Below are 72,089 nucleotides of genomic sequence, written 5' to 3'. Positions count from 1 at the left end.
CTTATTCATGAGTGTGTGTCCAAAATCACTCCCTCTATAAAGCAATATCCTAAACCTTGGGCGAGGTTTTTCTGTTGTTGTTTGTTTTTTAACCACTGAGATGATTCTCTGGTATCCTAGTGGACTAAACTCATCTGATTTTGTGGTATTTTATCAAACCAGTAATTCATTATTCCTAGATTTTCTTCATCTCTCAGTGTTTCTTTCTGAAGCAAAATTCTCCTTCATATTATAATAATCTCAAGAAATGGGATGTGCTTAAAAACTACCAAACAAACACACAAAGGATCAGTGCAACATGCCAGTAGAATTGATTGATTGATTGGATTGATTAGATTGATTGATTGCCCATCTAGCTGAAGGCCATTCTGGGGAGTTTATAGCACAGAAGAACAAAAAACAATCAAAACCAAAATATAATAATAAATCATGAAATGATACATTGTGATCAGGTTCTTCATATTTTGGTGACGGGTCCCTTCTTTTCGTGGGAATAAGAGATGGAGGCGATTTCAAAACTCCAGCTGATTCAACTTTATTAACTTCAGCATCCAGAGTAACTAAATTGAAAAGGTCTAAACAACTGAATTCTGGCAGCGTCTTGTAGCTCAAAACCTTTGTCCCTGGAGTTGATATCTCACTCCTTACATTGGGGCTGGACCAAAGCGTTCGTGATCCATCATTCTTCTCAATGGGGTACTCCTGACCGTGCATACCGTCCCATAACAGGGGTGTCTTGCCTAGTCCCCTTCTAGAGGTGGAACGTTGTAGGAGGGACTGGGACAAATCACTCTCCTCCCCCTACCTTGGTTGCGGGGGTATACTACCACAGTCCATTCTAAAAGAGATGGTCTTTTCTTCTCCACCTTTGGTAACTCCAGATCTGGCAGCAATCCTCTGCCAGTCTTCAAATTAGGAAAGTCTTTTATCAGGTTACAGACCTTATCTGGAGTTTCTCCTTCTTTCTCAGTCTGCACCACACAATCCCTTGTCTCTCTTTCTCCTGGTTCCCTTTGAATTATCAGTTCACACATGTCATCTCCTTCTTTTATTACCTCCTCCCAGATTATCAAATCTTGCTCCTCCCCTTTCTACCCCCCCTGGATCTTCTGATACACACCTCTATAGCTCTCCGTCCTGTCACCCCTTCTTCTTCTATATTTATAAGCACCCCTTCTACACATTCACAGACTTTCTCCTGCTCAATTTTGATGGAGGACGGCTCGCTAACACTCTCTCACACACACATCTATAACTTATGCAGTAGAAATAATGAACCATTAAAATACATATATTAAATACATTAAAATACATACCATTAAACACAGTAGATAACAGCTACTGTTAATGTGCCATCAAATCAATTCTGTTTTATGACAACCCTCGTCATGGTTTCCTAGGTATAAAGTACTCAGAAGGATGCGACTATTCCCTTCGAATGGGGGTCCCACAGGCACTGTTTGGTTGGCCCCGGACTCCATAGGCTGGCTCTTCTCTTGGAAAGCATCCACCTCCCAGCCCCTGACTTCCAGGTGCTCCAGAGACTCCCTTTTAGTGGAAGCACCTCCTAATCACTAGGCACCCTACAACTGGAAGTGTCCATACTTTCTTTGCCTGGGTGCTCCTTACCACAGATTAGGAAACATCCCTCCCAATCTGTGGTAAACAGAACCTGGGCCAAGCATGGGTGCTTCTGGCTGGAGGGCTCCTGCTGTTTATCAGCAGAAAGGCAGGAGGACCACAATCTGATGACCTCTTTGATTAAAGCCCTTGAGAGTCCCCTGGACTGCAAGGAGAACAAACCTATCCATTCTAAAGGAAATCAAACCTGAGTGCTCACTAGAAGGTCAGATTCTGAAGCTGAGGCGCCAATAATCTGCCCATCTCATGAGAAGAGAAGACTCCCTGGAAAAGACCCTGATGTTGGGAAAGTGTGAAGGCAAGAGGAGAAGGGGAGGACAGAGGATGAGATGGTTGGACAGTGTCATTGAAGCCACCAACAGGAATTTGACCCAACTCTGGGAGGCCGTGGAATACAGGAGGGCCTGGCTCTGGTCTATGGGGTCATGAAGAGTCGGACACGACTAAACGACAAGAACAAAAGCAGCCCTGGGTCTCTTCCCCCCCCCCCCCATTAACTCCCTCCGACAGGGTTGGATTTGGGCAGACCACTGCCATCATCTCCAGGGAAGCTCACTATATCCCGTAGAGGAAATAAGGAGTCCTTGAAACTGGGCAGAAGTGTTGCTTCCAGGTGGTTCCCTAATTCCCCCCCCCCCAAAAGAACACGAGCGGCCTTTCCTTTTTTTTTTAAACAAAACTTCCCCTTGACTGGCTGCTCCGTGAAGAAGGGATTTGGCACTGGAAGGCAGGCGGGAGGGAACTGGGCAGGAACCTGGAGGTTTTCGGCTCAGCCTCCCCCCTGCTCACGGACGTCGGAGACGGCGACTTCCATTTTTTCCCCGCCCCGGCCCCGACCCCGACCCTCCTCCTCGTCGTCGTCTTCCTCCCCTTCGCCATCCTCGCCTTGCGCTCGGAGGCGCCTCTCGCTCCTGCCCGAGGTGAGAGGAAGGGAGGAGGAACGCCGGGGTGGTGTCGGCGAAACGCGCCCGGAGCTTCCCGCCAAGATGTTGCCGCTTCTCTCCGCCTGGCCCGGCCGGGGGGCGCTCTCCTTGGCCGCCTTGGTCCTTGTCCTCCTCCTTTGCTGGAGTCCCGGTGAGTCCGCCCCGGCCACGCAGAGCACGGAGGGGAAGGCGAGAGACAACCCACACACCCACACACACACACACTTATGGGAACTGAATAAGAAGTGGAGGGGAGGTATTTGCGTATCCAAGCCGGGCAACGGGGGTGCCCCGATTTTTCCTCCCTCGGCCCCCCAACTGCTGAAATCTGAGCGCCTGGAGAGGGATGCGAAGGTCCGAGTCAAAAAAGGGTAGCAAGACGTAGCACAGCCTGACAGAAAACCCGGGTTCAGCATCCCGTTGAGAGAGAGAGAGAAAAATAATTGCCTGCTTTCCACCGCAACCCAATTTCCTCCTCTCTCTCTCTTTTTTATCCCCCTAACCCTGAGCTTTAGAGGGGTTCAGATCTAGAAAAGAAACTGGCAACCTCAACGAACCTATTTTGAAAGGGTTCTCATCCGAATGTTTTCCATCCCAAATGGAATGATTGACAAGAATGGATCCTGAAGGGGGTAATATAAAAAGATGGTATTTTAGTTACATTCCTGGTTTCGGAGTGGGGGGGGAACATTAGGGGTGAAAAGGGAATGCTAAAGTTGAAACTAAAATTAAAAGCCCTGTCACTAACAATGAGACCAGGAAGAGAAGAAATGAACCCATTCTGCGCAGGAGTGCCTTCCCTCACATATTTTAATAGACTCCATGTGGAAATTCACCAGCTGAATATTTTCCCAGCACAAAGATGCACTAATAGAAAAAGCATAACGTTTAGAAAGTTTAGTATGCGATCGGTATGTAGCTGTAAAAGCTATTAAGAGAATGGGGTGTGTGTGTGAGGGGGGAGAAATGGCAGCCATGGAATATGGCTATTCTAAACCTCTGCTTCCAAAAGTGTTTTTTTCTTAAATGTTTTTAGTCATCTCATTACATTGGTTGGTAGAGAAAAAAAGATCTCAATGGCAAAAAAAAGAGACATTTATTGAGAATTGATATTTCTCCCTCACTATTGTTCTTTTCTGAGCAGGGTACGCATGATAAGTAGCTAAAAGGCACAGTTTACAACTGTGCAGTGATGACATCCATAGCTGTCCCTGGAGGCCCAGGTGCATTTAGTGGCTTGGAGTACCTGTGCTCAGCTTTGTTTGGCCAGCCAGCTAGGTCTGTTCCCAGGGAGAGACAACTTGCTAGCCAGACTACTGTCATGCACTGTATGTAGGGCTAGCCTTGATGTAACAGGTGCACCATGCAGTAGCTAAACTGCTGACAGGAACACTTCTCAGAACCCACATGAAAGAATTCCTTCTGAAAGAATTGTACTGACTGCCAATATGCTTTCAATCTGAGTTCAAGGTATTGATAGTGACTTACTAAGTCCTAATGGCTTGGAACTTGGTTTTTTGAGAGAGTATCTCTCCTTTGACTGGTGCTGACCTTGATTTCATTTCGATACCATATTAAAACATGCCTGTTCATGAGACCCTTGGAGGTTTAAAGGATCATGGCTTCACTAAGTTGTGCCCTTCTTATATATGTATGGTTTCAATGGTTAAATTGTTTACGTTAAAAACCATTTAAATTCTTTTAACCTTTATTTAATGTGTTTACTTGATACTGATTTTGAATTCATTTAGGTGTTTCAAGGGGAAACAAACTTAAGCTGATGCTTCAAAGACGAGAAGGTGAGCCTGCTCTGTCAGTCTGCACTTTTATATAATTCTTTAGCGGTAAGTTGTCAGGAGAGAAAGAAGGAAGCAGGGCTCAGGCTAGAACTACCCATTCTGCCAGAATGTTATGTCCTGAAGTCCCATCACCTATTATTCCTCTACAGAGGGGGATCGTAGAAGGGAGAAGCACCTTATGAAAGAGAAGCATTTTTCAAAAGAAGGATAATTAACCTGTTAAGGTTCCAGTCTTGTATTTGCAACAGAAAGGACCCCAGAGTAGAAATCTAGTAGAGGATTCCAGGGGTTGGAGCAGGAGAGTGGAAAGTCTATGAAGTGAGTGGGAACCTGCGTGCATGCAGAGTCACTACTCGTGCTCTAAATCATGTCCTTGAATCTACTTTTCATCCTAACAGAAGTGGCCTGTATTTTAAGACACGAAATGGCGAGGCATATAATTCTAGACCCCTATTTAGTGGTGGCACCTGTCACAGGGACTGGAATTAGGGACAGGTACATCAGTCTATTTCTAGTCTGTGTCAGCTTGGACAGAGTCCTACTAGTGTTTGTGGAATGTTTGCATAGCTTTCCACAGCTAATAATGGCCAACTGACAAGGTCATGTGCCTGATATCATAACCAATACACACCCCAGCAGTTTGCCAGTTAGCTACAACAAGTTATGCAGACCTTGCACAAACACCTGTGGGGTTCTAAACTATCATTCATGAGTCACTTCTGCCTCCTGTTTGCATGAATTTCAATAGCTGCTTTCCCCATATTTTCTCACAAAAATATGATTTTACATATCTATTTTATTTTTTTGCATTTTGAGATGCACACTCTTATACAACTTTCAGTACACATTTAATCTGTGAGGTGTGGATCAGGTTGCAAACATATCCTGTTACCCTATTATGTCAGCACAATATACTGTATGGGGCTAGTTTGTAATGTACTATCATTATCATAGAAAATTCACAGGTCACCACGTAGACTTGGTGTGATGCTTTTTTAAAAAAATAAAAAATAGAAGTTAGATGTGAGACCTCAGATACACATTGTTAGCACCATGCAAGGCAGAGCTCAGCATGTAAAATTACACGACAGATACATGTGTAAAATGTATCTTGAAGGACCGCCTCCTTCCATATGAGCCTACCCAGCAGTTTAGATCTAGCCAGGCGGCCCTTTTGAAAGAGCCATCCCTCAAAGAGGTAAGAGGGATGGCTTGTAGACAAAGGGCCTTCTCGGCAGCTGCCCCCAGACTATGGAACGCCCTCCCAACTGAAATTCGTCTGGCGCCGACGTTGATCACATTTCGGCGCCAGGTCAAAACCTTCCTGTTCCAGAAGGCTTTTAATTGAAATAACAACTGTGGGTCCTGATTATGGCAATTTTAATTGTATTTTAGTCATTTTATTGTATTGAATTTTAATTATTGTAAGCCGCCCAGAGACCTCTGGGTAGAGTGGGCAGCATATAAAATAAATAAATAAATAAATAAATAAATAAATAAATAAATAAATAAATAAATAAATACATACATACATACATACATACATACATACATACATACATACATACATACATACATACATACATACATACATAAAAAAAACTAATGAGCATAATGAGAGGACATAACTGTCCTCCAAGCCTGTATCATCTCAATGACCTGGTGTCTCCCCCTCCTTCTCTGGCTTAGTAATTATTAGAGTCAGAGTAGATGCTTTCATTTTTTATTAACCCCAATTTGAGATTCAAACAAGAAACTCTTGTTGGGTTTAACATGTTTTTATTCAGACAAGCCAGGATCATAAATCAGCATTTGAAGTTTCAGATGAACCATAGTTTTTCAGACAAACTATAGTTAAGGGAACCCATTTGTCACAGTTCATATATAAAAACAAAAGGCGTTGAGTTGCAAATGGTACCACTTGCTGCTATACTGGAGTAGTGCATTCAAATAAACCCAAGAGTGAATCACACTGAAGTAAACTATGGTTAGCATCATCTCTAAACACAGTCAGCAAGCATTTGTTTTATCTGTTTATTTATGTGATTTATATCCCAACTTTCTCCCAGAACTGAGACAGAAGGCAGCTCACCATGTGATTTAAAAAAAAAACAGGTACATATAAAACAATAAATCATAATATGAAAATAAGTTGAATTAACATAATATAAAAAGCATTATCAGTAATTTTAATTAAAAAGTAGAACAGTCACTTAATGAAAGCCCTGTCCTTAGCAGTCAGGCAATAACCAGAAGCTGGCCTGAAGAGAAAGCGCTACATTGGTGGAAAGACAACAGCCCTCTCTCTTTTGGGAGGAGACACCAAAGTTTGGAAGCAGCTTTTGAGAAAGCCCTCATCACATTGTCAACAAATGTGCCTCTGATGAAAGCAAATGTGAAGGAAGGAGCTCAATGCTTTTGCAAGCTCACAGAGTCTCCAGTAGAGCTTGGACTCAACTCATATGAATTGTGCTCAGAAACAAAATGGTAGCCAGCAAAGCCGTTGCAAAAGGTGAGGGTACAGATGCACTTCATAGATCTGCCACAGTTTTGAACCAGTTGAATTTTCAGAAGAGTCTTTGTTACAGTAATCAGATCAGGGTTTGTTACAGTAATGCAGAGGGATTCTAACTCAGCTGTCTTGTCACTGCAGCCTTAAAGCAGTTAATTGGGTACATTCTATTGACTGGTTAAATTCTAAATTTCATAAAATTTAAAATGTCTTTCATAAAATCCATTACAGTTGGGTGATTAATTTGGATCCTGGCACAGACGTAGTTTAAATTGTGAGCCTTCAAGTTCAGCATTTTTCACCCTGAATGTAAGCCAGCTCGCTGATCATGTGAACAAGCCTTTCATTTCCTTCCAATATATTTCGTATTTTTATAACCAACATTATTGGTACTGTGTTCATGTGTGATGCGTCTTGGATGAAAAAACAACCCCCAAAACCAAAACAGAGAATGCTTTATGCTAAGGCTGAGTGTAACCACTCCATAGCCCCAGGGACTTAATTTCTTTTGCACAGTTGTGCATAAAATATAATCCTTTGCCAGGAGGCTTGCTTGAAATAGTGTCTATGTTGGGTGCAGTTCTCTTGTCCCATCCCCCATCCACCCATCCATTTCATGTCTCTCACCCTACGGCCTCTTTTGCCACTGCAGATCATTGCACATTTTAAACGCACACCTATAAAGTGGGCAGAGCAAGAGCTGGTGGACAAAAAAGATCAATCCTTGAATGTTATCCATTAGGCTGCTGCCTGCCTTTAGGGTGAAGGTTATTGGTGACCTTGAGTCACTTCATGCACCCACAGAACAGAAGTTTATAGGAGGATGGTATAGCAACGCGCTGCTAGAAGGATGAATGAGCAAACTGTTTTCCTTACCTGGCGAGACTATACAAAGAATCTTGTGCAAAAAAGAAAGAAAGAAAGAAAATGGAAAGCGAAAATGATGTGGCACCTTGAAGACTGATTTCTATATTTTAATGTGAGCTTTCATAGACAAGGTCACTTCCTCAGTGGGGAAATCAAACTCATACATAAACCACAAAAACTCAGATTATAATATAGCAGTTAGTCTTTAAGGTACCACAACATTTTTGTATTTTTCTTTCATTTTTGTCTGATATGCCAGCACAGACTAACACGGCTACCTCTTCCAAAACTATACAAAGAATGTTGTAAGAAACTTAGTCCGTCTGTTTTTGGTCATAATATTTGACAGCGGAACCACAGTGGAGGCCACAATAAAGATGAGGTCTGGGTTAAGTATTTGAGGTTTCTTGTCATGGCAGCAGAAACAGAGTATTATCTTTTAATAGTACAGTGGTGCCTCGACTTACAACCATAATCCATTCCAGAAGCAGACGTAACTCGAAATGGTCGTTAAGTCGAAGCACCATTTCCCATTGAAATGCATTGTAACACGATTAATCCGTTCTGCCCCCCCAGAAAACGCCAAAAAAAATTATAATAATAAACTACATAGCAAGCCCCATCAGAAGATGCTCAGGCTTGGAAAAAAAAAACCATAAATAAAGCACACAACAGCCCCATTGGAAGGCGCTGGGGCTTTAAAAAAACACCAAAAATAAAGCACACATCAGCCCTGTCAGAAGGCGCTGGGGCTTTAAAAAACAACAACCCAAAAATAAACAGCACAGCAAACCCCATCAAAAGGCGCTGGGGCTGAAAAAATAAACACGCCAAAACACACACACATAAATCATTGCACAGAAACATAACCCCCCCCAGCCCAAACTCACCCTGCAAAACCCTGTAAATGTACTTACTCAGAACCAGAAAGAAGCACCAGGCAATCTCCTCTAATTTGAATTCCCTGCTTTTATCCCCCTGCCTCTTTTGATTGCAACTCAAAGCTCCAGCTGCAAGTCGAAGCAACATTTTGTGGCCACAGCTGGTCGCAACTCGAAATGATCGTATGTTGGGACGGTCGTAAGTCAAGGCACCACTGTAGTGCTTTCTTCCCCTCCCTTCAAGAGTGCATAATGCAGACACACATCAATAATGGCTCATCCAAAGCCCTCTGCTTGTAAATCTAAAATATCTACTTGGTATAAGCTTGCAAAAAAGTTATAGCATCCTCAGGTTAACAGACTTTTGGCTCTCCTATTTCAGCCTCTGCTCCAACTAAGGCAGAGGTGTCTGTCAAAGAAGATAAGGCGAAGGAATTTTTAAGCAGTCTGAAACGCCAGAAGCGCCAGCTTTGGGACAGGAGTCAACCAGATGTGCAACAGTGGTACCAGCAGTTCCTCTACTTGGGCTTTGATGAAGCTGTAAGTTACATGTTTTGAATTTTTAAACAGGTAATTCAGTGATCGTAAACTCCAGTTATGGCCCTTTATATTTCTGAAACTGTCCGTTAAAATTAATACTATGACCAAATATTCAAGGGCATTTTCTTGCAAATAGGGTTTATTGCCGTTTGCTTTTGGATAGCTGTGGACATAACACAGAAAGGAATTCCCTCGTGTTCACTTTTGATCTAATTATATTAAATCCATTAGAAAAGGTATGGGAAATCTTTCATAGCTATAAAAGGAGTCAACCTACTTACTGATAGTGAACGTTGACAAGGTGAACTATGAATACCCAGCAAAGACAAACTCATTGTGAATACGACCTTGGCAAGAACTTCTCTAGGAACCTAAATTCACTTAAAGTGGTGTTAAACTCACCTTTGCCACATTTTAGCTTTATTGACTTGACTGTGCCAGGAAGGTTTTTCTTGAGAAACTACCATCGTCATCATCTTACAACTGCAGAGCTGGAAGGGACCCTATGGATCAGAGTCTGGCCCCTCTCAAGGAGGCACAGTGGGGAATCAAACTCTCAACCAAGCCAGAGACCCTAAATCTCTGAGCAATCCACCAGTTTTCATGTAGTTAAAAAGAATGCTGCATGTGGTTTAGCCCAGAATATTATCACTTGTGTTTATTACTTCATTCTATGGGGGGTCCATGCTAAGGTGTCTTGCAGCCGTATCATGAACGGCCTATTATCATATTGTGGGTAATTTGGCTGGATTGTACAAGTAATTACTAGATTCTCCCAAAAGAATGGATCAGAGAGATAATGGAGAGAATGTGTAACACAAGCCCCTCAGCAAAGAAGAGGACAGGATATCCACCATTGAGGATCTTGGGATCTGAAACCTGATCATAAATTTGGGAGCTGTGATTCACAAGTGATGCACATACTGTAGGTCTACTGTTGGTTAACTCAGTCTGGCTTTGACTTCTCTGAACACCTAAGGAAGAAGTGACTATTTTAATTGCTCCAAATTCATTCTGCCCAGCCAATCAGCCAGAGAAGTTAACTGCCCACTGACATGTTCTGCTGTGAATGAGTAAATGTGAAGATCTGCCTAAGACATCAAGAGTATGGTTGCATCTGCTTTTCTTGAAATACGAATCTTCATGGTCCTGCTATTATGTGACTCTGAACCAAATTAAGCTGCTTCTTTTTTTTAAGGACACTATGGGCATTTAGCTAACTGCTGCTGTTGTTTAGTCATTAAGTCATGTCCGACTCTTCGTGACACCATGGACCAGAGCATGCCAGGCCCTCCTGTCTTTCACTGCTTCCCAGAGTTTGGTTAAAAGCTGCTACTTCTTTTTCTCCCTTGCATGCAGAAATTTGAAGATGATGTCTCATACTGGTCAAGCCTAGGCCGTAGTGGCCATGAGTACTATGGCGGGTATTACCATCATCATTACGATGAAGATGCACCCATTGGCCCACGAAACCCTCACACCTTCAGGCATGGAGCAAGTGTCAACTATGATGATTATTAATCTTTTCTCCTCTGCATGAAAACACCAGAAAGATTGATAAGCTCCTCATCATATTTTAGTCTGCTTTTTCATTTGAACGTGTTTTCTTTAAAATCAGTAAGAAAAATTTGAAGTTTTTTATATCCACTCAGTAGCGCACAATGTATATGTGTTAGAATTAAAGCTTCTTGATAAACTAGGTCTCCAAAGTATTTGTTTTTGAGGGGGACCTAATGCAGTATTCCTATGCAACACAATGGACAGCCATTTATCATGAGACTTTGGTAAAATCATTTTACAAAATACAGTGTAAAAGTGGCTTAAGAATAAATATCAGAGAAATAATGTCATAATTGCAGAAAGTTACTGCAGAATCACAATGACTAGGAGCCTATTTTCTCCTCCAAGTCATCAGTATCATGTTTAGTGCATTAATATGATGTCAGGGTATGAGCCCTATTTGGTACATGTGTCATTGCCCTATGGGAGCAACCACTGGGCAATCTGGTCCACATTGGCATTCTAATGGCAACAACAGTTGTGCTTTCTACAGCTGCAAGGGTAAGATATCTGCTGTCACTCTAAGGAAGGTCTCTTTGCATGAATTATTAAAGGAGAGGAAAGCCACACAAAGCTTCTTGAACAGCAGCCTCAACTCCGCAGTAAGATAAACACAGGACCTAATTATTGGAGTTGCAAGCATAAGTGAACTGCAAATGCACACCGTGTATCAGAAAAGGCAGGAAGTGGAGGTTAGGCAAGGATCCTTGCAGCTGCAGTAGTTCCATCCAAATAAACCTGTTCAGTGTTAAAACAGCAAAGCTAATAACAGAGTTACTTACTATTGTCCAGAATGCTTCTCACCACTTTAAATGACACCGGGGAAAATCCATAGTATAACTCTGCAAACAGTGCAACTTTGATCCAGCACCAGAAATGTTTAATTTACACCAATGAAAAGCTTTCTATCCACCCATTTTAGGTTCTAAACAAAATAATTGCCACTGGGTTACCTGTCACCACCACTGATCAGACAGTGATTTTTTTTTTACTTTGAAAGGCTCCCCATTTCCAACCCAAAACTCCCAAAGGTTTCTCCAGGAAGACTCAGAATCTACAAGGGGGGAAGGAGGGGAGGGGAACAGGAAGCTTTCAATTAAATGTTTCCAGTGCCTGATCTAAGCTATGCCAGGCACAAAGTTATGCAACAAAATTTGTCCACATTTTAAATAGGAATTTTACATCTGTGTAACAGGTCAATATGAGCACACCATTGGAATTTTGTTACCAAGCACTGCAAGAAGCAATTTAGCTGTTGGTTATAGATAAGAAAAAGGGAAAGGAGCTATTAGCAGCATTAAAAACATGTTCAACTCTTTCATTTAAATCCACAGACTAAACCTTTAAGTGGACTTTATTCAGTGGGACAGTATTCTGTTTAACATTTTATCTAATAAAGGTCAAGAGAATGAACAACTCAAAGAGTAAAGAAAGGCCAACGCCTGGCAGTAGTTTGCACTCTATCTTATTGTATCAATAAGTATGAATATACACACCACAGTTGCAATGGGATTTTTACCTACTGAAAGTTTTAGGTTTCAATATTTTATTAAAATAGCATATTCAACCACTGGTAACCAGTAATACATTAACTTTTTGCCCCAGAGTGTGCACAACACAGTAGTGATTCAAAATAGCATTTATCCATGATAGTCAGTGAAAATATTTTCAAATTCAAGTGTGCAACTAGAACTAAACATTTGGAAAAAAAAATGATTTTAAAAGAATACATAAAGCTCTCATACAGTTTTTACAATCCTATAATACTAAATGCCAGTGTTTTGTCACCTGACAATACTGCTAACTTTTTTCCTTTATGCATAGTATCTCTCATTTAAAGTATCCACTTTATAAATAAATTGGCATTTCCCATCTGATCTGTAGCTTCACAAAGAAACCAGTAAATAAAACTGTCAAGGACAGTCACAACAAAATGATCTCACAGCAAGATATAAAACCTGAAGATACTAAAAAAGATGCTTCTATTTTACATAAAAAGACAGATTTTAAAAAGTGCAAGGCAAAGATTGCAGTTTTTTTTTTTAATTTAGGCACATCCACTTCTTTAAAGCAAGCTTCAGAGTGAAATTCCAGTTTTCTCTTCTTCATGATACCTGTTTTTCTGAAGTCTTTTTCAAAAAAGACAATATTAACATCTTTTTCAAATGCAAGGTAAGGGATTTTATTTCCTGTCCAAGAGAGTTTTCAGTTATGCCTGGTTCTTCCTTTTTTTATCCTGGCAGGCTTTGGTTTGGGAATATATTGATTATTTGCTTGATATTCCAGTTCTTTCCGAAAATAATGAATTGCTTTATTTAAACCTTCTTCTAGTGGGACCTGTTTCCAAAGAGAAAAAGCACACGGACAGATAAAAATGCTTCTCTGGTCACAAAAACCTTCCTGATCGTCTGAACCACAATCACAAAACATGTTGCATTCAAATATATTTAAATAGTTTTCTAAGCATAAGAAAAGCATTCTTTTAAACTCAGAGGAACTTCCTGTGAAAGCTGTAAGAATTATAAAGGCTGACAACTCTTTCAGCTTGTCTGTTCCAAACAAACAAACAAAAATATATGGAGGTGGTAACTGGCAGCCTTGAAGTACAGCCTGTCTTCTCACATCTAAGGTCTGCTTATTTTCCCATTCAACAGCAGCAACAGAAAGATTTTGTGAAAATGCATGGAGGAAAAAGAGACAGGGCTGTCTCTTTCTAGAATACCTGTCTGCCCTTTCACTATCTGTAATATCTTGCTTCATTGCAAAGGAAAGCTAGAAAATACCTATGTAGCCATTATGTGCATCCATCTTTTGCCAACAGCCAGAGGAATGGGCAAAACCCCTATATAGTCGTGCCCCGCTGGACGATTACCCTGTTTAACAACGAATCCACTTAACGTTGAAGTTTTTGCGATCGCAAAAGCAATCGCAAAACGATGTTTAGATTGGTTTTTTTCACTTCACGTTGATTGGTTCCCTGTTTCGGGAACCAATTTTTCACTTTAGGACGATCAGCAAACAGCTGATCGTCGGGTTTCAAAATGGCCTCTGGCTTTCAAAATGTCCCCCCGCTGTTTTCTAGGACAGATTCCTAGCTATACAGGCACCGAAAATGGCCGACGTATGGAGGATCTTCGCTGGATGAGCAGGCAATCAGCCCATTGGAACGCATTGAACCGGTTTTCAATGCGTTTCAATGGGTTTTTTATTTCGCTTGACGATGTTTTTGCTCTATAGTAATTTCGCTGGAACGAATTAACATCGTCAAGCGAGGCACCACTGTACATTTTTATATATCTAAATCTGTTCATTTTGACAAACTGGGTTTTAATTCAGGGGTTCCAAACTCAGATGTTCTTAGACTACAATTATTAGGAACTTTGGCTACTGGCCACGCAGGCTGGAGCTTCTGGGGACCAAAGATAGGGAACCTCTGCTCGCCTATCCAGCAGAGATTTTACTGAGATGTTAGAGAGTCTCGTGACACAGTGCTTAATCTGCAGAACTGCAACTAAGACTCTTCTCACCACCTGCATTCAATCACGATGGATTCAGGTAACCAGCTCAAAGCTGACTCACCCTTCCATCCTCCTCAGGTCGGTAAATTGAGTACTCAACTCAGGGGTGGGTGGGTGGGTGTGCAAATGTGTAGCCTGCTTCATTGAATAGAATTGTAAAGCACCCAGAGACTGCTCTAAGCACTATGGTGTGGCCTGCAAGCGGTACACTTTGCTTTTGAAGAAGCGCTACCCTCGCATCGTGTGACAATGCAGTTGGGGAAACATCTCAGTCAACGGATTGCTGGGCCAATCCACACAGCCTTTCCCAACAGCCTGGGGCAGGTCAGGAGCACTGAAGCTGGCTGAAGAGCTGTCTAAAGGGACTGGGCAAAGAGCCTGCCAGTTCTGAGATGCAGCCGAGGGGCAGCAGCCGCGATCTCCACTTTTTCGAGGCTCTCCCAGCCAGAGACGTAGCACACACCCTTTTTCTCCTACATATCAACATATGCCCCACGGTTTCCATTCACTGTTAAAAAATGATAGCCACACAATGCTAGACTTTTATCAAGGGTTACAATCCCCCGTGCATCAGGATATGCAATTTCTTTGAGTAAGAGAGGGATCCGCATGCTCATCCTTGGACCTCAGAGAACTACATCTGCTCCCTTCCCCACGATGCCTCCATTCCTCAAAGGGACACACAGTTTTTTTTACTGAAATAGACCTCTTGCCCCCTCTAGTGGCAAAACATTTTAACAGATTTTTTTTTTAAAAAAAATGGTGCTAGGAAATGTGACAAGACTGTCCCAGCACCTATTAGAAGACACACAGAGGCTGAAAAAATGTTTTGATTTTCCTTTGTGGGCGGAAGGATGGGCCTGAGCGGGGCAGATTTGGCCAGCTGCTGCTATACATACCTGACCTGTGAGTAAGGCCCACTGAATTCTATGAGACGTCTCAGCAGGACATCTATACAATTGTACTATCAGGCGACCTACATCATACGAGGGGGAAGGTACACCCCCAGCCTATGGGCTGCAGGAATCCCCCACGGCTCCCTGTCACGCCTGCAAGCTTCTTCCACTGCCATCACCCATCACGGACTGGAAAGCGGCTATAAAAAATTCAGGAAGATGTTGGCAGTGGGATTTCCTTCTGAGCAGACATGAACAGAATGACACTCCCTGATGGGAAAACACCGTGATTGGGAAAGAATACATCTGGCATTTCTTACTTTGTTTTGACCTTGTCCCATGTCCATTTCAGGGATGCATCAGCTCCCAAATCCTCCAAATTGGATTTTGTCACCTGGGAGGTGGGTTTTTTTTATTGTAACTAGAAATGGGCACTTACCGTGTTTCGGTTTGACAGATCGGGCCCATAGATATTGCGTGGACGCCCCAGATTCTACACCCCACCTCCTGCCACAAACGCCCTGCCTCTTCCTCTGAGTGAATGTCCGTAGGAGGAGGTGGGCCAACAAATCTGGCTCTCCCATGCAGTACCTGTGGGCTCGAACCACTGAAATGCATAGAAGTGTCAAACCGCAGTGAGGGACGACCTCTAATTTTAACTTATAAGCAGGACTGTCAGTGATTCACTGATGTTTTTCTTCCACTGACATACAATATAAAACTCCAGTAACTTCTTATAAGAACTGAGCTGCATCAATTTCCAGTCTACACAAACACTGGTGAAAGCATGCAGCCTAAATGCAGCAGATTTCTCTACCAGCAATGTTGCTGCTGCTGTTGCTGCCAGGTAAAGGTAAAGGTAAAGGTTCCCCTTAACAATTTTTGTCCAGTCGTGTTCAACTCTAGGGGGCGGTGCTCATCCCCATTTCCAAGCCACAGAGCCAGCGTTTTTTTGTCCGAAGACAATCTTCCGTGGTCACATGGCCAGTGCGACTTAGACACGGAACGCTGTTACCTTCCCACCCAGGTGGTCCCTATTTATCTACTTGCATTTGCATGCTTTCGAACCACTAGGTTGGCGGGAGCTGGGACAAGCGACGGGCGCTCACTCCGTCGCGTGGATTCGATCTTACAACTGCTGGTCTTCTGACCCTGCAGCACAGGCTTCTGCGGTTTAGCCCATAGCGCCACCACATCCCCGAGGAACATGCCAGAGGAACATGCACACCAAAGTCTCCAAGTAGGTAACATATCCCAAAAAGCAGAGCTACAATCAGTCACTTGTGCTCAATAGTTACTTATTGATCAATAGCAGAAGCGTTTCAGTAGGAGCACAGTTTGACTCCTACGTTACAATGCCTTTGTTAAATTGCTTTGCTTCTTGAGAGCCCCTGTTGATTTGTACTGAATTTGTCTAGTTTGGCTTTTTTTTTTCCTTTTAAGAATGAATAGTGACATAGCGATATTCCACCAGCAGTGACAATACTGGTTTTCAAAAAAAGAATATAAAATAAATCAAAACTTTCTTCCCACTAATTCCAAAAGAAGATAGACAACATAGAAGGAATTGAATTAGATCTGCCCACCACAGAAGGAAGCAATGAGAATTTATTCAGTTGCTAACAATGTTCTATTACAAAACAAACTCAGTTACTCTTGCAGTACGTACCACAGGCTCCCAGCCAAGCAGTAACTTGGCTTTCCTGATATCAGGCTTCCTTTTCTGAGGGTCATCTTGAGCTTCTGATAGAAACTGGATTTCACTTCCACTTCCTGTAAAACCCAAAGCAAATCCAATTATTGCTATATGTGCTGCTGTCGATAAGCATATGCTAGTAGTTTTTCAGCTTTCACAAACAAGGCTTCACAGCAACTTATCACAGAATAACGGAGATGGAAGGGGTCTAGAAGGCCATCAAATCCAACCCCCGGCTCAATGCAGCAACCCAAATCAAAGCATATCTGATAGGGCTGTCCAGTCTTCTCTTGAATCCCTCCAGCACTGGAGTGCTCACTGCCTCCCAAGGTAATTGGTTTCATTGTCAAACTGATCTAACAGTTATGAAGCTTTTCCCGAGTTTTCTATATTTTAGGAAACTTATGCTTCGTAAAATACAACACAGGCATTAAGAAACCATCACACAGGCCCAGTGCAGTTATAATATGTCCCAATTTGATGACATTTAAAGGATCTCTAGCGCTATGTAGGCAAGCATACTTAGGGATACTAATGGAAAAGAGCTGCATTTCTGCCATTCATTCTTAACAAAGCAATTTATTTCGGGGCACCACTGTATTTATTTATTTATTTGATTTGTACCCCGCCCATCTGGTCTATAAGACCACTCTAGGCGGCTTCCAATATAACATAAAACAATAAAATAACACAAAATATTACATAAATCATATAATAACAAATACAAGGACAGAATAAGAAATAAATAAAGGAAAAATAAAAAGAAAAATCAGATATTAGCTGGAGGGAAGGCCTGAATATACAGACATGTTTTTAATTGACTTTTAAAGGTGCCCAGCATGGGGGCCACGCGAATCTCTGGAGGGAGGTTGTTCCAGAGGCGAGGAGCCACCGCCGAGAAGGCCCGGTTTGGTGTCTTTTCCTTCCGGGCCTCTCTCTCTCTCAAAGCTAATTAAACTGGGTGCAAAGGAACAAGACCCTTTTAAAGAGCAAAACATATTTTTAAAAGGAATAAACACTTCCCTTCTATCATTTTGTTAAAAAAATCATCATCAATGTTATTGTGCAACATATTCTCTCCAAACCACAGCTGGCCACTATTCTGTACTGGGCACACAGCACTTCGTTAAATGTGCAGGACACACACATTCTTGCTCAACAAGTAAAACACACATCATACTTACCAACAAGCTTTTTAATTAACTGGGCAAATTCTAAAATGGAGTGTTCTTCTGGGTTCCCCTAAGAAAACAATGAATTCTATTTAAAGCACATGCTAAAACGCTTATCTTCCTAAAGGATCATTAGCAGAATAATAAAAGCTTGGATCCTAGTGGCTATATTATACAAAAGAACGGAAAAGTTTCCTGCCTCTCCGTTTCCTCCATGAACTCTGCTCTAGGGAATTGGGGATCGTTCTTGCACATTCTCCAGCAGGAAAGGCAGGGATCTCCCTCTCCCGGCCCCACATTCTGAAGTGCTCATTACTTGCACACTCTCACCATTGGGACCAAGCCTATGTCCATAAATGTCACTAAACTGCAATGCGCTTTACGTGGGGCTGCCTTTGAAGACGGTCCGGCGACTGCAACTGGTCCAGAATCGAGCTGCGCGGCTGGTGAGTGGTGCAGCCGCCAGGGAACATATCAAGCCGATTCTGTATAAGTTACATTGGCTACCAGTTGCTGCCCGAGCCCAATTCAAAGTGCTTGTTTTGACATATAAAGCCCTAAACGGCTTGGGCCCTGGATACCTGAAGGACCGCTTCCTTCCATAGTAGCCTACCTGGCAGTTAAGATCTAGCCAGGGGGCCCTTTTGAAAGAGCCGTCCCTTAAGGAGGTAAGAGGGACGGTTTGTAGACAAAGGGCCTTTTCGGCAGCTGCCCCCAGACTATGGAATGCCCTCCCGACTGAGATTTGTCTGGCGCCAACGCTGATGACATTTCGGCGCCAGGTCAAAACCTTCCTGTTCCAGAAGGCTTTTAATTGAAATAATATTAGCTGTGGGTCTGACGGCAATTTTAATTGTATTTTAATTGTATTTTAATTATTTTATCTTTTACTGTATTGAATTTTAATTATTGTAAGCCGCCCAGAGACCTCTGGGTAGTGTGGGCGGCATATAAATTGAATAAATAAATAAATAAATAAATAAATAAATAAAAAATAAACTTCAGGGCTACAGTTCAGAACCTACAACATGTTGAGTCAACAGAGGAAGCTGCTTTTTGTTTTAGCAACAGGATTATGGAAGATGAATGTTATGTTGCTGGAATACATCATACAGCTATTGTTTCAAAAGCAGACCACACTTCACATAGAAATAAGTGAAGAGAAACTATTGAATTTGACCTATTATGCTTTACTGCAGTATCTGAGGAAGAGTATCAGGAGACTTCTAATGCTCCTTGTGTTCCCTGCTTCCTTTCCTCCTCCAAGTGTGCCATGTACTCGGCAAGAAAATAAATGAGAGAGCGATATAGACGGGAGGATTCTCAGCACTGCAAAGTGTTTAGGGTTTTTCCTTCCAGTACTGCTTTCAGCTGATTAGGAATACTATTCCATTTCCCTGGCATTTTACTTAGTTCATCTGCAGTCCCTACGTCAAGGAGAAGGCTGGAAGAAAATGGCTTGCTTACCAAATTAACTGGGCTGCTAACATTGCTGTTCATTAAGGCCACCAGTCCATTCACAAGATCACTGCAAAAGAGACAAGACAAAGAATAATGTCTTCACACAATTACTGCTGGACAATCTAATACACAGACTGCTGTGGGAAAAGTAGTAGCAATCATTCTGTATGGTGACAGTCTCAATAAGAAATTAAGCAAACCACAGTAACTTACTTAGAATCTATCAGAGTACACAACAGAGTGTCATAATATATTTATTTCTTAAGTATTTTCATACAGACTGTTCTTGGTACCCACCAATGTCCCAGAAAGAATACACCGAATTGGTGCAGTGAAAAAAGTTCAGGCTGAGCAGAGGGACGTGGTGGCGCTGCAAGTTAAACGGCAGAAGCCTCTGTGCTGCAAGGTCAGAAGACCAGCAGTCGTAAGATCGAATCCACGTGACAGAGTGGGCTCCCATCGCTTGTCGCAGCTCCTGCCAACCTAGCAGTTCGAAAGCATGTAAGAATGCGAGTAGATAAACAGGTTACCACCTTGGTGGGAAGGTAACGGTGTTCTGTGTCTAGTCACGCTGGCCACGTGACCATGGAAACTGTCTACGGACAAACACTTGCTTTATGGCTTGGAGACGGGGATGAGCCGGACACGTCAAGGGGAACCTTCACCAAAGCTGATCTACTCAAATCAAAACTAGGATAGTACATATGTTTGGAGCACACATGTTCTATTGTGTCTATCTTTTATAAAATATTTGATATTAGCTAAAATTCTGTTGTTTAGCTTAATAGGTCACTACTAGAGTAGACCCATGGAATCTGGGGATTTGGCGAGTCAACTCCTCTGTACATTCCACTGATACTCTAGTTGTGGCTGACTACCCTAAGCAATAGGATTTCAGCCACTGCTTGGTTAAAAATGGAGGAAGCTAGTAAACTGATCTTACAAAAATGTGGCATGGCATTTCCATCTCCTTCTCATGTTGAATCTGGGTAGTTCACAGGACATGGGCAATTAGTACAGTGATAAGATACAAGGAACTTGGGTTCCTTAGGCCCAGTACTGTTGCCCGACAGGACGAAAACCCATGAATACATAGGAAAGTCCTCCTCTCCTTCACCAGCTTCCCACCAAGCTGTTGCTTCTATCACTGATTAATAATCAGCAAAACTATCTGAACTCCTGGAAGAGGAGTTGTAAACTGCCCAGATTGGCCTTGGTAGCCAGATGGGCAATATCAATCAATCAATCAATCAATCAATCGTGACTGTTATTTATTAATGTATGAAAATTTGTTCCAGTCTGCAGAAGAAACAACATGATTGTTAATCTTTATCATGCTGTTGCAGGTTTTGCTGGATAGTCAAATATGCCAACTCAGATAGTTTTGCTGAGTATTCTGTTCACAATTTTATTTCCTGTTACAAATACAAACTGCATAGTCTGCCTATCAACACAAGAGGGCAGCACTGGATTACAAAAAAAACCCAAAAACCCCTAAAACCTCAAGCAGCTTCTTGTACAAATCTCAACAAGTGGTTCCTGAAAACTTGCAATCTGGATATCAGAGGCTTTAGTTCCTCTATTTACTGCCACTTATTTCCCACTCTGCAAATGAGAATAGCAGATACTCCAATGCAACATTTATTTAATAAGCCGCCCCGAGTAGACATGGTCTAGAGGAGCAGGGTAAAAATCCAATAAATAAATAAATAAATAAAATAATACCAACAGCAGATCAGGACAAAATGAGTGTGCCGAAAACAGCCTTTGGATGAACACTACACACTAGGGGACATAAATGTGCCTACTTCTAATGCATAAAACCTGCATTGATCCAACTGCGATAATGACCAAGTTGAAAAGTACTGTACCTACAGTAGGCATTCTTATAATAATAATAAATATAAACAGATTGTGTTTAAAAAGCTTTTGCCATGTATGCCAGTCAAATGCATGTACTCTGAGCATGCTACCACGTGACATGCGAGATCAGCCACGTAAGGGTACCTCTGAGCATTAAATGCTTTTCAGTGGCACATGCAGTTATAACCTTTAAACGGCCTTAGGAAAATCTAGGACAGAGATTCTAGGGTCATATTCCTCAGAATTACTGAGTTCCTACTGAAACCACCAAAAATTTCTATAATTAAGATTCTGTTAATGGAGGATACACTTTCAAAGCTTCATTTAGAAGGCTGGGATATTTGTGCACCTGTAATACCTTATCTGCACTGTAATTATGCTTAACAACTGAAATAAGACTATGTTCAGTTGTAGAAAACCTACAGTACATAGGGAGCTTTGTTAAAACGAGCATGGCTGCTTTTAGAGACTTTCAGGAGCAAATTCTTTCTTCCTTTGTGGCAAAGAATAAAATTCTTCCTTTTTTGCAGGGAACATCTGTATCTGTACAAATACTCAGCAGGCTGTATGATTCTCACCCTCTGCCCTAGAGAGTCACTGCCAATCAGTTAGTGTATATAGCACTGAGTGAGCTGGAACAATGGCCTGGGTCCCTCACAACAGGGCAGGCTGTTGAGCTCGGTCAGACAAAGGCTATCTCTTCATCAGCAGAACTTCCAGGCTTTCAAGCAATGAAACACATGTTGTATCCAAAACAGTCACTTGCTACTGCTCTTAGCTACTCTGAGTTTAGACTCAGTGGGAAATGGATCGCTAGGTCCTTAGCTTTGGAGGGCACACAGGACCACAAAAGAGTACATTGCAAAGTTACTTTGACCCAGATTTCATCTAAACGTGATGGTTTAAAACAGTGGTTCTTAACCTTTGTTACTCGGATGCTTTTGAACTGCAACTCCCAGAAACCCAGTCAGGACAGCTGGTGGTGAAGGCTTCTGGGAGTTGCAGTCCAAAACTCCTGAGTAACCCAAGGTTAAGAACCAGTGGTTTAAAATAACCTGGGTTTGTTTCCAGAGCAGAACCAACCCATTAGTGACAAACCATTTTTTTAATGCCCAGACTTTGATCACACTGCCGTGAATGAGCAGTCTGAGGCTGGTTTCAAGTTGATGCCACATTTCTTTCTGAATCTCAATTAATATTTACCAGCACATGTAAATTACGCAGTGTGAGAACTCTGCTTTGTCAAGTGTTTTCTTGACCACATTTGTCCAATGTGCAAAGCCCTCAAAGTCCAAAGAAAGGTAGGTACACAACTGCCAGGTTTGTGATGCATTCCACAAAATAACTGGGGAGGTGGCTGTCCTGAGGGGGAAGCAACAAACCAAGCCAACACTTTTAAAATGAGCAGAAATATTATTTTAGATCAATGGAGCCACTTGGCTATTTGCAAAATGCCTGGAAAATATACAGAGATTCCTTTCTGTGAAATAAATCAAGAACTGGCACAGAGTGGACTTGGGAGATGGGGAAAAAGAGGAAATTGACTAAATAGGAGCTAGTAGATATGTATGTCAGTTTCTAATGTGGATAACAGTTAAACAGCAACAGCACACAAAGGAATCCCAGACATACAATTACGACAAGATATTGCTATAAATGCATGACTGAGATTCCTTTTTCCATGCCATTTTGAGCAAATGCACATGAGTAGCGCCATGCATCAGTAAACTGTAAGGCTGTGTAATGGAACTGGAAGTTCACAAAATATGATCTATTCCCATCTGAAAAGTGAACCCCATACAAGGGTAGCATTTCTAAATAAGGCAGGTGTATTAGCAAAATCTACTCCAAATGAGATGGATGCTCTTTATTTGCCTGCTGGTGACCAGAAAGCAGCTGTATGTCAAGTCCTGTGAGCCACACTAGTAGCTTCTCCTAAGGTTCCCTCAGGATGAGAGTGTTTCCTTATGTCAGAACAAAACCCTTTCTCCCTCTCACCCACCCTATGGAAGTTTGAGTACAAGAAAAAACTTTCCTTGCTGGAACTTTAAAGACCAGTATGATTTGTCATTTATGTACTGTTTTCACACACACACAGAGGATCATAAACCCCAAACAGGGAGAAGCACCAATCTGAAGAACGATTTGCAAAGCAAAGGAGATGGTGCTACTTCGTGAACTTAATAAAATAACAAAGAAAACGTGACTAGAAACCGCATGTCAATGCCACTACATGACTAATGTTCACTGCTTTCCCCTAACACACACACACCCCCGACAGCAGTTCTCTTTTACTCTACAGTTTTGTCCAGTATTACAAAGAAGACTGTACCTGACATACTGGAATGCTCTGGTTTGAGTGCCAGGCCCATATACCTAGTAAAAGAAAAAAGAAAACAAGAAATGCCAGCATTATTGATAAACTATGAGAAGTATCAGTAAAATGTTCATCACTTTGCAGTCACATACGCACCACTAATTTTTAACACATGCACCCCTAGCATGCCTCAGTGTCAAAGGAAATTTCATATTTTATATGATTTGATTTGATCTAGACGGGATCCAAAGTTCGGAGTTCAATTCCCCACTGTGCATCCCAGGAGGGCCAGCCTGTGTGGTCTTGGGCAAGCTGCACAATTCCAGAGCATCCCCAGAAGCAGGGAATAGTAAACCATTTTTTGAGTATTCTCTACCAGGAAAACTCTGAAAAGGGTCGCCATAAGTCAGAATTGACTTGACAGCATGTGATGGCTATTATTAATTTAATTTAACTTGTTTATTTTTGTTGGAATAACCTTGAAGGTTGGCAATAAGATGGCAAATTCAGCAGCAGCAACTGGTGGCAACAGCAGGAGATACCTGGTGTGCAGGGAGAGTAGAGTCAACGCAGAGACTGCAAGACCCTGCTGGAGCAGTTATTTGCTAGAAAACAATGAATTTCAATCTTCTGCAGAACCTCACGGGATTTTACTGTTGCTGAAAACGAGTGTAATACATCAAAACATCCTTGCAGTGAATCTTTTTGAATAAGGTTTATTTTTATTTTAACACATCTCAACTCCACTCATCTAAAACATACAGCATTATCACTGTGGACAAACTGCCCCCCAATTATTTTCAAGTTTTGAAAATATGACATGTGATTCTTCATTTTCTTGTTTTTATACAATTCACAGATAGCAGAAGGGTATCCAAACTACCAGGTACTGCCCAATGACACAAGCAGTAGTTAAGCACTCATCTCCACAAGTATGTTTGGCATTTTTGTACAGCAGCCTCAAGTGATGGCTATGTACTACAGATCAACCGAAGCAGCCAGAACTGCTATGTTACCTGGAGTTAATTCAAAGACGACATTCAAAAGAGGCAGTTCATGCATCTAGCTAATTAATAATAAAATAGCGTGGATGCATGTGTAGATTTGCCATGTGCAAAGCAGTTTCTATTACCCTGAAGATATATTCTTAACTGGCCAAAGAAACTAGACCATTTAACACAAAATGGAATATTTCAAATGGGAACATGATGGCTGGAATCCAGCAGTAAATTGGTCTTAGAGTAGGTCCACTGAATCAGTGGGGGTTTGGTGAGTCACCTCCTCCGTAAGCTCCATTGATTCAATGGGCCTGTTCTAATTGCGACTTACTCCTGGATTTCAGCCAATATGAACAAACCCAAGTGGCCAGTCACTGTAAAACATAAATTTATTTAAAAGGATGCCTAAAGAAAGATTATTTGAGTACACACAGAATTGCTCTGTAAGCATAAGAGAAAAACAAAACGGGACCCTTCTCCAGTACACTCTGGGTTATGTAGCTCTATTTTATCCAAAGGCCTTAGTTTTCCATGCTGTTTTAAAATGATTAATTGGAAGATACTGATTCAAGACTTTCCAAGTTCTGAATTCTAGCTCCTAAGTCTATACTGTACAATACTTACAAGTGATGTTTCACAAAATTAATTGTTGGGTTTTTTTAAATTAAAGCTATTCTTTGCTGTGTCGCTAATTAGTTCAAAAGATCAGATCTTGGCATACATACAGTTAAGGGTTCTCCCTGAAGTGCTTGCAGGATAAAGTTACTGACAACTCTGCCATCATTCATGTGCATCCGAGGGCCGAAAGTATTGAATATTCTTGCAACTCTTACTTCTACACCTTCCTGAAAATACAAGGAAGTGTTGGTTTAATTTAACATAGAGACATTCTGTCTTAAATGGTTACCACCATATAGTCAATAAGAACCAATGAAGCCAGTGTAGGCATGCACTTTTTAAAAAAGGAAGCATTCTAACTTTCCCCACTGTGGTCAAACTTTTAAGGCACTGCGACAGAATGAGCCAGAATAAGCAAATACAGGAACATATCATCCAGCATTCCGTTGCCAAGGAGACCAGTCAATGTGAATGGGAAACCTAGAGGACAGGAATGAGTCCAACAGCTCTTTTCTGTTTGCTCCCCTTGCAGCTGATATTCAGAAGCACAAAGACTCTGAAGCATGTTTAGTCTAGTAGCTCTTGAGATCCTTGTTCTACATGGATTGGACTAATCCCTTTTAAAGTTGTCTATGCTGGTGGTTTCGACTACATCTTGTGGCACTGAGTTCCTTAATTTTTCACTATGTACTGTGTGAAGAAGGACTCGATTTGTTCATCCTAAATTAGACAGTTATTAGGATAATTGCTGTCTGGGTAACAAAAACAGTGCTCTTTCCCATGCAAGAAATCCAGTGGGACAGCATAACAGTGAAAACTTACCCTGGGGAGTAAGGGCATATACAGTGGTGCCTCGCTTAACAATTACCTTGTTAAAGACGAAACTGCTTGATGATGAAGTTTTTGCAATCGCTTTTGCGATCGCAAAACAATGTTTAGATACGGAAATTTCGCTTGATGATGATCGGTTTCCTGCTTTGGGAACAGATTTTTCGCTAGACGACGATTTTTAAACAGCTGATTGGCGGCTCTAAAATGGCCACCCGCTGTGCAAAATGGCTCCACGCTGTGTTTTAGGACGGATTCCTCACTTTATAGGCACCGAAAATGGACGCCCCTATGGAGGATTTTCGCTGGACGCTGAGGTATTTAACCCACTGGAACGCATTGAACCAGTTTCAATGCATTTCAATGGGCTTTTTCATTTCGCTCGACGAGGATTTCGCTTAACAGCGATTTCAACAACAAATTATCCTCGTCAAGCGAGGTACCACTGTACGTCTTCCCCTACCATTTAAGTGTTTCATGATTAGAAGGCCTTCATCTGGTTCTGTATAGAAAACAGAACCCAGATGTTCCTCTGATTTGTAGGGGAGGCAATAACAGGAGGGCTGAAAGAGGAAAGCTGCTCCTTTTCCAGGCCCTGGAACCAATACTGAATAAAATAAAGCACTTAGACAAAAACTCCTAGATAAATCTTTCATGGAGAAGTTAATGCTGAGAGGGTTCTGGGTGCTGCGTCTGGCACCACCGACCATGAAGGCAAGAAAATGAAACCAAAATATGGAAGACCCAAATACCATGTCAATCCTATTTAAAATACAGCCATTGGTATCATTGGCCCTTAGACTTAAACTAGTAGGCCTAGAGAACGCACCATACTCGGAAGTGTCAACGTGCAATAAATAAATCCAGCTAGTAATAAAAGAAACCCTATTCACTTCAATGTACTCTAAGTCGGCAAATGTTGGAATCAGTCTCACTGTTTAATCTCTCTCTCTCTCTCTCTCCACCCCAGACTGCCAAAACACACGATTTCAGAAGCTTTGTATTTCACCTGTTTCCTAAACGTGGCTCAAAAGATCTCAAGCACTTTTATCTCGGCCATACTGGACACCGTTCTCTGTTCTCCCGGGGCCATTCACTGACACCACCCAGGTCATCTCGTATTTCTGCTTTATGAATCGTAACTACTGAAATGCTGCCATCACTCAATACCTGCTTCATATAAGCATAGCACATGGTTTCAGCAACTCTTTTTCCTTCATCGTAACAGGCTCTGGGTCCTATGGGGTTCACGTGACCCCAGTAATCTTCATTTTGTGGATGAACTTCAGGATCTTGAGAGAAGCAGAGAAAACTACTGTGAGATTGTCACTCTATCCATTAGCACAGAAAGCAATAATGTTAAGTCATGTCTTTAAAAACAGTGGATGTTAAGGCCCAATCTATTACTCTCTCTATTTCCTTTTTGTCTTTAAAACAACTCTACTTTTTATTAGTGTTTCCAGCCACTGCTCCACCAATGCTGCAACTTCTGTATCATTCCTTCCCCTGTTTTATTCCTCCTTGACTGTTCCCAGTCAATTAAAGACCATATGATAGTGACGTATCACGACACTATCCAGCCTAGTTTTGCTATTCGCAAGCTCTACTAAAGCAATGATGGGTCAATCACTATAAATACTACTACTATCAGACATGCATACTTCTGCAGTCTATGGCAAAGGTTTGGAAATGGGAAGCACTTCTGATACACTCAAAAGGTTCACCCTTCAGATCAACTGTAGCTGATCAGTCATTTTTTCAACTGAAGTGCTTCATTACAATGCCTTCGTTAATCTAAAACAGAAACAGTTGCACATGGAGAAACCACCTCTTCCCACTTTTAATCTGAGTTTTCCTTCTGCATGAGAGCTATGACCAGCAGATGGAACCCATTCCTTTACGCTATGATATCCTTTGACGAGAAATGTATTAGTGAGAGGTTACTCAGAGTTCACCATTATTATTTGGTGTGAAAGATACATTCGACAGAGAAAGGCTAAGGAACACACAACCTTCCATTACCACACTGGTGTAGGAACCATGTCCATGGATTCCTTTCACATCACTCTGGTCTTTCTATGCCGGCTGAGCCTTCTGTCCATCTGGAGGACTTGTACCAAGCCAGACCACAAGTGAAAACACAGGAAATGCAACAGCCTGAGAAGGTCGTATCTCTTAAAACAATGGACACTGAAGATGGCTTCAGTGAACACTGAATGCAATAAGGTAGGAATTTCCAGATCCATTTGTTGTTGCGATGTGCCATTAAAATTGCATCTGATTTACAGAGGCTCATACATATTTGAAATCTGATTCATAGCATTTTAAAGGTATGTGAGATATTGAAGGATGGGTTTTACCAGTGTCAGACTCCAATGAGTTTCCATGGCCAAGTGAAGATTTGGACTAAGGCTTTCTGAACCCTAGTCCTTCACTCTATCTGCTCTACTAAAAACAAAGCGTGCTGCTTATAGACCGCCCCATAGCGCTTCAAGCACTCTCTGGGTGGTTTACAAGTTAATTATGCAGACTACACATTGCCCCTCCAGCGAGCTGGGTACTCATTTTACTGACCTCAGAGGATAGAAGGCTGAGTCAACCTTGAGCTGCTACCTGGAATTGAACCCCAGGTCATGAGCAGTTTTGGCTGCAGTACAGCAGTTTAACCACTGCGCCACAACACTGTACTACACTGGCTCTAGAAAGTATGGAAGTTTGTACATGGGGGCACGTGCATGCGTAGCACCAAGTAGATCATATTATGTCAATAACTGGTGTATATTTGTAGACAATAACGTTTATCATAGTAAAGTCTGACTGAAAAGCAGGAAAGTATTATAGAGAAGATGCAGGGTAATGTCATGTGCACTGATATGAGGTCAAAATAAACATTTACTCCACTTATTTACAGAAATTAGCATCCCCAGGATGTTGAAATTGAAACAACCAGTCAGTCACTTGTTTACAAGCCAAACATCTATTAAGAAATGCAGCAAGATTCATAGACTGCAAGGCAGAGGCCACATTTGCAGAGACACATTGTCAACAGTGAAGAAGTTAAAACACATAGCCAACCTGCATGCTTTGCCAAAAAGAATTTCAGCAGTCCTGTACACAGGGGGCATCTCTCTCTCTCCAGCAGATACGGTTTTGTTTATCAATACACTTCAAGATGCCAAGCCAAATTCAATGCTTACCTCCATACACCTCAGAGGTAGATGCAAGTAGAAGCCGTGCTCCAACACGTTTTGCCAAACCTTAAAAAAAAGAAGCCTAAATTTTAAAGGAAAGAAAAAGAAAGAATAGACTCACACTTATTCTGCCTATTGGTTTTTGTTTTAAATCAATGCTGAGTATCTAGCTAGGACTGCATGGCACAATCTGAGTGGATGGTATGGGCTGAATCAGCTTGAAACTACTGCAATAACGCTCGGACAACAGCACCAAATACAAATATCTGGATGGAAAGAAAACCTGGAAATGGTTTAAGAAATCATGCTAGGCACAAATAGTACTTCATCCTCCTGAAACACCTTGGGAAATACCCCTATACCAGCTACCATAATCAATTGAAATTGTTGGAAGACATCAGTGGCTGTCCGGTTTTCCCACGAAGGGCATGCAAACACCATCCCTGGGGATAGCCTGGACTGCTGATGTACTTACACATCTGCTTTTGGTATTTAAAAACTTGAGTTCTAGCGAGGATACCAACTTGTTATGAAACATCATTATGAGAACATCAAACCAGAGGCCTAAATCCAAATATCAGTCCCAATTACAGCAGATTCAATGGAACGTACAAAAAGTTCTCATTGTCTGAAACGCTGTTGTCGTAACTTTCAGCCTGTTCCTAGCCAGCAACTAAAAGAATCCCAAGCTGTAATTTTCAGGGGGCTGCACACAAACTGATTTGTGTTCGGGAATCACAACAGGGCCTCTTCATTTGCTGGGTAGGAGCAGACCGAAAGTTATGAATGGTGTTAAGCTGAGTAACAGAACTTCAGATCCTGATTCAGTGGGTCTACTCTAACTGGGGTTAAAAACTGGATTTATGTCAGATATGTAGGTGAAGAATTTCCAGAATCAGGATTCTGGGTGTTCCCTCAATATAGTCAACAGGAAAATACAGTTTGCTTTCAGTGAACACTGAACTATTTAGCACCTATATCAAGCTGTTTGTTTAGGTTTCTACTTACCCAACATATTCAACGTCCCAATTGTGTTGGTCTTTAGCGTCTTGATAGGATTATACATGTAATTTGGAGGGGAAGCTGGAGAAGCTAGGTGGTAAATCTGGTCCACTGTGAAACAAAGGGAGAAATCAAGAAAGAAAATATTTATTTTACACTACATTAGAAATGTTACGTTTACTTAAATAATCACGGGAGCCTTCCAACCTGGTGCTGACAGTATACAGAAATAAGGATATATAGACGGCCAAAACACAACTTGCACTTCAACTAGCAAAAGTCCTTGGAAGATGCCGTGGCTGTTGACCATCCGGCACCCTCCACATGTATTTGTATTAGACTACAGCTCTGAGAATCCCTTATAAAGCACAACTGAATGGAGGATTCTGGGAGTCATCGTTGAACAAATCTAAACGACACCTGGTTGAGGAAGAATGTCCTAGATCGGCGATGGCGAACCTATGATACGCATGCCACAGCTGGCACACAGAGCCCTCTCTGTGGGCACGTGAGCCACAAGTTGCTGGATCGCTCCCCCACCTCCCACCCCTGACGCAGCCAAACCTGAGGAGGAGGCTGCAGCTGTAGTGCTGGTGACCCGGCAGGTGGCAGGCCAGGATATAGAGTAGCTGGGGCTGGATCTGGAGTGGGGTCTTAAGGCACCTCCGTGCCTGGGATTCCCCCTTCCACCACCACCTCTGGTTCCACCGCCGCCCACTGGGTGTCTCTCTCCCCCCCCCCCCCCCCCCAGTTTGGGCACAAAAAGGTTCACCATCATTGGCCTAGATGAAACAGAGTAAGAAAGACTGAACATCTTGGGACTCCAAGTTCACTTAGATTGCCATAGCTTGATCTGCCATCTTCTCCTAAAAGCCAGCTCACTTCATGGACAAGCACTGTCATCAGAGGCAATGGAGAAGTTTTATTTCTAGCAATCAATACCATCAACAGATCACTGATGGGCACTGCGAGACCTTCTTTATAAGATAAGAAAAGAATACGAGATGGGATACATATTGAGAACATATACTGTAGGTGGGATGAAAACTGAGGGGAGAGGTGCCAGTGAGCTTTTTTTTGGGGGGGGGGCTTTTCCACCTAGCCTAGCCAAGACCCACAGAAATGGAAGCAGGGTCAATGATAAAGTGGACAGAAGGAAACAGGAGGCTGTGTGTATTTATGTAGGCACAAAGCACTCTTCCCATGATCCAGAAGCACTTAGGCAATATTCAACTTATTGTGGGATCTGGAGTAGGAAGGTACACAGACAGATATAAAAATTGGTAAGAATGCAAACTAAGAATAGGACAGACTGGATATACAGTAGTTAAAAATGATGAAACACACACACACACACCAGACCAAGCAAAGGAAATGATGTGCCCCCCCACCCCGAACCTATCACACATAAAAGTGAGGTTGCCCCCCCCCCAACCAAGATTTTACTGAATAACACTAGTACTAGCTTGTTCCTTTTAGGCATTTTAAAAAGTTGACTTGATGAGTAATGAGCTGGTGCCTACATCATCAAAGCAACACGACAGAGAATATTTGTTTACAGTCTGAAAGGGCAATTGCAAGGGTGCACTGTTACAGACAAATGATTTCCACATTCTGTTTTCTTCACAATACAGGCATAGAGCAGACATTTTGAATTATGAAGTTCTCTCTTCTAAAAAGTCTCACTGGAATTGCTTTTCATTATATTCAGTAACAACAAAAACACTATTCAGGCTTCACATCCAGCCAAGATTGGAACCACACATTAAAAGCAGGCTGCCAATTTAATCATGTCCCATTAGTGTTATTTAACCAAACAAGGAGCCACAGGCTATTCACAATTTCCCAAATGTGAAGCAACACCCCCATAAATCAAAAGGTTAGATGATCCAATTAAGCTACAGTTAGGAAGGAGAGAATAGTACTAATCCCAATTGATAAGTTTCTCAGGGACATGGAAAATATCCTTCTCAGTTTCTTTCCTTTATATTTAAAATAGGATTTATGACTAGAGTGGTCGTTTGACCAGATAAATAGATAAATAGAAAAAATGAATGAATAAATAAATATTTTTTTTCATAGCTTCAGGATCACAGCTGCAAAGATGACATCCATCCCAATAGCCTACACTTAGAGGTATTATCTTGCATTCCATTTATGTTAAGATACCATTTTTCTGCTTGATATTACTTATAAAGAGAGTGAGCTGTGATGCAACAGGCACAAAAAAACAAGCCCATCCGTGTAACTGCCAAAGACAGTCTTTGCATCAACATTGTACTGCCTGTATGTTTTACTTCTCAAAATGGAGGAATGTACCCTATTTTTCCGTGCATAAAATGACACTTTTTCCTTAAATAATCAGACAAAAAATTTTGGGTCGTTTTGATCCTGAAACCCTTTCATCGCTGCTTTACCCGAAGGGAGCCTTCCCTTCCTTTTTGCTAAGCCCCGTGGCTTTGCAAAAGGCAAGGAAAAGCGGTGGTCAAAGGGAGCCCTTTGATCCCTGCTTTTCCCTTCCTTTTGCTAAGCCACATCAAATTTTCTAATTTGTGGTTAGAAAAGGGGGGGGGTCGTCTTATACATTGGGTCGTCTTATACAGGGGTGCCTCGCTTAGCAACGTTAATCCGTTCCGGAAAAAATGTTGCTAAGCGATTTCATCGCTAAGTGATATTAAAAAACCCCTAGAAACACATTAAAATGCAATTAATGCATTCCTATGGGCTTAAAAACTCACCTTTAAGTGAAAATCCTCCATAAGGGTGGCCATTTTCGGTGCCTCTAAAGTGAGGAAAAACAGTGAGCGGCCGTTTTGAAACCGCCGATCAGCTGTTAAAAAAAGGTTGCTTTGCCATGATCGCTTCCCCGTGATTATCGCAAAGCGAAAAAAACCCATAGGGACCATTGCAAAGCAATCGCAAAAAGTTAGTCGCTAAGCGATTTCGTCACTCAATGGAGTGATCGCTATGCGAGGCACCACTGTAAATGGAAAAAATACAGTACACATGTGAAGTATGGATGCTGCAGTAAATCAAGGTGGGCACGGCATAGCCCTGAGGCTCTGTGTGGCCACCAGCCTGTTTTTGTAAGCCACAACCCAGCTTCTGACAAAAAAATGGTGAAGTTATTCTCCAGTAGTGGAGAATCATTTTTTAAACAGGCTGCAATCTACATTGTGCTAACAACCCAAGACACCGACTTCTCAAAACTTGGAATGCTACTTCTCACAATTTTTGGTTTAATTTCCTAGGTGTTTTTTTTAAAAGACATTTTGTACGGTCCCACAGAGTCCCAAAGGCAAAAAAACTGGGCACCAGACTTGTCAGGTTTACCACTCCAAAAATAAACTTGCAGAATTTGCATGCAGAATAGATTAGGTAAAAAACAGACTACATTAAATACATAGATCATATAGACATTGTGTCATTAGATAGAAATCAGGCACACTCAGAGGAGGACAGGGCACAATCCTGCTGGCTTAAATGTGTGTTTATTATTTTACCTATACCACCAATGGTGTGGGGGTGAGCAGTTAAGGCAAGGAAGGACACAGAAATAAAGAGCCTCTCCTCTGTAGCACAAATCCATAACATCTCTCTAACACAGATGGACAGTCCAGGCTTCCCTTTCCTAGACGTGCGCAAGCTTACTTGTTCTGAAAGAAGCAGAATCTTGGATTGCAAGGACTGTCTCACAAGCCTTTACAAAACTCAAATATACTGAGAAAGAACAGCATTATGTCCTTATGTTCTCAAGATGCAGATAAAGGGAAGACCATTCTCCTATTCCTGCCAAGTTCAAAGAAATTGCATTAAACTGGATTAAATTGGGGAAATGTTTAAATTCACCTGGTTTAAAAGTAGAGTTCTAAGTAAGTAGAATCTCTACAGCCAAAATCCAGTAGTAAGTAGAGTAGGCTCATTAAATCAATGGAACCTACTCTTCAGTGAGAGCAGACTCACTGAAATCACTCTGATTCAGTGGGTCTACTGAAGTTGCAGCTTACTACTGGATTTTAGCCACTGACTTCCTGATGTCACTTGGGTAGTCTAGACTAGACCCGCCATTAATATGGTATCTTCAGCAGCCCAATTGCTGCAATGGCATTGGCACTCTTTATATGCCCAGCACAACCATGTAGTTGCTTACAAAGAGCCAGAGATCCGAGGTGGTACTTTATAAGAAGATAGTTACAACTAATTAGCATCTGCGCACAGCCAACTCAATGCATGCTACTCACCTTCAATGTAGAGTGGTTCTACGACATCATGATTAATCAGTTCAAAGTTCTCATGGCCAATCCAGTGTTCCACATTTCTTTTCCTGCCCGTAAAGAAGTTGTCCACAACTGTAACTTCATGGCCATCCATCATTAGTTTGTCAGTAAGATGTGAACCCACAAACCCTGCTCCTCCAGTTATCTGCATTAGGACAGTTTGCATATAAATGTTTCTTCTCTTTTAAAGGAAAACACCAGACAAAAAGTCCACAAACATGAAATGAATGAACAGCAGCTTTCAGAATTTTGCATACATCTTACGGAGAGGGAGGGGAGGGGGAAATAAGAGGAAAAGAACTCTATTTGCATTTGTAAACAAAGTAAGTTTCAGAGACATATTCATTTCACAATTTGCTTCATGTAGCTTCAGGCTTTGTAGAACTCACATTTGCTAATTTGAGATCAGAAACAAGTACAAATTTTAATGTACTGCTGGAAGTCCTTTCTTTCAGGTAGAACAGCCTACCTTCACAGAACCCCAAATAAAGACCCTCACCCAATCCCACTTATCCAAAGAAAAATGTACAAGTTTCCATTGATTTCAGTGCTTCCCAACCCTGGATGCCCAGGTGTTCTTGGACTACAACTTCCAGAAATCCTTGCCAGCACAGGTAGTGGTGTAGGCTTTTGGGAGTTGAATTCCAAAAACACCTGAGTGTTGGAAATCAGTATCTAGATCAATCTGCAAAATACAGATGCCTCTCTGTTAAAAGTATAATTTCATCTCCCCCAAGAGCGGAGTGCACAGCATTAAACATATCTAGAATTTTGTGGGGTTTGCATCCACTTTTACAAAGAACTCAGACAGCACAAAGAGGTACAGAGACCCAGCCTTGCAAGTAAGACTGCAGGTATGCAGGGGGAGAATACTGTAGATTTGACTGGCTCCTGCATTGTGACGATTGCCCCACGTCACTCCTGTCACTCATATTCAGGATCACATTTGCATGAGCCAATGAGAGGAGGGGAGGGGAGGAGTCAGCGGATATAAGAGGGTTTTGTCAGAAGAGATAAAGGGGAGATACAGAATTTGCAGAGAGAGAGAGAGAGAGTCAGGGAGATAGTGAGAACAGATACTAAGAGAGATAAGCTGGTCAAGATAAATAGAGCAGGTGATGTGGCAAGATATATGGCATTTTAATGATTTGATTGTATGCATAGAATAAAGAACATCTGTGATTCTGATTAAATTTAATACATTTCAATAAATAAGTTCTGTTGGCAGTAACCAGACAAGTGTCTGACTACAGTTCTTTATATATTGTGGACAAAGGAAATCCACTGGTGGCAATGAGGAAAAGAGGGAAAGTCCCAATTGGTATCTGCCGGTGGGATGATATAGCGTGAGCAGGGGCTACGTGGCAAAATGTCACATACATTAAAAAGCAAGCCTCCCTGCAGTTGGATAACTTTCAATATGAAGGAGAAGAGTATTTTGACATATGGTCCAAAATAAGGTGATACAAAATAAGGTCACCTCTCAGGGATGCATTAGCTGAAGATTTCCTGCTTTGTCAGGGCCCTGGACTCAATAACTGTCGGGTTCCCTTTCAGCTCTGCAATTCTATGATTCTCTGACATTAACAGAAGAACCGAGAGAGAGAGAGAGAGAGAGAGAGAGAGAGAGAGAGAGAGAGAGAGAGAGAGAGAGGGAGGGAGGGAGGGAGGGATACCACCTTAATATGGAGTTAGGTGTTTGTTATAGATGGCTGACCCTTTACTTTAACCCAGCCACTCTTCTAACCAGTTAAGTTTCTCAGGCAGGGGGATGCTTTCCATGGGGTATATGTATTCACACCTACACTCAGAACCACCATCCACAGACTGAAGCGGCACGTTCCATCTGAGTGCTATTCTGCCATACCTGGACCAGTCTGTGGGCAAATTCCACAATAAGGTACAGTGGTGCCCCGCTTAACGATTACCCAGTTTAATGATGAAATAGCTTCACAATGTGTTTTTTGTGATCGCTATTGCGATCGCAAAATGATGATTGAATGGGGAAAAACTGCTTCACGATGATCGCTTCCCTGCTTCGGGAACCGATTTTTCACTTTACGACGATCAGAAAACAGCTGATCATCGGGTTTCAAAATGGCCGCCCGCTGTTCAAAATGGCTCCCCGCTGTGCTTAGGATGGATTCCTCGCATTACAGGCATTAGAAAATGACCGCCCTATGGAGGATCTTTGCTGGATGCTGAGGTATTTCACCCATTGGTACGCATTAAGCAGTTTTCAATGTATTTCAATAGGCTTTTTACTTTCGCTTGACGATGATTTCGTTCTACAGCTATTTCGCTGGAACGGATTAACGTCGTCAAGTGAGGCACCACTGTAGATTATATTTCATGTTGTCAACCCCTTCACGTTTCTCCCAGCCCTGCCTATAGACAGTATGCCCCTCTGTTAGTTAGATGTAGAAAGAGATTTACAAGGCTGCCTGCTTTGTGCTGCTTCCAAGTTCTCATCTTACTCAACATTCCAGAGGGTGTAGAAAACAACTGAGTGCTATTGAATGAAACAAATGGGCTTCAGTTCCGAAGGATCAATTATGTAACAGGCAAATTCAGTACTCAAATAAAGCAAGCGAAATAGCGGTAGTCATTACAAGTGATTACTGATGGTCTAAGTAATTAACTGTGGAAGACTTTCTTACAGTAAGCAAAAGGGGCAAAGATGTTGACAAGGCTTTTTACAGTGGTGCCTCGCTTAACGGGCACCCCATTTAACGACGAATCCACATAGCGATGAATTTTTTGTGATCGCATTGCGATGTTTCTAATGGGAAAAATCATTTTGCGATGATTGTTAAGCTGTTTCGCTTACCGATTTTCGCATAACGATGATTTCCCAACAGCTGATCGGCGGTTCCAAAATGGCCGCTGGGTAAAAAAAATGGCCGCCCGCTGTGTTTTCGCCCGGATTCCTCACTTACCGGGCAGTGAAAATGGCGGCCGTATGGAGGATTTTTGCATAAAGGTGAGTTTTTTGCCCATAGGAACGCATTAAACGGGTTTTAATGCATTCCTATGGGCTTTTTTTATTTCGCATAGCGACGAATCCATATAGCGACGATTTTGGCTGCATGGATTGTCGCTATGCAGGGCACCACTGTATTTATTAATTATTACATTCATACTAGTAATGTATAGTCTATTTGCTAACAGAGGGGAAACTACCTTCTGCCACGACAGAGAGTCTGGAGAGGGAAGCGGAACGAGGAATTCTTCTACTTGCTGTTGGCACAACAGATAATTTTAAGTCTACACTTCTACCCCCATTTCCTAATTCAAAGTCTGACAAGAATACTCAGTAAAAGTGCTGCATAGAAGATTTATACACAGCCAGTCATGTAATAATAAAATGTATGTCATCCATTTTGGATGACGGCAGAAAAAATGGATTTTGCATTCCCAGAATCAGCCAGGCATATTTCAGTGCGTGTCTGCACACCCACACATAGAAGCACATGTGTGCATGCATTACTGATGGAATATGAGAAGCAATTCCCGAAAGCTCCTAGGGACTGTGGTTTGGCATTGGTTCCATCTATGTCTCTCCTTTAAATGTGTGTTACTGGAGTGGTATGAAAAGCAATCATAACTGGGATTATGGGACAACTGGGCTACAACACTGATTGATTAATTAGTATTCAAACCCAAAGCAAAAGGGTCTTTAAATCAAACAGCTTTGCCATTCCTAGGGCTGTACCATGTTCAAATCTTTTAACAGGCGTCTTCCTGTGAGAAAAAAGCATGGTTGCTGGATGTGACTCCGTGCTAAATACAGAAAGCAGCCTTCTTTAACTTGGTGCACTCCAGATGTGCTAGACTACAATTCCTATCACTCCCAGTCGGTATGCTAGTGTGATAATGGATCTGAAAGGCACTAGCTTGGGGAAGGCTGAAATGACAAGCTGCAGTACTCAGTAGGATGTTGCTTACAAAAGCTCATGTCACAAGCACATCATTTTGCCTGGAGGGAGGACCAGAAAACTCCAGATGTGTCACCAGTGTCTAGCAACTGTATTACACAAGCTGTTCATTCCAAAAGATAATGTAGAATTTTCTGACAGCTGTCGTGAACTAGCATGATTATCCAAGGAAACTAGGTTATCTGATGGATGTACAACCCCTTCCGGGTAAAATACTTTGTTCTCTGTAAAAACGACCACTGGATGCTCGTTTCATTCACTCCCTTTCTCTCTATCAAGTTTTCATATTTCCAGTATTCACAGCTCAAGACTCTTTCAGCTTAATTGGTATTACACACCATCAGTCCCTGACAGAATACTAATAAAATGGAAAGCGAGTCCAACTCTTATCCTTTGTGTTGTTCTGTACTTTTCTTGAGCCACCCGACTGGCAGGTACTCTGGGAGACAACATACTCTGCCTAAGCCTCTAACCCTGACACTATAGTGCTGCTCAGAATATGTTCCTCTAATATTCACACTTTTACAAATCACTGGAAGCCCTAAGTAATTTCATAGCACCCTAACTAGGCACTGGTCAGTAAACACACACACTTATCTTCCCAGTACTGCAGCACTAGATATTCAGACCATTCACTGGACCTACATCTTTTAAATCAATCATATGGCATTTTTAACGATTCCACCCCATTCAAATTAGGACCTAATGTAAGTACAATGGGTTTGCTTTTTAACCTGTGCTATACCAGAGTTGGTCATCTTATGTATTCTCTTCTCATTAATCCTATGTAGAAACATAGGTTTGACAAGTTTTGAGCACATTACAAACTTACCAAAATTCTTTTACGATCCTTTTCAGACAGGAATTTGACTGGTGGATACTTTTGAGTAAAACTACAAAAAAAGCATAAAAAAGGCAAATGATACTAAGATTGGTAGATCTTTTTGCATGTACATACGCCATGAAGAATTACAGAAGTTACAGAAGAGAATACCAGAAATCTCTGAAATGTACTGGTATTTATTATTTATTTGATTAAACACATGTTCACTAATATGAGGTTTTACCCTTGTTGTACAGATCTAATCCAATGCAGCTTTAACAGGTTACCATGATTGTTTGCTGACACATGGCATGCATTACACATTAGTTCAAAACTCTGTGGTTCATAATTGGGCCAAAGAATCTCTACTCTTGTTTGTTCTAAAGATAAATGGATCTAAGGAGTTTATGGAAGAAGAGTGTTCTCCTCCAGTCTGCAGCCACCAAAGTCTATCTGCCAGGTTAAGGGGCTCTCCTGGACTGACCTCCATCTACGGGATGGAAGGGAGTGGAAGGGAGGTGACAAGGAGTGGGGTCCACTATAGCTGCCAGTTAAACTTAAGAAAGGCCAGAGAACGAACATTTCCAACACCTCCCCTGCCCATCCAATTCAACATGGGTCACAAGGGCTTCACAAATCTATTCCAGGAGCCCCAGGTACATCTTTCAAGAATAGGGAGAGGACACGAAGATTTCATTTCCTCACTTCCAACCCAAGTGCCACATTTTGCACGTTGCTGAATTTAAAGCAATTTAAGAATGGAGCTGTTCTACCATTATACTATACAGTATCTGCATGCATTAATAATAATAAGTTTTATTGTAGATACATAAAGGTTTTTCATATTCTCAGTACAGAAAGGTTCGATTCATAAGCTGCCAGAGTGGTCCTCCCCTCTGCTGCCCCTGTAGGATGGGAAGGCATGGCTAATACAATGCAAAAGAGCTATATGGAGGAGGGATGGAGAAGAAAATGCTATGACAACCATTCATGAAGGGTGATTTTAAAGCCCCATATATTCCATGTGGTTGATGAAGAGATGGTTGTAGGCTTGGCAGGCGATATCCTTGACCTTCTTATTAGCTCACCAGCCTGAAACTGAACACTGCTCATCGGGAAAAAAGAATCTGGTATACAGTACTATGGCCTACTATTTCTGACTGAGTAGCACCAGCCATCAGATTTTGGGCATTACAGCTTGCAAGTCATTCACTTCCTTCCCATCTACCTATCCAAGTTTGAGGTATCATTTCCTAGAGGTATCATTTCCCAGCTGTCAAACCTACAGTTCAATGCATTCCAATGGGGGGAAAATTCACCAAAAATTAACGAAGACTCAGAACAAAGCCAAATTAAGTTTGCAAAGTTTTTACAAGGTGCACTAACGATTCCAAGCATTTTAAACAGTTTTTGAACATTTTAAGATACTTTAAAAATAGCGAAAACGGACCTGCCAAAACCACTGAAATGCATTGAAACCTATTCAATGCATTCCAATGGGGAAACCACGTTTCGCTTAGCAATGTTCCCTATGGCGATTTTCGCTTAAGGATGGTAATCCGTTCCCATTGGAATGGATTACCCGGTTTTCAATGCATTCCTATGGGAAATGGTGTTTCACTTAGCGATGTTTTCCCATAGCGATGTTTTTTGGAACCAATTAACATCGCTAAGCGAGGCACCACTGTATTTGACTAGGACACAGCAACATTTAAAAAGGCAGTCACTCCCATGTTAAAGGAATATACAAAACTGGAGAAAAGAATTGGAAGCACCTAACTGTTAAGTTGGATTTTAATGTCAAGATCTGCATCTTGATTTCAGCATTTGAAAGCTGGAACTTTGGGGATCTAAAACCACTGTTTTGGTACCAACTCTGTTACAGTAAACTAGTTTGTATCAATTTCACTTAATTTCACTAAAGGGCAGATACTTTCCAGGATAGCTAAATGAATTATGTCAAGGCAAAATGTACTAAATTTACTGCACAGCAGTTACCCTCAATCAGTGAATGTCAGATGCTGGTAAACACTGATTGTTGCCAGGTATCTCCATATGGAAATGCTTATGTTGACTCAAAATACATAATGCAGTAAAATTTGCAGGGAAGGATCTGGAAGAGGAAAAACTAATTCCAACTGCACCACTTTTTTTAATTGATCCACTAGCTTTGTTACTACTAGTAGTCCAATTTTAAGTACCAGTCACTGGGAAAGAAAGTTTTTATATTAGGCTACAATCCTATTCAAGCTTACATGGGATTACATCAAACTGAATGCACTAGAACTTATTTCTTTGTAGACCAGCAGAGGACTTTTGTGTTAATTATGTAATTAGTCCATATTGATAGTCACCTGTTAATAAAACATACTTCCATCCCATCCCAAGTACTAGTCAAGATTCATTATAGTAATTATACATTTTTGCCTAGGATATATGCACATGAGTTCTGTGACATGGTATGTCCCAACTTAATTCTATGTCCAGACAGTTAAATATTTACTGTAAATGAGGAGTTTTTCAGTATAGTAACATTTTATTCTACTCGAACATCCTTATTGAGGCTCCCTCTGTTAAATCAGGGCAAAACATGAGATCATCTACTTGACAAATTCCAAAAGAGACATACCTTTTTTCCAGTTCTCGGATCTTGTCCCTTAAAGGTGCAACAACCTAAAAGCAAAATGAAAATATTTTGTGTTCCTTTGCAGAAATATCCTTCCCCACAAGAACGAGATACCAGAAGTAGTATTAATAGAAATTACAAGCAGTTTGTTACTATTTTAATTTTATCCATTTAAATTACAACCATAATTAAAGATACATTTCCTAAGCTTCTTATAAGAATACTATAAGAGAAATTCCTTATGTTTTCAGTGGCTGTACAATGGATACCCATGATATAGAAGTACATGTTGCTTAGTTGAATACGAAGAACAGCCCACAGAGACAGTCGTGTTTATGATAACTACCCAGGGAGGGATCAACAGCAGGTCCTGAAAGCAATGGGCTTGATTAGGCTGCCTCCCTTTAGAGCAGATTCACAGAAATCTATGGCACTTAGCAGTAAGTAACAATTAACATGCCCCACTGATTTCCATAGGTCTTCTGTAAATGTGGCTGGCTAGATAGCTCAGTGAGTTAGGAACCTGGATGCGGAACTGGATTCCCCACTGTGATTCCTAGGAGAAGAACCAGCCTGTGTAACCTTGGGCAAGTCCCAAAAGTGCCCCCAGAAGAAGGGAATGGCAAGACTCATGCCAAGAGAGTTCTAGGCACAGAAAACTCTGGGAAGGGTAATCATCATAATCATCCTCATGTTTATGTGAGCATGACTAGAGCTGGACCCAACCTATTTCATGTTAGCATCACCAACATGAAAACTAAGAACATCAACAAGAATAGAATATCACTTCCACATGACATATTTCAGTGCTAACATATAGCAGGAAGCTTCAGGAACTGTGTGGCCACAAATAGAGAATTATTTTGGCCGCAGGTTAAAACACATTTTATTTCTAAATCTTTTATAACTACTGTCCATATTGTATCCCAGCCTAACAGTGTCAGGACACAGCACGGCAAAAACAGAGTCTATAACACAATTTCTAATAAAATCAAGTTAGCCCGCTGTGTGAATTTAAAGGCAAAAGTGTTAGCAAGCTTATGACTAGCTTACTGGAGTGAAGCCAGACATTTTATGAACTCTACCAACATTTCCAGGAGAATAAGAAAAGGCAGCTCTGTACAACAGAAACAATTAAGGAAATAAGGAAGACAAAACAACTGAATAATAAACAAAATGTCTTCCAAAAACAATAACGAGGAAAAGCAAAAATAATATTGAGTGCATTGCACACTGACCTCTTCAATCTTATTTTCTACCTTCTGATCACCGGTATCTTGGATAGACCTGTTGGGCAAAAAGGCAAGAGAAAAATTTTAAATGCCTCAAAGTCTGTTTACCCCAACAATAAGGGTTATATGAGTCAATATGCAAAGTTCTTAATTGTGCGTCAATATATTTAATTAAAACTTAAATAAAATGGATGTCATATCCCGTATTTACATATCCACACAATGGGATATGGTTGCAGGAAAAAATAGGTCCTACATATTTTTTTAACTGAAAAAAGGCAGTCAGTTCTTTAACAGATCCATTTGCAGAAATCAGGCAGCAATAGCAAACACTTCAGAGTAAGATAGACCTGGTTCATCTGATGTTTTCTGTCATACTCTGTGGATATATATAATCTACTTCAGAAACTGTATACTGTTACAGTCTTCAAGGAACAAAGACAGTATTACTAAAATATTGTTAGGTCGGGGTTGATGGTCACCACATGTCTAGGGGACACACAGACAATCCCAGGACCTCAGAAAGACACACCCTCTCCTCATCCCCATTCACCAAAATGTTTTCTCACTAAAATGAGAAGGATGTTTTTCCTGGGGGGGGGGGGGGAAACACCTTTGTACCCTCCTGTGGCCCAAAACATAAATACATACCTATATTCATATTTACATTAAATAAAACATTGAGGATGTAGAGTCCTGAAGGTCTTGACAAAATTGTGTCCTAGAAGGGAACACTGGGCAATTTCCACCCCCCAAACTAATTAAAAAAAAATTTTGAGGAGGGTAAGGATGATGCTTAGAGTGTTGTGTGTTATTCATCCCTGTATTAAGTCAGCAAACATGGCTAGTGCATCCATGCAACCGACATGTAGAATTTATATGCACAAAAATGAAGCCGCATACACACCCAGCTCCTGCACACAGAATGTTACATGCAATCTGATGCTTGGATCCAGCCTATCTTTGCAAGAAGATGCGACAAATTAAAAGTGCCACTCCAGATAAGTGACACTCTATAGAAAAATGTTCCTGCTAATTGCAAATCAGCTTTATGCATCCTTGCACTTTTCCTCTCCTTTCCAAGAGCCTAGATACCAGTCGCTGGCCTGATGTGAAAAGTTCTCTAAGGGACACCTGCAAAAAGGTCTGACAGATGGCACCTTGCCCTTGGCTGATCCTGATTTGGTCTTCTGTGCTGAGAGAGGCAGATCCCATTGATTTTAGGCAGCCCGAAACCCAGCTCAGTTACATCTACGGCACCTCTGCCGGATTAGCACCAGTAAACATTTATTTTTATCACCAGAGTAAATCCAATTTTACTCTTCCCACACTACAGGGAGCAGAAGTGTTCTTTCTTCTTTTTTCAGGAACCTTTAGAAAGCTAGTTTCAGAAACTCACCATAGGAAATTTCACAATACTTGACACAAATGATTTAGCAATGACTGATAAGCAAGGGAAATGACTTTGCCATAAAGCTTAGAAGTTTATTTACTTATTCATTTACTAAAGTTATATCCCACTCAAATAGTGATGAACCACTGCTCTGGGTGGCTAGATCAGAAAAAAGTAGTGGAATCGGACTGTAGGTCCCCTTGAAAACACAAATCTCTAGCTGTAAAACTTCCACATTCTGTTTTGCTTAGCTGTGTTCTATAATGAGAACAATAATTTCTTGTTAGTATTAATTTGCATTGAACAGGCAGTTATAAAGGTGACTGACTAAAGTTATTTTCTTATATGGGTTGTTTTTGCTTCCTTTACAGATACTGGGTTTTAATTAAGATATTTTGAATTGTGACTCCCACCATAATAGAGAATACAGCCACATGTAACAAGTTCTCAGAGTCAGTGAATAGGGGCCATTAAATGGAGAGGGATTATTGTGAAGATACATAGATAATTTGCTCACACAGTACTGTAGTGGGTATCTACTACTGTATTTGGCCAGAACACGGCCAAACAGCCCAAAAAACCTATAACAACCAGCAGATCCTGGCCATGAAAACTATCGAGAATACAAAGTTGACAGTGTTTTTGCTAGCCAGTTCCTCACAACTTAGGTTACCCACCTAACTGTGAGGATAAAATGTAAGTGTAAAGCACAGCTGATTTATATGTGCTTCAGCTCACTGTGTAAAAGAGCAGGATAAAAATAAAAGTGAAAATGAAGTAGCCCTTTGAGCTCCTAAATAAAAAAAAAAAAAACCAGCTAAACTATGTATGCACTGCTAAGCTAGCCTGAGCTGATAATTTTCAAGACCCAGTTGTCTCGAGTGATCTTGCACCAGTTCTGGAGGTAAGGAGACAGGCGAGTAGAAAGGTGGGTGGCCTGGATGCTCACCGGGAAGTCAAAGGTATTGTCTTGATTTTCGCCCGGGGGGCTTAAAGGACTGACGCTTGTTGTTCTGTGGTCTGAAGCTGGAGGCTGAAGAAGAGGCCTGAGATGATCTTGCAAGTGGTTGAGGCTTAAACTGGCGAAATGTAGAGGATGTTGCCTGCTGGTAAAGTTGTTGCTGTACTTTAGACCGCCAGTGGAACTTAGATGGTCTTGGTTGCTGATGTACAGCATAAGACTTGGCCGTCTTCTTACTCTTATGCAAGTTCTCTAGGTTCTCGTCCGTCTTTTCACTAAACAAACCCGAGGCATCAAAGGGTAGATTTTTGATCCTGGATTTGATGTCCTCCATTATGTCTGCTGAGCGCAGCCAAGCATGCCGTCTCAGTGTGATGATGGATGCCAAGTTCCTGGCATTGGCATCCGCCACATGACGTGAGGCCAATCGCTGATGTTTGGAGACAGTCTGTGCCTCAGCGTGGGCATCAAGGCATGCCTGCCTTATGTCTTCTGGTGCTACCTGAAGTGCTGGAAGCACTCTAGCCCATAACTGTTTTTGATAAGCCCCCATAGCAACAAGGTAGTTGAGGGCCCTAAGGGCAAAAGTCGTCATAGAATATAACCTTCTCCCCAACACTTCCAAGTCCCTACCTTCTTTATTGGTAGGGGTTGGATGACCCTTAGCAGGTAAACGTCCTGCACTAGACTCTACCACGAGAGAGTTAGGAGCAGGATGTTTCAAAAGACACTCAGTCTTTGGTCCATGCACTCTATACATATTTTCAGTCCTTCTGGAGAAAGACGGTGAATCAGCTGGATGTTCCCAATATCCGGTGATAAGGTCCATTAGCTCTGGCACATAGGATAAGCTAACCGGACGAGACCTATCTTTATGAATGTCTCCAAAAATGAGGTCATCTTCCCTAGAAGGAGACTTCTCAACCTCCATCCGTAGAGTTGATGCCATCCTGGAAACCATCTGAGGATAGGATGAGAAATCCTCGGATGGGGACGACGGGTGAATGTCTGCTGCATCAGATGCGAGTGGTTCCCCTGGTACAGGGGTGTCAAGGGAAGCATCAGACGCGTCACCATCCTCCTGGTCCGAAGAGGGACGAGAATCTTGTTCTTCGTTATCCTCAGAGGACCGAGGTGGAGCCGAAGGTAGAGATCCTCCTGTAGGCTTCGAAGGTTTAGGGAGGAGTGGTCTACCAGGAACAGGAGGGGGAGCCACAGGCTTCTCCGGCGCAGACGGCGTCGAAGGTACCGATTTAGTAGACTGCCCCTCCGGAGACAAAGCTCGATCTTCGTTGCGGGGCATCGGTCTCCGATGTCGTCGCTTCTTCGGCGGCGAAGCGGAGGACGAAGAAGAAGAGGAATAATAGGTCCTCTTCCATCGTCTCTTTCCATCCCTCGATGTCGAGGAGGAATCGGTAGAATAATCTCTCCGACGTCGATGTCGCCGTCTCGACCGGCGCCTCTCTCTACTATCATCAGAGTCCGATGTGGAATAATCCCGGCGGCGGTGCTTCTTATGCCTATCGACGTCGGAAGCCCGCTTGCGCTTACGATGGCGCTTGGTCTTCTTCGCCGGTGGTTCGTCCTCAAGTTCCGACACCGGACGTCGAGGAGGGTCCGGTCGTCGAGGAGGGTCCGGTCGTCGAGGAGGATCAGGCTCGACGGGCTTCACCGGTCTCCTTGGGGAGGACACGGGCGACTTAGTGGTCGGCGATCCCGGTGTAGACGACCGGGATCGAGATGCCCGTCCGGTTAGAATAGGGCTGTCGGGCTGGTCGGTCAAGCCAGAGATAATTCTTCCAATCTGGCTGACTGTAGGAGACCTCTCGACAACGACCAATGGTTCCTGTCGAGGTGGAAGAGAGGCTCCCGGCTCCGACATGTATTCCCGATCGCGGGATGAGTCTTCTAAGATCGGTGAGGGGAGCGAAGTGGAGATAGGTGGGACCACCAAGGTAATCTCCTTCGACTTCGTCACCGTTTTAACCGACTCTTTCCTCTTTTTCTGGTGTTCGGACATCGATGGGCCTGCGGCATCAGTCGAAGCCGATGTAACTATCTTCTTAGAAGAAGACTTCTTCTTAGACTTGCCCTTAGAGATCTTCTTAGAGGGCTTGTCTGGAGAGGCTGCTGAGGTAGACGGGACTACCCGGATCGCCGAACGTACAGCCGAGGAGGAAGGCGCTACCTCCATATCAGATGGCTGAGAGGCCGAAAGTGTTTGCTTCCACAGGGAATACTTCAACCGCTGCTGACGGGCCTTCAGGGTAACTTTGGTGAACTGTTTACAGTGTCTGCACTGGGACACCAAATGCGATTCACCCAGGCAGTACAAACAAAGCGAATGCCCGTCCTGAAAGGGTAGCTTTCTAGAGCAAGCGGTGCAGAGACGAAAAGGTCCTCTCCTCGGAGATGGCTTTTCCTTCGGAGGCATAGGGTGGTAGACCAAACTTCCAAGTCGCAGTAGACCAGACCTCCACAGGATAAAGAAAGTCCGGTAGACCAGGAGCCAGAAGCGAAGAAAAACGAAGAGATATGGTCAGCGCGCCTCACAGTAGGAGGCCAATCGGCAGCAATCGAACAAGTCCGGTTGGCGCGTGGCGCCTCAGCAGGCGGCCTAATAGGCCAATTAGGCCTAATTGGCCTGAAGAAAGACGCCAGAGGCTAGAGAAAGGTCAAAAAATCCAGTCCAAATTCAGGGCAACGACAGGCAGATCAGCGATATTCAGTCCAAGTCAAGAAAGACGAATAAATACAGAAGAATTCAGCCAAAAACAGGAGCTCTATCCGAGAGGTTCCAACTTTCACAAGCGGAAAAAAGGAACTGAGCCGTTGGCGGGCTGAGCATGCTCAGTGCAGGGCAACCTGAACATTGTTACTTTTCTATTGCAGCTCTAGAAGATTCCGAGAGGCCAGCACAAGTGCTGACTTAACCCATTAGTGTGGATTCATGGAGAACCACGTTGAAGAACCTATAACAACCAGCAGATCCTGGCCATGAAAACTATCGAGAATACAAAGTTGACAGTGTTTTTGCTAGCCAGTTCCTCACAACTTAGGTTACCCACCTAACTGTGAGGATAAAATGTAAGTGTAAAGCACAGCTGATTTATATGTGCTTCAGCTCACTGTGTAAAAGAGCAGGATAAAAATAAAAGTGAAAATGAAGTAGCCCTTTGAGCTCCTAAATACAAAAAAAAAAAAAAACAGCTAAACTATGTATGCACTGCTAAGTTATCAGTGTCAAGGAAAGGTGTCAAGGGCAGAGTAGATTTATTTTGACCTAGGGAGTCAGATTCCATCTGGGAAAAGTCTCAGGGACCACATTCCATCCAGGCCCATGACCAATACAAAATGGGCAAGTGAAAGGAAATGTAATCTCACCCCTTTGGGTATATTCTCACTAGGCATGCAAAATATAGCTCAATTCTACACCTGTCAATTCTACACTAAGCCCCAGTGCAACAGCCTCCCTGCCTGCAAATCACACAACTACATGCAAGGTGTCTGTCATTTAATGATCCACATTGGAAGCTTAGATTCTTGCAGCAGCCTCCTTAACTCTTTACGACCAATGGGAACAAATAGAGCAGCAGCAGCTCTTAGCAGGAAGAGGAAGAACCTCCCATGAGCCACATCCATCTTGCAAGTGGCATGTTCTCCATCTCTGGTCAGGGCTGTGTTTTATGTAATTATTGCCTATCATAGCTTCCTCCCCATTTTGATTAATGTCTAAAGATGGTTTGGTTTTGTTTTCTGGTGGCCAAGTCAATCTACTAAAGGTGCCATTGTATCTACCTTATTTATATGATCTTCATGAAAGTTTGAACTCTTAAATTTAACTTCAGCATAACATAATATAGTTCATGTTATCATTTGCTGAGAACCAAAACTACTATTGCTGTTTCTTGGTTTATTATCCTATGAAAAAGAGAGCAGATCTCATCCATATCCTAAATGTTCTCAAGTATGGAATAATCAGACTTTGGCACACTCCGGTCTTTCTAAGAAACCAGGGACTCTTGCTCCACCCCAGAACTGTCCACAATCATGGATTTAAGAATACATTTTTGCAATTTACCTAACTGGACAGATTTCAATATCTTCTGTAGCAAATATTTATTTAAGAGGACTTCTGCAAATTGGACATACTGCATGGCAGTTATACAGTGGTGCCTCGCTTAACGAGCGCACCGTATAACGATGAAATCGCATAGCGATTAGGGTTTTGCGATCGCAAATGCGATCGCATACCAATGACCCCTATGGGCGAAACTCGCATAGCGAAGATTGGTAAGCGTTTCGCTTACCGATCTTCGCTTTGCGACGCCCGACAATCAGCTGTTCCGCAGCTCCAAAATGGCCGCTGGAAGCCCCGAAATGGCCGCCCGCAGTGTTTTCGCGCCCTCCCCTCGCTTACCGAGGGCGTGAAAATGGCTGCCAGCTATGGGAAAACTTCGCTGAATGGTGAGTTTTGGCACCTATTGGAACGCATTAAACTAAGTTTAATGCATTCCAATGGCTTTCCCCGTTCCGTACAGCGATGTTTTCACATAGCGAGGGTTAATCTGTTCCGTAGGCGCCACTGTATATGGTATAATTAGCATTGCCTCAGCTTACAGGTTTTATTCTCTCCAAGTGACTTCACCTAAATTCAGACTGGCTCCAGAATGCTTGAGCAGAAAATAATGAAACTGTGTGATGTGTTTTACATCCTGGGGATTTCAACCAACGGGGGGAAAATGCTCTTTCCACTAAAACAAGACTACTTGGCTTGGGAAGTCAAGCTGCATCTACGGACACAGAAGAGTTTTTGTTCACTGAATAAGCAAAAATGACAGTGTCAGAAATCAGTTAAACAATTCCTCTGCAGAACTCTGCATGCCATTTAGTTTAGGAAAGACTCCAAACCTTATTTTTGTACTGCTGTATATTCTGTATTTCATGAAAAGATCACAGCAGCCTCTCATGATCCCAACTGACAAGCATTCTAAAAAAGGTTAAATTTCTCTAGCACTGTCAAGGGCCAGAAGACTCAGCCATTCATTAAGTATGTTTCCCTGGCAGCAGTAAACATCCTTTTGACCTTATGAGGAAATCAGTACATAAAACTGTAGCTAAAACTGAAAAGAAAGCCCTTATGATTGATGGCAAGCATATAAAATGCTTTACTTGGAACATTAAGGCAAGCAGTCTATTTTAACTCTGTATAAGCCAAGAAAGCAGCACATAGTAATTCCAATAGTGTACAAGAAGCAGAGGTCCAATGTGGTGCAGTGGCTAATATTTGAACCAGCAATTCAAATCTATGGCAAATTTTAAAAAGCTTATAACATGCAATTAGACCAGTCACTATTTCTCTCTCTAAATCTACTTCACAGGTATTTTGCCAATGACAGAACAGGGAGCACTGAGGTATACTGCCCTGTACTCTGCAAAATATTAATAAGTATTAATAAGCAGGGACCAGAAGGAGATACGGGTACTAGGAAACCCTCTTCCTTTTTAAACATAAATATTAGAAATCTTTTTACCCCTAGAATACCAGGGTAAAAATTCCTATGAAACATTTGCTTTGTTGGAATGAACATTCTTGATTTTTTTTTTAAAGCCCAGATTTTAGGAACTCAGGCTGTGTAGTATGAAGATTTCTATGCATGATAGTCTGCCACATGATAAAATGATAAGTTCTGGGTACACTTAAATAATGATAATATAATAATAATTATCTTGGAAGTGCAGAGCTGGAAGGGACCTTTCAGGTCATCAAGTCCAGCCCCTGTCAAGGAAGCACAGTGGGGGAATCAAACTCTCAGTCTCTGGCTATGCAGCCAAATTCCTAAAACACTGGGCTGTTCAGCAGTTCGTTCCAGCAGTTAAAGATGCTGCCATTTTAATGGAAGATGCATCCATGTCCTTGTTTCTTGAAAACTGCTGTTTGCCTTATTCCACTTAGCTGCCCTAATCTGGAGACACTATGAGCAAGTGCCTGTTATCTTTCTGTCTTTTAACAATCCTACATGCACTTACTCCATAGTGTCATTGAATTCTATACAGTTAACTTTCCCAAATAAATACATATTGAAGCTGTTTACAGTTTGGAATGCGTTGTCTTACATGCTGCTATTTGGGAATAAACTCCACTAAGCCAAGTAATATATACAGCTGAGCAAAAACACACACATTTTTCTGTGCAGTTTCACAAATATGCCAACATTCCCATTTTATCTGCTGATTTATAAACAATGTACATGAAGAAGTAAAAATACTATCATGTTTGATAAGAATGTTGAGTACTACATAGATTCAATCCGTACATACCCTCATTTCTGACTCTTTGCTGAAAAAATCAAGAAACCAAGGAAACCTGAATTTACATCTGTTCCTCTCATAGCTTCAAAAATTTCTGGAAATTTTAATTGCTACTAATATAGAGAAATAATCAACAAATCACCTTGGAACAAATTTTTAAGGTAGAGGCATTATCCAGTTTTTACACGCACTTTAGGTTCCAAAAAGCTTTGGAGGAAGAAGTAAGAAGAAGAATTGTATGTGTTTGTCTACAGTATGTATTTGGGGGCGGGGGACTGAAGAATTGGTTGCAAGCATACTTATCTGATTAGACTCTCCGGCTCCATTTTCTTGCCTTATCCTTTCATACCTCCCTCTACAAAAAGTATTTGCTGAAAGTAGCAGCTGTCATTCTTGTTAGAATGTGACGCAACACTTTAACCAGAGATACAAATCATATCACATATCAGTTTTCTCCCTTCAAAAAAGCAGGACAGGCTGGGGGAAAGGGTATTTTTGTATGCTATAAGAAGTAATACTTTATATTCACATAGACATATTTTTCAAAAAGTGCTGTATTACCTCATGTTGAGTACATTTCCCCAGACAGCTGTGGGAAAGAAAAGAAGACTGTTAGAATTTCTTGAGAATAATTTAAGTCAATTAAAAACACTAAACAGCATGTATATCATGTAACAAATTGTGAAGTATATCCCAAACTAGGGAAAGGCAACTCAATTTAAATTCATCAATCTAAATTCAAACGCACATGTCCATAATGAAGTCTATTCTATCCCACTTCTGCATTTAATATGGGGAACCACCCATATGAACAGTGTTGTAGAACAGTACTAATGAGCAGTGCATTTCAATAAACTTTTAATACATTTTCACATTTAACAGTCTAAAAGGATAAAGATTCTGGTGGCTGCCACATGCATTGAAAATGGCACTGCCCAGCAGCCATCCATTTCCTCACTGTCCTTTGGAGAGACGGCACATAACAACTTTGATAATACTGACTGAGGTGTGGAATCTAAAAGAGAATTATTTTTCACTCCATATATTCATCCACAAGATGTGCATCAGATGTGCATCTCCCTGCAATCCAGACTGAATTAATTCTTTAAGCATCCATAATTTAGGGGGGGTGGGGAAATGGGATATTGAAAGAAAATGACTATTCCTCCAACAGAGCTGAAAATCAATTATGTCAGTTAATCAGAAGAAAATTCAACACTTTAAACTGCAGAAAACTCTAGACACAGTTAATATGCCTCTTCTTCTGGGCTTCTTCACACATTTTACGGTTTCTTCATACCTCACACATTCCTCTCTACAGCAAGACTTTCAAACCTGACATAAATAATGTGTAATTCATGTACCTTTGGTTACAAGTGACAAGTTAGCAAGGTTCATTTGTGTGTTTCAGTGTGAGCAAACACATATCTGGAAAAGAATTCCAACACAGGTGCTCATCACAAAACAAAAACAGTCAGGCCTAGTTAGGTGCTGTCTAAGTTACATATCGTTTTCTACATGGAAGTTCATTATCCTTGAGAGGTTAATAAGCGGAAAAGCCTTTTGGAGATGTATGACCATAAATATATACCGGGCGCCCCTGGAGTTGATTCTTCAAATGTGACAGATGGTCACCCATGGACAGACAAGTCCTTTTATTTATTTATTTATTTATTTATTTATTTATTTATTTATTTATTTATTTATTTATTTATTTATTTATTTATTTGATTGATTGATTGATTGATTGATTGATTGATTGATTGATTGATTGATTGATTGATTGATTGATTGATTGATTTCTATCCCGCCCATCTGGTCTAGTCGACCACTCTGGGTGGCTTCCAATAACGTGTATACGATAAAACGAGAATTTTACAAACAGTCCATAACACATAAAATAATAAAGCAAATAATAAATGAAAGAAAAAATAAAGAAAGAATTAAATATTGAAGTCAATTCAATAGAATTCAATTACTAGGGCAGTTCTATCCAATTAACAGTGCAATCCTAGGGAGAAACTCGATTAACAGTGCACGTGTAAAGTATGTTTAGGATTCCTCAGCCCAGCTCCTGATCTTCGCAGCCACTTCCTCGTTAAGGGGTGGTCTGTGACTTCAAACGGAACTCCCATCCTTCCCTTGTGTTCTGTTCTACTCTGCAGGTGACACTGTGTCACGGCCATAACACCACTGAACAGAGCCACAACAGCTGCAAAGGAAGTGCCAGTGGTTTGGTGTGACAGCAGAGTCCTACCTTTCTTGGTGTCAGCAATTGCCTAAGGATTGCAAATTCAGTAGCCTTTTTTTAAAAAGCAGTATTTCTTTTGATCCCAGCTCAAACGCTTTCCCTGCAACTTGGGGATAACAGGGAACAGCCCTGTAAGATAAGTATAATTAGTAAGAGAATGGCTGTGGGGCACTCTGAATATACTAGGGTGGTATATAAATCTACTTAATTTTTAAAAGCACTGTTCCTTTCATTAAGGACAGCAGAGAGAAGTCAGCATCTGAAACAAATATGCTTTAGAATCCTTTTAGGAAAACAGAGTATTAAAGAACTGGAAGCATCTAAAGTTACAGTTAAACACAGTGCCCACCACAGGCCAAGCCAGATTTGCCAAAAGCACAACAGTCACATATGTATAAACTATGCCCGCCAAAAATAACTTTGCTTTAACAGCCAATTAATTTCCAACCATAGAAACAAGGGAAAGAACTCCAGAGGAAAAAAAAGTATCACCAGGAACACACACCACTGCCTTTCTAAAGTTAGTATCAGCCTGTTTCCAGTCATCAGCTTCCCATGCTGCTTCTCAGAAAATCTTCCCCAAACTGGTGTCCTCCAGATTAGACGACAATCCTCATAAACCCCAGAACATTTGGAAGGCCACACACTGGGAAAAGTTGTCCTATGAAATGCAAGAACAAGAAAACACCAGCCCTCAGAGCTTTGTGGCTATCCTGGCTGCTAGAAAGACAAACAAGTGGGTCCTAGAGTCAAATCAAGCTTGAACTATCTTTGGAGGCAAAAATGTTGAAACCGAGGCTGTTCTACTTTGGGCACATCATGAGAAGGCAGGATTCTCTGGGGAAAAAAAACCATTTTGAGAAAGGCTGAAGGCAGCAGGAAAAGAGGAAGACCAAATACAAAATGGACTTGATTCCCTAAAGGAAGCCACAGAGTTCAGTCTCCAGAAGCTGAGCAAGGCTGTTGAGGTCAGGACATTTTGGAGATCACTATAAGTTGGAGGCCACTTGATGGCACATAACAACAACAACAACAACTTGTAATGACCAGAGGAATAATAGCTACTAAGAAGTTGCTACCACTTATATCCAACTAAGAACACTAGTAAGAGAAGATTAGTTCAGATCCAACTGGATATAGGAGACTAATTAGCGTTCACCAAAATTGATTGGGCACTGCCAAACCTGTATCCTTCCTCTACTTTTTTCCCTCCTTTAAAAAAACAAAACAAACCCCAACACACTTCTATGCTCCTATCTGTTCCTTGGGGAGTTTATACAACTCCTCTTGTGTTTAACTCTTCATGCAAGATCTGTATCTCATTTTCAGTGGTATAGTGTACTAAACGTTTGATAGCTGAATTGTTCAGGAAGACAAAAAATGAAGACTTAGAAGGACACATCCCTCTTATTTTTGTTAAGATAAACAGCAGGGACGTGGTGGCGCTGCAGGTTAAACCGCAGAAGCCTGTGCTGCGCAGGATCAGAAGACCAGCAGTCGTAAGATCGAATCCACGTGACGGAGTGAGCGTACGTCGCTTGTCCCAGCTCCCGCCAACCTAGCGGTTCGAAAGCATGCAAATGCAAGTAGATCAATAGGGACCACCTTGGTGGGAAGGTAACGCCGTTCCGTGTCTAAGTCACACTGGCCACGTGACCACGGAAGATTGTCTTTGGACAAAACGCTGGCTCTATGGCTTGGAAACGGGGATGAGCACTGCCCCCTAGAGTCGAACACGACTGGACAAAAAATTGTCAAGGGGAACCTTTACCTTTTAAACAGAAATAACAAATATTGCTTCTTGTGTTTTCATGTCAAAATGATTTGTTGTTGTCGTCTTATGCTACTAATCATAGCTAGCCTAACTCGATTAAAATGCTTACTTAATAACTTCACCCTCCCAAGAAAGCATACTAAGAATACTAAGAGAAATAACTAAACAAGTGATAAGTTACTCTCTTGATTATGAAAAAATTGCACATTTTGATCACCATTTTTAATAGTATTTATAAAATGTTATATAAAATAAATAAGCCACCGACAAAGAACAAAAAAAAGCATGAGTATAAACTAAGTTTAAAAATCATATATGGTAAACATCTGAGTTATCAAACTCTTGAAACAGCTTTGTTTGAACAGGGCAGTCACACAGAGAGGCAATTCTGCAATGAATTTAAACTGCTCATAATCTGCCTTGAGGCACATTTATCATTTACCACATCAGCTAAACCTACAGGATGCACTTAATGGACTGGTTCTTAGTCAAGCAGGTGATTAAAAATAATAGAGCAGATAAACAAAGCTGGCCTGGACTGTGAGTATCCCCTAGGGATTTTTCCTTCAGTTTTTTCAATGATTTAGAAATTGTGAAAATAAACTTCGGTAAAATAACGGTGTTCTTAAAATCATTTTAAAAATATGGAGCATAAACATTTGATCAAAGACAATCTATAGGATGAAAGAAAGATAATTCCCAAATATACCATGGAAACCCAAGATGCACTGCTAACTTCATGAGAGGAATATACAGGGATCCAAAGAGCATTTGTTTTCTTGTGGATTACTGCTTACCTTCTCTTGATGGCCACTCATTTAGACTGGCAGTATTACATGCAAGCATGCTATATGAACTGTCCTTCTGTAATCCCGTATACACTTCCAGGTGGTATATCCCACTGAATGAACCTATTCTTTAGTAAACAGATGTTGGATTGCACTGCAAGGCATTAAGATGTAATCTCATTCATCTGCTGTCTGGTTAGCTCAGGATATGTACCTGGCTGCGGAGCCAGAGGTTGGGAATTCAGTTCCCCACTATGTATCCCAGGTGGCCTTGGGCAAGCTGCACACTCCCAGGATGCCCCCCCCCCAGAAGAAGGGAATTGTAAACTACTTCTGAATACTCTATACCCAGAAAACCTTGAAAAGGATGGCCATAAATCAGAATTGACTTGATGGCACATATTTATTAATCCTATTCATGCTCACTAGGGAATAAGCTCCACTAACCAGAGTAAGTCTTACTTCTGAGTAAGCAGGCATAGGATTTCCTCTGTAGAATTTCCTAAATATACCAATTTAACTTTTAGTCTGTTGTGAATTGTGCACAAGTAATATGCTTTTATAAAGCCAAATGATGACTTTACTGGAAGATCACCGTCTAAATCTAGCTTTGAAGAGGTAGCTGTGTTAGTCTGTGCTAGCATAACATCGCAAAACTAAAGAAAAAAGAAAAAAAGACAAAAACGTTCTGGCACATCAAAGACTGCTATATTTTAATGCATATTTTAGGGGCTTTGTTCCCCTGAATATGTTCAATTATAAAGGAGTCTACATTGAGGCCTTACGTCCCACATTTTTCTCAGCCTTTTTGAGCATGTGTAAAAGGAACTCAGCACTCTTCTGTGGCCAGCGTCCCTCTGTCCAGCCCCATTGTCTGGCCTGGGCACACATGCCAAGTCTACCACTGTAGCAACAAAATGGAGAAGTCTACATCCACAGATACAAGCCTGAGTTCTGGTACAATAATTCTCTTATATCTGAGGAAGTGGACTTGTCCACAAAAGCTCACATTAAAATATAGCAGTTCATCTTTAAGATGCCACAACGTTTTTGCCTTCTTTATTTTTTATTTTTCTTTTGATTCTGGTCTAAATCTAATCACTAGTCCCAATTACTGGATTTATGTGTTAATTTACCATCTAGCAACTGATTCAATGGATCTCCTCTACTATGGAATAGCAGTTGGATTTAGGGCTGTGATTGATGTATCTTTGGAAGGTCTTCCTCAGCCTAGTGTCTGTACAAGCTGGATCAAGAAGACAGTGATCAAATTGGATCAAGATTGGAAGGTGAATATTACTTAAAATCATCAAACTCACCAGCACAAGTAAAGCATGTACTGTCTATTATTGTAATTTTACAAACCTGATAGCAGAAGAGTCAGTCTGTGTGGTCTTGGGCAAGCTGCACAATCCTAGGATGCCCACAGAAGAAGGAAATGGTAAACTATTTCTGAGTACTCTCTACCTCTAGCTAGAAAACTCTGAAAAGTGTCGCCATAAGTCATGTGGATGTATGAATGTCAATAAAATCATAGTGTATGCTAAGAAATAAAACTGTATCATAAACATTATCCTACGATACAAGAGCCAACATGATTTTATTCCTCCACCTTCTAAGCATGTTACAAGGACAACACTTACAAACAATAGCACACACAACACACCATGATCAAAACCATGAAGATGTATGGATTTATTCCAAGAAACTGCCATTTAGATTATATCTAACTAGAACCATGGAATAGTAACTTCCTATTCTGCCTTTCCGATAATCATGTTTATGAATTCCATGCTTTGGCTGAATTAAGTAAGGGATGGACAATTATCCAGACAATAAGCCTAAAGAAAGAGATTAAACTTGACAACTGTGACTCTATCGCACATTTCTGAAAGGTTTTAATTTGTGAAACTCACGCGGGAAAAACAGCAAGTTTTTACTATATGTAGAAGTGATACATGGCAACAATCAGAAATATTTGTAATGTAGATTAGACTTAGGCTAATTAAAAAGTCAATAACATACCAGTTTGGATGTGGGGAGAAAAAGTGGGTGATAAATGAGGAATGAGTGGTGATTGGGAGACATCAATGGAAGTTTTTTTTTCTTCATCTACATTATCAATTATTGGAGAGGGAAACACAGTACTATACTTATGTATGCCTCAGAGCAGTATATGAATATATGTCAATGTGTATATGGAAGCATGCTTTTTTTCTACTGCCTTATTCTAGCCCCATCATCTTGATTGAGGCAAAGGGGGGGGGGGTTCATACTGCATTTTGCCAAATCCATTGTTTGAACAAATACACAGAACAAAAGAGCTCAAATAAATGCAGTGGCAGCATTACTCTGATCAAACTGATATTTAGTCAAAGGACCATATCAGGTTCCATAAACAATGAGCAATTCTTTATTAACATATGATGACTTTAAAGCCACTCATTCACCTGTGACAGGACATCTAAAAGCCTCCTTGTGCACCTATTAACTTCATTTTACCATTAACTACAGGGGACAATAACTCAATTGTTCCTGTCCCAATTTAGTTACAGAATATTGTACTTAATTAGACTTTTTACCATTTTAAGCATTTTAACCAAGTCACGGTGCACCTACCTTTCGGAAAGAGCAGCTGTCAGGAATGATGCATCTACAGGAAAGGCCAAGACTAAGTCAGATTTGTCCCATGTCGTCCAAGATACAACAAACAATCGTTAACTTTGAAGCTGACTCCAATACCTTGCACTGCACAAATATTTTGTAAGCAGTACCATAAGAAACTGGTCGTGTTTCCATAAACTCCATTTCAGATAGCACTCTGTTACCTGAATGCATTTCAACCTGACTTCAGTACAGAAATTATCTTGAGGATTCCGATAGATGGCTCTTACTGTGAGATTGCAGCATGGAAAAGTTACTTTTGTATATAAATTTTTCAAAACCTGCATGGATCTTTCAGTATTATAATGCATTATGGATTATGCTAATCCTCAGAAACTGCCTACCCTGGGATACAAGGAGAAGGAAATCTGGGGCCACCATGATCTGACCACTATAAACCTACTCCCCTAGTAGGCGTCAGAAAATAGAGGAACACATCCTGGATGTGCTCTAATCTACAGTGTGGAATCTGAGCTATGCAATACCACCAGGTTCTGTCTTCCCACCCCCTCAGTTGTTTTCCACATATGCATGAAAGCACTATGAAATGCCATCAAAAGCTATGGATTTTGTTTTCGTTTTTTTAAAAGTACATTGGCTATGACTTATTTCCACATTCATTTTGCTAGCTGCAGGTCTGCTATTACTATAAATAGATATTATAATAAAATTGGCAGCAGTCTGGAAATATTCCATCTAGCTCAATAGATCAAGAGAGAGACAGTGAAGAAGCGGTTTGCTGCTATACGCTACCCTTTCAGCATGGAACCTCTGTATTTCATGAACTGCAAGAAGGAATTCCCACAGCCAGAATTCCAGGAGCTACAAAGAAGCAATCAAAGTCCCCAGAGGTTTCAATTACACAGAGATACAGTGGTGCCTCGCTTAATGACGATAATCCGTTTCAGGAAAATCGCTGTTAAGGGAAAACATCGTAAAGCGAAAATAAAAACCCCATTGAAACGCATTGAAACCCGTTCAATGTGTTCCAATGGAGTAAAAACTCACTGCCCAGCGAAGATCCTCCATACAGCGGCCATTTTCGCTGCCTGTATAGCAAGGAATCTGTCCTAAACACAGCGGGGAGCCATTTTAATCACCCAACGGCCATTTTGAGACCGCTGATCAGCTGTTCAAAAAACATCATTTTGCGAAGAATCGGTTCCCGAAGCAGGGAACCGACCATCGCAAAGCGAAATTCCCTCATTCAGACCATCGTTTTGCGATTGCAACTGCGATCTCAAAAAGATTGTCGTTAAGCGGATCATAATGCGGGGCAATCGTAAAGCAAGGCACCACTGTATAGGCCTCAGAAAGTCTCCCTCACAACCTCCATTTTAATTGATAAGAAGAAGGAAGTGGTTGAAAGGTTAAGCTGTAGTGGAGTGGCAAGGGGTTATGGAAAGGCACCTCTCCTGCATTTAGCCTCTCCCAGTTGCTTCCTTCTTCACCAGCCAAAAAGGAGGTTACTAAGGAGACTTTCTGAGGCCTATATCTGTGTAGATACAGAGTGAAACCTCTGCCTACAACTGTAAGAGACAAACACCTCTGATGACTTTGATTTCTTGCCCATAGTTCCCAGAATTCTGGCTGAGGGAATTCTTGGTGAGTTCTGGGGACTTCCCAATTTTGTGTCCTTCAGCTACATTAAACTGTAACCCTTAATTATCCAATTCCACCAAAACCACTAACCATGCTGGCTGGGTGTGATCGAATTGATAGTCCAACACATCTAGAGGCACTCATGTTTGGGCAACACTGGTCTAGAACTGCATTCCTGGTATCTTCCCTATCCATCTACCATGATAAGTGCAGTTTTGTTCAATCAATTGTGATTTAGCCCTGCCACTACAGTACAGTGGTGCCTCGCAAGACGAATTTAATTCATTCTACGGTTAATGTTGTCTTGCGAAAAATTTGTCTTGCGAAATGCGTTTTCCCATAGGAATGCATTGAAATCTAATTAATTAATCTAATTAATTTGCCTATGGGCAAAAAAAGTCAGAACAAAGTCTAATTTGGTTTACAAAGGGCTTATTAAGTGTTCTTTAAAGCCATACATATTGTGCAGATGATTTAAAAAATTTCAGTCAAAAAGCTTCAACTTTTTAAACATCGTAGAAAAACATTTAAAAATCAACAAACATGAGGCAGGAACAAAAAACGGAAAACATTCTTCTTGCGAAGCACGGCCATAGGAACATTTGTCTTGTGAGTCATCAACTCCATTGCCAGAACCACTTGTCTTACGAGTTTTTTTTGTCCTGCGAGGCATTTGTCTTGCGAGGTACCACTGTGCTTCCTTATCTCACACATACAAGAATGGAGAATCTCTGCATTACAGGGAATACTCACAAATACCAAGTCTTTGTTTGTACTCCACATATAAACTGGAAATTTCTTAAAGAAAAAGAATCACCTAGCTAAGTTCAAATCAAACCAAGTTGCAAAACTCACTCAAACGATTCAGGTATTACACACATAAGTTTTATAATAGAAGTAGACATCTCATGATGCAGCCCAAATGCTGGACTGGTAGAGGTGGAAGAAATCAAGCATTTAGTCAAGGTCTGGCCGCTTTTAGAAGCAGTACATTTGCCCTCTAAAAGTGACCGTGATACACGTAAAAGGACATGGGAAAGAAGAGGATCCAAGGGTTAGACCATCACATTTGACCACTCGTCATGCTGACTCTGATTAATGGTACCTGGAGTCTTACAACATCTGAGAGAGCCTCAGCTCTCCCACACCTACTGTAGTCATAATTCATTTTAGGAGACCTTACTGTGTAGCGTCAGGCAAGCTGCACAGTCCCAAAGAGTCCCCAGAAGAAGGGAATGGGAAACCACTTTTGACCATTCTCTAGCTAGAAAACCCTGAAAAGGGTTGCCGTAAGTCGGACCTGACTTGACAGAATATGATGATGATACATTTTAAAAAGACAGAGCTGCTGTGAATTACAAAATCAAACCTGCTCTTCCTTCCTCATATACTATAACCAACATTTTCAATATATTTCGCAAGTAAAATCCAAATGTACTAACAATATTATGACAATCATTTTTTCTGTGTGTTACCTGGAAAGTCTTCTCCTTTTTTTAAAAAAATAGCAACATTCAAACTGAAGTATGTTTCATTTGGATTTCAACAACTTTCTTTCATAAGAATTGCATCTAAAACATCTGTTCCTTATTTGGAAGTTAAGCTTTTATAGTATTCCAAAAAGGAGACTTCAGTAATGCTATTCTACTAATGGTCATGCTTGAAGGAGGAAAAAAAAAAAGCAGAAAAACCACAACTACGGAACACTTAAAACATTTTGCATGAAAGCATTAGAGAGATTACCAGCACATCTGCCTGAAGAAGTGAATTTATTTCCTTAGCTCCTAAAAGCTACTGCTCTTCAGCATCACTTGGCTGCTACAGTCCATTGAGACAAGTCAGTAACAACCAATTTTCTGAAGTGGATATAAAGGATGAAAAACGCTCCCACACCCACCAAGTTCTCTTAGGAAATGCCTTATCATGGATGTCTGGTTCCAGTACACAATTATTTATGGCATGGCCATAAAGAAATGTGTCTAATATACATACATACATACATACATACATACATACATACATACATACATACATACACACACGTATATATATATATATATATATATATATATATATATATATATATATATATATATATATATACACACACACACACATATATATATACGTGTATATATATATATAATCTATATATATACGTGTGTGTGTGTATATATCTATATATCTATATCTATATCTATATAAAATCATAATTAGAAAAAACCACAAAAATCTAACTTTACAAAATAAATTGCCTGCGACAATGATTTCAGAATGTAAACTCTGTCACACGTAAGGCAATGAACTCTAATCCAGTGGTCCTCAACCTTGGGCCTCCAGATGTTCTTGGACTTCAACTCCCAGAAATCCTAGCCAGCAGAGGTGGTGGTGAAGGCTTCTGGGAGTTGTAGTCCAAGAACATCTGGAGGCCCAAGGTTGAGGAACACTGCTCTAATCCACACATACAGCTGACCAAATACTGTCCTGACTCAAGTAGACAAGAAGATCCATAGAGTTTTGATAGTCTTGCCCAAATTCAAGGCAGGGCAGGACTGCGCCTACTGCACTCGTCCCTGACTCTGGCCCTTATATTTAGTTCTTCCTCCAGAGCATGGGCCAAAAATGCTATTCCTTTCCTAGTATCTCATGGGCTCTAAAGACTAAATACAAAGAGAAGGAGAAAACCTCTTTTCTAAGTGTGATGTGGAGCTTTAAATGATACACTCACACATCCATAAAAGTGTGGCTTGTGACAGAACGGCTCTGGTTGGGACTGACCAGTCATAGGTCATAAGGAAATCAAACATAATATGTCACCTCTGTACATTTTGAAATATATTTGGGGAAAAGAATAGCAAAAACATGCACCAGGATCCTGCTAATTACGTCCATCGGCATAATTTCATCAGTCTAACTTTCAGCAGAAAATTGCTGGAAATACAGAAGACAGAATGGGCATTTCCTATCACCACATGAGAACGTACAACAGGAAACACCTACGCTGACTACTTAATTTGTGACAATTTGTCACTGAAAGTTAAACAGATGGAGCTACACTAGTGTACATATGCAATACAATTCCACTCGCAATACTATATTCGGAAGCAAGGAATGTATGCACATTTTCTTATTTTGTGAAATACTGTGAGCTACATGTCCCAAGGAACTGGCTTCTTTATTCCAATAAACACTAAACTGGAAAAAGAGCTATGGCTCAGTGGTAAAGGACCTACTGGGCATACAGTTTATCTCAGGCATCTCTAGCTAAGGGGAGCAGACTGCTTACACTACTATGCTATAGATGGACCAATGGTGGGACCCAGAATAAAGGAAATTCTCATGTTCCTAAGCATACGTGACACACAAGGATCTCCCATTCTTACTATCTAGTTTACGCTTTACACTTCCAGACAGCAGGAACAAAGAGACTGGAGTAGAATAACCACCCATCAAGTCCTATTTTAAAAAGCTAAATACACTGCTTCATTTAAGCCAAGCAACACTTTGATCACACAGAATTAAATCCCATTGTGGAGGATTAAAAAAACCCCTCACCCTACAAAATCTGGGGTTTGTCATGTAAATATAAATCTAATGCATTTCTTCTTTTTAAAGTAATCCCGTGCTGTGTAGAAAGTCATTATTTCCAAAGCTCTCAAAAGTAAAATATTTTGTATCATGGCCAATTCAGATGTCATCTATACAGCCTGCTCAGTGCTACTGTGATTGAGGTAGCGCACGGGCTGTGATTTTGGACTCCAATTCCCAACAGCCAGCACGGCCAATAGTAAAAGATAATCAGATCTGGAGTTCTGCATCATCTGGACATCCACAAGCTGTACACCTTTGCTCAAGGGAATAGTGTTGCATTAATATCCCACATCCCATTCATATATGTAAGTTTATGACACATTTGATTTGGTCTGTTTTTCAAATTACTATTTCAAGGTTGTGTAGTATGCCTCAACTTAACAGAGTGCATATCTAGCTATATTTTAAAACAACGCGTCCATCTTTGTACGGCAAGGATGGGAAACCAATCCTTGCTCAACTATAACTACTACCATCCCCAGCTCTTGGCCATGCTGCTTAAGCCAGTTGAGTTGGAGTTTTAAAAATACTAAAAGGGCCAAACTCTCTACACAACATTGCATGCAGATTATCAGATAATCCATTAAAATACTGGGGAATGAACCCACAACACACTTTCAGAGATTACAACCTCTTTAGTCCCCAGCAACAGGACCGGGGAACCTGTGGCCCTACAGATGCAGTTGTACTCTAGCCTCCATCAGCACCATGGCCAATAATTATCAAAGGCAGGAGTTGCGGTCCATCATTATATAGAGAGGCACAAGTTTCTCCGACTGATTTATGACTTCTCGACAATGGAAAATAAGGTAAACATGAGTCATCTCTAGGACATTTTTTCTTCCAAAGTGTTGACACCTACAAAACCACCACTTAAATTACACCGAGACCTCTACATAATGTCCCATAACATAAATATTTTTGTATACAGTAATTTGTCACCTAACGCAAATTGAAGTCCCTGAGCTTGTCCTCAGATTATAGTTAGATAACTCTAATAACCCTGACTAAAAGAAACCAGAGTATTGCATCTTGCAGGAAAGGTGTGACTCTGATTTTGTTTGTAGTTTCTCCTTGTCAGCAGTTAACCTAGCATATGTAAGGGGAGTGGAAATGGAAAGTTACTATGAACCACTAAGTAACCTCTGTGGGTTTTCTACGCATTCTTTATCAATGCAATGAGACAGCAAGGAGTTGGCCTTAAGTAAAAAATGCTGCAGGGATTCAGACAGTTTGATATTCTAGGATTACAGTATAGGAACATAGATATAACTGGCTCTAAGATAACATCCTGCAAACGGTAGTATAAATATAATGAAATCTACTGATTGTATTTAACAGGCCAGGCCAGGCCATATAGACGAACTAAGCTACTCCATTTCCAAAGTCTGCAAGGAAAACAGTTTAAGAAATTAAATTCGCTGTCTATAGAATAACTTCAGCACATAATACGAACTATATGTAGGACAAAATACAGCAGATGAGGATATGGTAAATGGGTACCAGATTTGCATGTGAGCCTCCAGAGCCCAAATACCACAGTCCTGAACTGCCTGTGGCTAACATCCCAAAAAACAAATCCTATCCAGACAACAACAAGAAAGATTCACGCTCCAAGCTACTTCACAGTTGTTCAGAATGCTCCACCAACATATCACATCTGAATAAAGCAATTGTACTTCACATATTGAAGCCCATCAGACCAGAAATCAAGAATCACACCTCTTGGCCCAAAGCATGGGGATAACGCCCAAGACTTTGAACGGACAATCCTGGTTCAACCGATTCAGCAGGCACCACAATCGCCCTTTCTCAGTCCTTTGTGTCCATTTGTTTTGACTAAATCTTCCAGGATTACTAGCCATCCTGGCTCGGCATAATAGGAATGAAATGTCAAAATATCTAGAGGGCATGAGATTATTTCAGCTTCAACTCGGGAGGGAAGGCTGGTAAGGACTGCAGACCAACTGAACTTTGCAGCATCCTCCACCCAAGAGCTAATCACAGCTAAGGGTTTAAAATATATTTCTGCAATTCTACTAACTCCACAGATTTCAGTATCTTCTGCAGCAAATGTTTATTTAAGAGGACTTCTACAAATCAGACATCTTGCAATAATAACATTATATACTGTATAGTTAGCACCACCTGGGTTTATAGGCTTTATTTCCTTCAAGTGATTTCAAATACATCCAGTGTGGCTCCAGAATGAGCAGAAAGTAATGAAACTGTTTGATACATATTGCATCCTGAGGTTTTCAACATGTGGGGGGGGGGGCCGCAGAGAGGGAAAGATGTTCTTTCCAAACAGGCCAGGAAGGCTGATACAGCTTTTAAATCAACCGAGCGTTGCAGCACGGGTACACAAACACCAACGCTGATAATTAAAACTAGGAAAGAGCAAACTGCCTGCCTGTTCTGCACTTGTTTGGTGACACAATACTCTATACACCAAACAAGAACATTCCTTTGGCAGTTCATGGAAATGTTTTATCTTTGAGTCAACTTAATGGCTACTCTTCCTGGATGAGCTTCATCAAGCTGCTGTAAAAGTGGTGCACTTCTACACCCCATTTTCTTTGACAGAGGGGCAACATTTTGCCCTAGAAGGTCGCATAGGACAGTGGGTTGCATACTGGTGGTGCATGTGGCCAGAGATCTGCCATTGGTGAGGCCACATATATCCCTCTTCTCTGTACGCAAACATATACATAGCTCCTATGCTTATTCACACAGACTTCCCTCTCCAAACACATTTCTAACTTAGCTCCTTTCCAAGATCTTAAACATCCACCCCTAGACAAGGAAAGCATTCTTCTCAATAAGCGGAGAGAAGAGGTGGCTGTTTTAGGTCACCCTACTCCACAGCTTATTTTTCTTCAATAAAAACCTAGAACAAAAAAATGGCTGAGGGCTAGAACATCTTTGGCTGCTCTAGCCTCCTGTATTTCACACAGGAAGAGTGGGGTCACAGGCAAGGGGGACAAACCACCCAGCAGGGCTGAAAATTAGAGGGAACACTGCATGGGTCTCAAGAAAACAACCCTTGAGGCTACTGAGAAGCAGCATTTTGCTCACCTCTGACAAATGTGTATATAAGTGTATTCTTTCACTTTCATGCCAATACATGTCACTCCCTCCTCAATCTATTTAACCCATGCCAATATGGATTCAACAGAAGCCATAAAGCAGAATGAATTGTCCTAAAGATGAAACACAAATTACCTGAAGTATACAGTACAAGGGGGAAAAGGCATTCAGATATGGCCTACTGTTTTCTAACGTGCAATTGTCTCAAAACACCATGCATCAAGGTGTGCATGCTTACCTCAACAGGGTAACTTCTACAGCTCAGAAAATGGACTTCTTTTCTCTGCTTCCACATTCACAGAGCAGACCACTGCCCTCTAATGCAAGCATGAGTCACTGTCTTTCCTTGAGAATAAATGCAAAGCTACTGTAGTGCTGAAAACAAGTAGCAGCTAAAGGAAGGCTTGATACAAAGCCAAAACTCAATGGCAGAGCAGGCATTTTGTCAGTTGAAAGCCCCAGATTCAATCCCTGGAAACCTCCGCTAGGACAACATTGAGGGACGTGGTGGCGCTGCGGGCTAAACCGCAGAAGCCTGTGCTTGCAGGGTCAGAAGACCAGCAGTCATAAGATTGAATCCACGCGATGGAGTGAGCTCCCGTCACTTTGTCCCAGCTCCCGCTAACCTAGCGGTTCAAAAGCATGCAAATGCAAGTAGATAAATAGGGACCACCTCGGTGGGAAGGTAACAGTGTTCCGTGTCTAAGTCACACTGGCCATGTGACCACAGAAGATTGTCTTCGGACAAAACGCTGGCTCTATGGCTTGGAAATGGGGATGAGCACCAGCCCCTAGAGTCGAACACGACTGGACAACAATTGTCAAGGGGAACCTTTACCTTTACCAAAGGAACCTCAGTGAGTTAGGTCACTGGCTGCAGAGGCAGAGGTTGTGAGTTCGACACCCCACTGTGCATCTCTGGAGAAAAGCCAACATTGCACAACATTGCCTTGGACAATCTACACAGTCCTAGGTCACCCTCAGAAGAAAGTAACAGGAAACTACTTCTGAGTACTCTGTACTTAGAAAATCCTGAACAGGATCACCATAAATGAGAACAGTACTAATTGGCAGGTAATTATGGTTATTATTAAGGGACTTCTTTTAGCTCAAGAGCTAGATTCAGTTTCAGCCACAAAAATTCTTAGGGTGAGGTGGGACATTTTAGCTTAACAGTCTGACTACCACTAACAAAGCCTTAGAAGAGGAATTTTACACTTTTAGAATCAGAAAAGCTCTGTACAAAAGCTGAGAATCCTGACTGCCCCAAGATGGTATCATGAGTAATCATCATCATCTAATCGCAGACCTGGAAGGGACCCTATCCTTCTTCAAAGAAGAGTGCGTGGGCATCTCTTGAACTCCAGAGGGCAGGACTGTGACCCAAACAGGATCAGATTCAGTTCCAAGGCCTGGGATTTCCCACCTGCAAGTTACAAAATCAGGTGGCAATAGCGGGCAAGATGTCAGCTTGAGACTCTGAAGATCTGCTACCAATAAATAACACTGGCCCAGTTGTTCTGCTCTGGTGTTGACCCCTATACTGTCAGAATTGTGCAAAGCAACTTTCTGAACAATGTAAAGAGCTCACATGGGAAACAGTGCCTTCCTTATAGACATCTGCCCTTCAATGCATGCAATCAGCAAGAACAGAACAGAAGGGGTGGAGCCAGCAACAGCAGCCCTGCATGACAGGACACACACACACACACCCTCCAACAGGATCTGGTTTTCTTGTTTCCCCAGTCCTGTTACAAATCGGACCAAGAGAATTTATTATTGAGTTACTCTACTTCTGTGGTTCCCAACCTTGGGTGTTCTCGGACTGCAACTCCCAGAAGCCTTCCCCACTAGCTGTGCTGGCTGGGGCTTTCTGGGAGTTGAAGTCCAAAAACATCTGGATTGCCCACGGTTAGGAACCACTGCTCTAATTTAACATCCTCTGATCTATGGACTATCCAATCATGCTCATACATACAGCAAATTTCCATTTATTTGTTTCATTTTCATTACACCCTTTCTCCAAGGACCTCAGGATGCCAGACACAGTTTACTATCCCCAAGAGACAAAAACAAACAGCCAAATAACAGGACCAACAGATTAAGTTCTCAGTGAGGGCCAAACCTATTCTACAGATTACCACTTTTCTCACTTCCCAAACTCTAACTGAACTACACACATTGCAAAAAAAGTGACTTTTTGAGAAACTGTTACCACACAGATGAAAGGCTTGAAATACTGCAAAACATCACACTCTCGTCAGGTGATATTTGTGTAGGTCAGGCACTGAAAAGTCCACAACAACACTCCTATGTGTATGATTTAATTTCTAGCACGTCTGTGAAAACACTAGAAAATGGTTACTTTCTCATGGTTATCAAAAGCTCAAACCTACTTGTGGCCAGGACAGTTTACACTGTTTACTACATTGCAATTTAGGAGTAAAAAAAAATCATTTAGTTTACAGATCCATCAGAAAGATTCCTACACATCTTTAAAGAGAGCCAGCTATTAGTAAAGATTAATTTTAAACCAACAACCTCAACCATCTTTTGAAGATTATCAGAAAGTTCTCCCCTTGGCTGCCAAAGAGAAGCCCATTAAGAAATCAATACAAACCCGTTCGACTGGATCCCAAAGGATATTGCAGTCCCAGTGTTCAAACAGACAAGTCAAGGCCTTACCCAAAGGCACCTTTAGGGTCGACAGCTTGGGTAGTTTGCTTTTTATTAGACCTCAGTGAAGTTTTAAGCGGAAACACAAGGGGGTAGGGTGGGGGAGAGACAATATCGAGGAGCAAAGACTGAAAAGGCCTCCAAAGATGGGCCAGTTTCGCGACCAGGGGAGCCTGTTCTGACCCTCTCTCGTTATTTACTTATTTTTATTTTTTTGCAAAATCCCCCGAAATCGCTAGGTCACCTCTGCCGCCGCCTCACACGCGGGCATCGTTGCCCTTCCTTTCCCGCCTTTAATAATGCAATCCCTCGGATGCTGCGTTTGCAAAAACAAAACAAAACAAAAAGGAGCAGGAAAAACATCTTCCCGGAGGAAGGAGATCCTGAAAGCGGGAAAGGGGGTTTCTGGTTTTTCCTAACCCTCCTGGAGGAGGGGGAGCGAAGGAATGGGACCCCGCGCACCCTCCGCATCCACGCTTCACTTACAGGCGACATAGGCGACCAGGGCGAGCCCCATAAGCAGCTTCATCCTCCTCCTCCTGTTGACGGCGGACAGCACACGATGCAGCGTCCCTTTACTCAGCATCCCCAAAGAGGGGGGACCTGGAGACGTAACCTGGAGCAGATCGCAAGGACCGAGGAGCATAAGACCGCCGGCGATCCCTAAACCACAACGCCACGGACCTCTCCCGTCCCGCCGCGCCACCGGCGGCAACAGGAGGACCAAAAAAAAAAAAAAAAGCACTCCCGGTCAAGCCAGTTCCTGGCCGCCGCCCCACTGCGCCTGCGCGCACCTCGTGTTTCCCCGAGTTTGGCGGCGGAAGGAGAGCCGTGGGGGCAGGAGCGGAGTATGACGTCAGGCTGCGCCACCGCGCGTGCGCCACAGAGGGGAAACTCAGACCCGTAACAGAGTAGACGCGTGGTTCCTTGTCAGCAGGCTGGCTTGTTCCACTATGGTGGGGCGAGTGAAGCTGGCTGCTTGAGAGAGTTGGGCAGATTTGAAATAAACAGGCGTTTGCTTTCCCCTGAAGTAGTGATGTACACATCTTTTTTAGACGAAGAGTCTGTATAATCGTTGCTGTAGTTATGATTCGTATATGCAGCAAAGAATAATGTATTTATTTAATTTATTTATTTATTTATTTGATTTTTACCCTGCCCCTCTAGACCATGTACCTCAGAGAAGTTAGAGTTCTGTCAACAAGCAGCCTTGAACGTACAAAAATTGCAGCGTGTCAGTCATTAAGGGGAGAAATTAAAAATATGGGAGGGAGGTCAGGTTATCCTCCATACCAATTTCAGCAACTAGAGTTCTTCCAATGTCTTTGGTTACCAATTTAAAGGAATCGCTAGTAGATGCTAATTTTGTTCCTGAAATTCGAAAATTACTTCCACATTTTTAGGACTTTGGGGCCATTTCCTGCACCAGCAAAGCTAAGAAACAAGTGCAAAAGAATAGTAATAGTGAGTTGTCCAGTTGGTTCCTCTAAGAGGGTTTATAAATTGTTTTAAAGTGGTTTTTGAGCTGACTGAATTGAACTTCCTGGCTTCAAGCTGGAGTCATAAATTCAGTTAACCACTATGCCTTCTGAAAGAAAAGCCAGCTAGTGTGGCATTTTTTAAGGCATCCTTCAGTCTCAAGAGACTATGGTAACATGCTCTGTATGGAGGACTTGAAATAGCGTCTAGTGTGGCTGAAGAGGCCAATTCGAGAACGACAGTCCCTTCCACACTGAAGACGAATACAATCTGTACCCCGTCTAGCTCCCTGATTTTGCTGCTTTTGTGACTGCCTCTTTGCCTCGGCC

At 41.6% G+C, this 72,089-nt stretch overlaps 2 protein-coding genes across 4 annotated transcripts; one reads left to right on the top strand and one right to left on the bottom strand.

Annotated features, from left to right (window-relative positions):
• Positions 1–2,459: 2,459 nt before the first annotated feature.
• ECRG4 (ECRG4 augurin precursor) lies at positions 2,460–10,859 on the top strand. Its single transcript, XM_020783972.3, has 4 exons — positions 2,460–2,715; positions 4,316–4,363; positions 9,006–9,163; positions 10,523–10,859. Exons 1-4 carry the CDS (start codon positions 2,628–2,630, stop codon positions 10,682–10,684), a joined length of 456 nt encoding a protein of 151 aa, XP_020639631.2. The 5' UTR covers positions 2,460–2,627; the 3' UTR covers positions 10,685–10,859.
• Positions 10,860–12,235: 1,376 nt separating this feature from the next.
• UXS1 (UDP-glucuronate decarboxylase 1) lies at positions 12,236–71,089 on the bottom strand. 3 transcript variants are annotated; one of them, XM_078391471.1, is made up of 16 exons: positions 70,768–70,895; positions 59,278–59,311; positions 52,407–52,434; positions 43,186–43,234; positions 41,951–41,994; positions 39,331–39,391; positions 34,525–34,705; positions 30,290–30,394; positions 29,288–29,347; positions 27,261–27,382; positions 25,370–25,489; positions 23,662–23,705; positions 19,473–19,533; positions 18,018–18,075; positions 16,807–16,910; positions 12,236–13,060 (listed from the first exon to the last, which is right to left on the bottom strand). In XM_078391471.1, exons 3-16 carry the CDS (start codon positions 52,409–52,411, stop codon positions 12,929–12,931), a joined length of 1,146 nt encoding a protein of 381 aa, XP_078247597.1. In that variant the 5' UTR covers positions 52,412–52,434; positions 59,278–59,311; positions 70,768–70,895; the 3' UTR covers positions 12,236–12,928. The 3 variants fall into 3 exon arrangements, with proteins under 3 accessions (XP_078247597.1, XP_020639714.1, XP_078247598.1); XM_020784055.3 differs by lacking the exon at positions 59,278–59,311 and having other exon boundaries at positions 70,768–71,089; XM_078391472.1 differs by lacking the exon at positions 59,278–59,311 and having other exon boundaries at positions 34,525–34,607; positions 70,768–71,058.
• Positions 71,090–72,089: the final 1,000 nt, after the last annotated feature.

The sequence above is a fragment of the Pogona vitticeps genome, chromosome 3 (genome assembly GCF_051106095.1).
Source record: "Pogona vitticeps strain Pit_001003342236 chromosome 3, PviZW2.1, whole genome shotgun sequence".
In the NCBI taxonomy this organism is placed as follows: Eukaryota; Metazoa; Chordata; class Lepidosauria; order Squamata; family Agamidae; genus Pogona; species Pogona vitticeps.
The sequence above is the reverse complement of the archived record's forward strand: the minus strand, read 5'-3'. Positions and strand labels throughout refer to the sequence as shown.

Bases quoted from the DNA above. Each gene is read 5' to 3' on its own strand.
- ECRG4 (XM_020783972.3), top strand. From the start codon at position 2,628: ATGTTGCCGCTTCTCTCCGCCTGGCCCGGCCGGGGGGCGCTCTCCTTG. The intron at 4,364-9,005 runs GTGAGCCTGCTC...CTCCTATTTCAG, and splicing joins GATGCTTCAAAGACGAGAAG to CCTCTGCTCCAACTAAGGCA. The intron at 9,164-10,522 runs GTAAGTTACATG...CCTTGCATGCAG, and splicing joins ACTTGGGCTTTGATGAAGCT to AAATTTGAAGATGATGTCTC.
- UXS1 (XM_020784055.3), bottom strand. From the start codon at position 70,927: ATGCTCCTCGGTCCTTGCGATCTGCTCCAGGTTACGTCTCCAGGTCCC. The intron at 41,995-43,185 runs GTCAGTGTGCAA...TTTTGCTTTTAG, and splicing joins TAGAAAATAAGATTGAAGAG to GTTGTTGCACCTTTAAGGGA. The intron at 18,076-19,472 runs GTAAGCAAGCCA...TTGTTTTCTTAG, and splicing joins TTAGCAGCCCAGTTAATTTG to GGGAACCCAGAAGAACACTC.